Raw genomic sequence first — 72,089 nt, 5'->3', positions numbered from 1 at the left:
TACATATTATCAATGTGCAACCGATTTGCAAGATACAACTCACACATCTCGGTTTCAAGAATATAAGATGTTATCGTCTCACCAATCACTCGTGATACAATTCATGGAGTGATCCAAGTGAGCGTGGGTTTAATCCAATGCTCAAATCATATTCATAAGCACTCATGAACATTGCAGCAAACCTTTGCTATGTCTAATATGCTCTAGACAATCTACAAACCAATTCATGACAGTCTTCATTCATACTTACTTCCAACGTATGACTAACTGTGGTCCATTTGAATAATTCGATTATTCTTAATAAACTCAATTATTCAGGAAGTGAAAACATGCAAATGTGAAACACAAGAATAATACTAATCCCATATGGCCTCAAACCTTTGAGTATAAATAAAACACCTTTTATATATCACCATATCGATTACTCATTATTTGTCGTTTCGGGTAATCAACTTCTTACTTGAATTATTACATTTGTCCCATGCTCCTAGCATGCACACAATGTTTACCTATGGTTCTTAATTTGTGAAATAGATCAAATTGAACACATTTCCAATCATTCACATTTCACAACTCCAAATCCTTTTTCATAAGTGTAAGAATATCAAATTCTTGCCACTTATAGAATATGTTAGATTCTAACATGTTATGCAACGACCCTTTCGTAATGTCATAGCACAAAAGTCACAATGACTTTTGCCAATTACAAAGTCCTCTATCGGAGATTGTTACAAGACAATTCCATAGACGTCATGTCTCTCACTCAAAGTACATTCTTTGAACATCCTTTTGCATAAAAGTTTCTAATCTAGTCATAGATTTTCAATATTCAATTCCCAATATGGACACGTTTCCATAATTTCCATATGACAACTCATTCTTAATAGAATCTCATCTACTCATAATAATGTCGATATGATCCATCCAATATGGAAAAATTTCCATATTTTCCAATACTATACTTCCAACTACTCACAAGCGACCAATCCTCGGCTAACTTTGGATTGTCCTTTGATAGTTGTTTAATTATTTTAGTCAAAACCGATTCTTGTCCTTTTTCCCTCAAAATGCGCTAGACATTTGGAAAATTTTAGAATGGTCAAATATCATAGCATTTGCAATCAATCCAATACCCGAAGCATATGGGACACGATGCATAATGTCTTACATAAAGATTTGATACTTTATCAATCTTTTCCCATAATGTTTTATTTGCTATGTTCTCAAAATTCGAATTGTGAAGAGGAATGTCGTAATCATAATCGAAATTTTAACAACACACTATGTTTCTTTGACTAAGTTATTAACATTCCACAACCTAAGCCTTTAGATTTGGAATGAAGCATAATATTCTCTCCCTTAATTATAGCAAAACAACTATTCCATCCTTACAAATTTGCAAAGAATGACTCTTGTTTTCTATAATTAATATTGCCAACTTGCAATACTTTCCTTAATAATCATACAATCATAAAATTTATGCTCCCACTGTCATGATGATTATTATAAACATAACGCTTATGCTCCCACTAGCTTCGACATGTATTCATAAACATCTTAACTTTCAGGAAAACAATACTTATTGAACTTCTTAAGTCCTTGTTTCTAATACTTAGTGCTTTGATAATCTTTTATCAAGGCTTCTTGAACTTATACACCTTTGCCTTAGATAGTTCATATGTGTGTCTAAACAATTGCCAAACCTCACAATTCAAATTATGGAAAGGGATACCGTAACCATAATCGAATTCGAGAATGCAATTTTACAATCACTATCTTCTTAAAATCTTTCTTAGTGAAAGTATTTCCTCACAATCATTTTCATGAAGGAGGAAATCTTATGACACTTAGATTTAAACGGTGTATTTGTTCCTATCCATGTGAATTTGTTAAAACCAAAGTTTACGACAAATTCAAACTCATATGGACCGAACTTTCTTAGTCTTGATTTCTTGCCTTATGGTAGCACAGCTGCCCACCATGTCTTCCAAGTAGTTAAGCAGCTCACCCTTTCCTATCGATGTACTTTCCATTGATCAAGGTGCCTTGCCTTTTATGCGTTCAAAATGAGAACTCATAGAATTCACATGCATAATTAACTTAATTGGAACAGCACAAAAACAAAATAATGTCAACACGATAGGTTGTAAACCTCAACTCGTGTGCTAGTGATGATCAATAAGGTCTATTTTGATTTGTTCTTGAAACCTTTCAAGACCATTAAGACTCCCACTGACTCCTTGACATATACGATTCTCTTGTTAATAACAATTTCTTAACAAACAAATATTCAAGAGTTAGTGTAGCTTTTATCAAAACACTTCATAAATTGGTCCTAGATGGTCTTTGTCTTATCCAAGACATCACAACTCTCCACATTTGATGAATGTTATAAACCTTCTAAATACTTATCACTTAATGTCACAATCTTAACTTTAAGACTTGTTTTGGAACGAAGTATGATTGACTTCTCGATTTAACCATTTCTTCAATCCTTGATTCCTCTTCTTAAACATACAATTGTACTAAGACTCACTTAGAGGATCAATTGAGACATGGTTCTTATCATTAAGACCTATCATAAAGCATAAAAGGTACTCTCCCATTCTTCTTAGAATGGAGAAACTTTTATCTTTCTGCCTACTTGATTCTTCTTATTCGTTCTGCTATTGATTTAAACTTTTTCAATCAATTCATAATTACACTTAATCTTGTAAGTATAATCATATTTACTAAACCTTTAGTAAATCATGACGAATATCATTGTTACTCTTATGGTGGACTTGATTAACACGCAACTTTGTGTGCTCGATCTCCTAGTCCTTCACTTGACACTTTGTCAATGAATTAGTCTAATTTCTAAATATGAAATTTCTCATTCATCGTGCAACCAAGTTGCATGATTCCAAGTTTCTGTCCAATTGAAACTTGGGCGATGAGAAACTCTCCCTATTTGGTAAACTCTCGACTTTCCATAAATAACATAATGAGAACCAAATCCATTATTGCTAATAACAGAAACGTTTAAACATCAATTTTTCATATACGCCATTGCAAGGATAAATAAATAATATAAAATCAAAATTTATTTTATTGCGGAAAAAAATTTGTCCTTACAATGCAATTCATTGAAAACTATGCTAATTCATCTTTCTTAGCAATCTAATTCTAACTCTAAGTAGTAGCTCAAGAATCTAATCTTCGAGAAATGCGATCGAAATCCATTCCTTCACGGTTAGATTCTGCTCACTTCTTCCCTTAAGCTTCCTTTCTTTTCTTCGATCCTACAAAACATCAATTGTGATCTTATCACATTATGTATTAAGAATTTAGAATAGAAGCTTAAAAGAGTTAGTTAATGGATTTTACCTATATTAGAGCCATACGTTTCGACTCTCCCATCTCTTAGATCTCTTAGGTAAATGGGGCAGCTTCGTCTCCAATGCCCCTTCTCTTGGCAATAAAGGCAAATAGACTCTTTTGGAACATGACATGGAACTACTTTCGACATTGCCTTTCTCTTATGATCAAACTTTTAGATCATAGCATGTTTTTCGTTGCCATTTTCCATATCCATAGAGGTCTTGAAGGCAGATTCACCAATCAACTTTGCTTTTCTATTGCGCCAAACCATTTCTGATTCAGCAGCAATAAGCATATAGGTGAGATCTATAAGGGTCACGTCGCGGTTTATCATATAGTACTCTCTTACGAACTCACTATATGAGTTAGGAAGCGACTGAAGAACCCAATCAACAGCCACCTCCTCACAGACAACAGATCCCATTATTCTTAACCTATCAATGTATGACTTCATCCCTAGGACGTGTGCACACACCGACTTTCCTTCTTTATGTTTACTTGCCAAAAGGGCTTGAGTGATCTTGAACTTTTCAAGCCTTCGAACTTGTGGGTTAGGGAGAATAATTAGAGGAGGAGGAGGAAGTGAAGTATGATCTCTTGTTCCTCGATCGAATTGTGGAATATCATCTTCATGTGGAATGCTTGTTCCACGGGATTTGAGAAGACCATAGTTGTCAAACTTTGACATCTACAAAACGGGAGAAAACGAATTCAAGTTAGTTGATTGATTGAGTCCTTAGTAAATCACCCAAATGAGATACTAAGGCTAGGACCCAACACAATATTCCACAACTCGGGAGAGGGATGCCGTAACCCAAATTGCAGAACATTCGAAGGTAAGTGAATGACGATTCACTAATTTCCACCATGAAAAACGAAAAAGAAATTTAAGTTTTAAATCTATCAAAACTCCTAGATCCTATGAGATTCATTGAACATTTCAATGGCATGTTTAAATCTCGATATGCCCCTCTTGTTTGTGACTGGGATGCCGAGGATCACAAAGCGGGTGTGAATAACCATTCAAACTTACATGGTGCCCTTACATGTTACAGTCACCTATTCGATGTGCCGGTAAACCACAAACGCTCCACCGAACTATGACAAACATTGAGTCACCCTTTGCTACCTTTGCTTAGAAACATTTAGTGTGTCGGTAAACCACACACGCTCCACTAACGTCTTCGCAAGGGCACAAGGTGTAATTTCATGGAATACATCAATTCACTTTTGCCTAAGTAACTAAGATTGGGAATTTGTAAAACATTTAGTTACTTTTGTATATCATTATACTTATAATGGAAGGTTTCGTCCTATCCTAACCGTTCGGCTAACGACCCTCCACTAGTCAAGAGTGCGGTGGGTAAGAGTGGATACCCATTCAATCGCCATTTTATAGGCAATTTCCTTAAACACCCCTTATAGACCAGCTTCGTGAATGAGGCCTACTAACGGTAAGACTGACTTTTACTCATACATATATATATATATATATATATATATATATATATATATATATATATAATGTTAGACTTTTAATGATATATATAGTATACGGTGCATTTTACACTTTTAAAATACTAGGTGGTCTAATTTAACAATTTTACTTTTAATTCAATTAAATTGTAAACCTAAACTTTTATGGATTTATTAAACCTCTTTTAATTATACACCTTAATTAATTAATTAAACCATAAGGGTGTTATTTGAACTTTTTCAAAACAATACTAGGGTTTTAGAATTTAACATTCCTAATTAAACTTTTAATCAACTTTTAAATTCCAAAACTTGAGGGCAAGTTTTGAAACCTTTTTCAAAACATTAGGGTTTCAACTATTTAAATTTCAAAACAACAAAACTTTTGAGGTCAAATTTAAATTATAAAACCTAAAGGGGAAAATATGAAAACTTTTCAAAGCACAAGAATCAAATAACAAATAATCTAAATTAACATTTAATCACATAATTATCCATATTTGATTTATTTAATGATATCTTGCAAAACAATTTACCAATTTAATCAAAATAATTAATTAATTATCACATAAGGAAACAAATATTTTATTAATTGATAAATATCTTCAATTAGATCAAGAATATAGTCAAATATATCATAAAATCGGATTTATATTGATCTAATATGACAAGGCAACTATCCTTAAGCAAAAACAGCAAGAAATCCCGGTTTTCCCTCCATCTGACCAACCGACTCGCCGAGTCAGGCATGGACTCGGCGAGTTCATCTATGGACTCGGCGATTCCAGCCTCCAGAACCACAAAAATCAAATTTTTCAATCATACAATGCATCAATACAATAGAAACCAGTCTAGGCTCTGATACTGCTGATGGGTTTTGGTTATAAGAACATCCTATGTGCTCATACAAACCCTAATGCTTGGATCTAGGTTTCTCTATTGTACATGCAAGTTATCCAAGACTATAAACCATAATTATAGCATTCAAGTAATCATATTAACATAAGAATGGGTTTAAGATGTTACCTTGATTGTTATATAGCAATAACAATCCCAAATCTCCTTGTATTGACTTTAGAAAGCTTAGAGTCACAATTGTCACTCCTCTAATGGTTCACAAACACCATAAGCAAGAGGATGAAGAGGAGAGATGATGGAGGCTACCCAAAAACGTCTACAAACCCTAGAGGAGTCTTGTCCACGTTTTTGGTCCTTTAGGGATCTATATATAGTGAGGCTATTAGGGTTATCTAACAAAGAAACCCTAATTTGGATGCTTAAGCCCTAAGCAACCCATAGACTCCTTTAATTAAGGCCTTGGACGATTTCCTTATGGGTTTCCCCATAGAATTCGTCCACCCCTTAATACAAGGCAATCCATGGCCCAAATTGCAATTATCTTATAATTACAATTTCAGTCCCTTAAGTTTAATTAATCTCTTTTAGTCACAAAACTAATTACCAATAAATTATTGACTAATATTAATTAAATAATACGATTTCTCCTTTAATATATTATTCCCATAATATATTAATAAATCATATTTAATCCTTTCTCTCCATAATTCATCCTATCAAGTTGCTTTGGTGAAGGCAACCCAAAAGGACCATGCACCATCGGGTCAAGTACATACCAAAATAGTTATGGACTTAGACACTAATCCAACAGGTTGTTGACTTCTGGTTCGGAGCTAGAGCTATTCGAAAAGCCTTCAGCACGGTGATCATCCAAAGGGATCGGGTGAACATCTTCTGGCTCCTCATCGAGCCATCCTCCATTGCCTTGGTTCGGATAATACGGATCACCGGGAAGGTGGAAGCCGGCCATGATATCGACGCGAAAATGGGGAAAGAAAGGTTAATAGACGCACTGTAACAACCCGATATTTCAACTCTTTGTAATGAACTAAAGAGTCAAGTATTGTAACCACCTTGGAGTAATAAAATTTACTTTGATAATAAATTGTCCAAAAAGTTCTATTTAAATTCCCTATATGTTTAAATGTCATTAAACCATGATCGTACGTAAAAAGAACGCCCAAATCCGGCTTCGTATATTGAAGTTAAGATTTTTCCAAGTTTCGGCTTAGCAGCAGACAGCTAAAATCTCGAGTCGGAGATCGAACGACTTTTGGCCGGAATGACCTAAATGAGAATCGAAGGTCTCGACAATGGTATTTCAGCGGTAAAAAGTTTGGAAAAAACCGACTTCAGATAAAGAAGTTATGAATTTTTAAAGAAATTCCTTAAACACGACGATTTATAAAATAAATAATAAAAATAATTTCGGAATTTGCCAACGGAGTCTAAATGAAAGTTGTAGAACATAGTCTCACCTATGCGTGGATATAAAGATCTTCGAAAACGGAGTTCGTATGAGGAAGATATGAATTTTTGAAGTTTATTAAATAAATTATAATTATATTTAAATCAAAATGCTAGTAATATCCGAAGAGGAGTCAGCGTCCTCATCCGAGGTACGCGCCGCGTAACCCCGTACGCCCAGCGTACCCGAGGGCCTTGGTCTCGGTCCGTCCACGTCGCCCCTATGCGAAGCTATCCGACCCGCCGTCCATCCGACTCGCCGTCCCATCCGACCCGTCGTCCCATCCGAAGCCGAGGCAGTCGAGGACTCGCTCATGCATGACGTACGCGTACGCGCTGTGTACGAGCGTACGCCCCGCGTACCGAGGCTTCTCAGACCCCCTATAAAAGGGATGCGAGGGTCTCCGGAAAAATTACTCATTTCTTCTCACTTCTCTTGCGTTTTACCTCGTTTTCCGTGCCCATTCAAACCCGAAGCCCTGGTCATTTTTGCTCAAGTCCCGAAGGTCAATTTTACTCCCGAGATTCCCGAGAATCCCGAGAAAAATCCGCTTCCCGAGACAAAACTCTACCCAGTTTTCCATCTCGCTATCTTCAAACTTCCGAGTGAGTTCATACCCCTACAAACACTCTTTAAATACATTTTTAAATGCTTTCTATACTCTTTTAGGGGGGAATACAAGTAAACATACGGTTATTATCATATATTTCATAGAATTTCACTTTACTCGTTTTTATCAAATGAATCACTTGTGATTTAGTACTACTATGTGAAAACTCTTGTCATACTTCGCAGGCACTAGATTCATACAAAGTATTTAGAAATTCCAAAGTATTCTTCGTTGCTAAACCGTTTTATACATTCTAAAAACTTATGATTTATGCTTTGTCAAACATTGTGAAAAAGGATAAACTTTGCATACAAAACTACTACTTTAATACAGACTTAGTTGAGAATCCATGAGACGTGTACATCTTCAAACACTGCCTTTTTGATAAAAGGTATCGCTACAAGTCCTGTCTATAACCAGAGTCTCCCGTACGAAGAACGTGTCAAAATGTGTATAGATCTATAAAGGAAGTCATGATCCCACGCATTGGCTGTTAGCTACAGTCCGTCTTTTGGGGTGACAATTTGTCATAACGCTACGACGCCTGAAGAACGTCGCCACAGGCATATTATGTTTAGTATGGTTATAAAACTCATTGGATATACAATTATTATGGTATTATGCTTTTATGAACGAGTAGCTATTAAAACTATTCTTCACCTAACAAGTGCGATCTTCGTATAGCTTTATTATATAAAACTATGCCACAACTTTTAAGCACGTCGGTTGCTTGTGATTTTCGGTCTTAGAGACTGCCAGTTATGTTAGGAAAATAAGGGTTTTTCCTGCATCTAAAACAAACAACTAATAGGAAAATAAGGGATTTTCTTATAACACGAACATTCATATGCATTTCATACTTTTATAAGAAAATAAGGGTTTTTCTTGGAAAGCACAACAAATCATATCTCAACTATTAGGGAAAATATGGGATTTTCTGGATCTAATACATTCATTTTCAACCCAACGAATCATAACTCTTTTCATTTGAAAATACCGCGTTTTCTGGAAAACATACATGAACTTTCGAATGGCGTATATTTTCTCAAAACACTACTTATGAACTCACCAACTTAATTGTTGACACTTTTTCTTTGAAATAACTTGTATTCTCAGGGAACCGCTAAGCAGGTTTGGAAATCAACTTTTGAGGATTAACGTGCTGACGTTAATTACTTCTTTTGAAAGATGTTTATGTATTTATCTTTTGAACATGTAACGAATACAATTATGTAAACATTTTGGAAACCTTAATATGTATGGTGGTGTGTACTTTCCTTTCTATGAACTGTTATGATACTGAATATGACGTCCTACGCCCCCGAACGTTTCCGCCGTTCTGGTTTGGGGGTGTGACAGATTGGTATCAGAGCATCGTTTATAGTGAATTAAGTATATCAAAACCATTTTTTTGTATACAACTATAAACTCAACTGGGCAAAAACACTCTGAGAAGAGTCATACTTTTGAAATTAAATTTATTTAGTTTTTGTAAAGTAAGCACACATTCATTTCGTACTAATAACAGTTTCACATCGGACCATTTTAGAAGTATTATAAATAAGTTGTGCAGTGCAGGTACGCCTTGGGACATGTAATCGGAACTGGGAAGGATATAGCCTGATCAACTATATTTGTCCAAGAGCCGACTAACGTATGCCAAGGAGTGTCTGCAATGGACAACAAATTTAAAACTTACCAAAAGCACATCAATACATAATTCTAAGGGAGTCTTGGTGTTGTCATCAGCTATTAAACTTAAGGGTAAATTTCATGTACTCTAGCTTATAGTCAATTCTTAACCCTATTCTCATACAGACTAAATGGCTGGATTCCATCACCCCAATGACCCCTACTTTCCCAACCAAGGCAATGGAGGATGGATCGAAGATGATCCCGAAGAAGACGAAGAGCCGATAGAATTGGATGGGGAAGATGACTCTGGTACAGATTCAGAGCCAGAGGTTATCAATCCACCGGCCCCACAACCTCCTGTCCATGTGAGGAACTTCCAAGGACCCACTCCTGTGTAGGGAAGTCACCTCCACCACTGGAGCCGACAACAAAGCTTACGCCCTCCCTACGGCATGTGCCGAGACTTTTATGATGTCAGAGGCGGAGGATCGGCAGACCGGGCACTTCCGGTCATGGTTGGCAAACTAGCCAACCAATGCTATCAATCCGGAGTTCAAGCCAACCGGATCTGCGAGATCAACGTAGAAGTGCAGGTCCACACTTCTGACATCCGTAGGCTGGATGGAATTCAGGACCATGCCCAACTCCAATCTGAGGCATTTCAGGCACAGATGATTGCAGCCCTAGCCGAGTTAAGGGAGCAACAAGCTGCTTTTGATAGGCGTCTAATGGAATCGAAGCAATCAGATGCGGAGTCAAGCTCCAAGCGCAACTTGCGTCGCAAATAGTGCTTGCCAGGATTTCAAATTTTGTTATAAATTAGGACTTCGGATAAGAATATAATTTTCTTTAAAACTTTCTGTAATCGGAGACCTTTAGAAAGGTCAAAAAGTTTTGTCTAAACTCGAATGTAACACAACTATATGTTTAATATATATATATAGGACATATCTCTTTCTTGTTTTAATTATGTGTAGTCCGTTCAATTCATAAATACATCTATTAAAACGTTATTTATGAATCAAGCTCAAAACCCTGTGTTGGCCAAACCAAATTCTTAATCTATTAAAGGGAGTTAACTCAATATCATTCAACTCGCAACCACTGAAACTTATAATATCTCATTTTCCTTTTTGGCAGCGCAATGCCTCCTCGTAGATCAGCACGTACAAACGCAACCCCACCGCCACCTCCACCACTACCATATGATCTGGCAATGGTCCAGGCTACTATCACAGTAGCAGTAGCAGCAGCCCTCTCTCAAATAAACTCCAATGCAAATGGAGGTACAGGAAGCAGCACGAATCATCCCAATCGTGGTACCGGCCAGGGCCATGTGAGGGAATGTACTTACAAGGAGTTCTCCAACTCAAAACCAAAGACTTTTAATGGCAGTGGAGGAGTCATTGCACTAATGCAATGGTTCGAAAAGACCGAAACAGTCTTCGAGATCTGCTCGTGCCAAGAAACAAGCAAGGTTAAGTTCGCTGCTTGCACTTTCATAGATCGAGCCCTTACTTGGTGGAAAAGCCATGTGAATTCAGTGACGCTCACTGTCGCTAACGCCATGAGTTGGGAAGAACTGAAGGTTCTACTAATAGAAGAATACTGCCCAAGGGGAAAAGTGCAAAAGCTTGAGCAGGAGCTCTGGAATTTGAAAATGGCTGGATCTGATCTAGTCGCCTACACAGCTAGGTTCAACGATCTCGCTGCTTTGTGCCCTACCATGGTTAACCCAGAATCAAAGAAGGTCGAAAGGTACATTTGGGGGTTGTCACCCCAGATTCAAGGGCATGTCCTAGCTTCCAACCCTATCACCTACAACAACGCTAAACGCCTGGCTCAACGCCTCATCGACCACGGAGTGAAACAGAATACCTTTGCAGCAACAGCAAATCCACCTAGGGAGGCTCAGGGCCAGAGTAAGCCTTGGAACAAGAGGAGGGGACAAACCCTCTAGGAGAACCCCAAGAAACAACAAGTGGTAGCGACCCACGCTATTACTGTACCTGCCCCCACAAGTTCATACAATGGAAAACTACCGAAATGTAATCGGTGCAACTTCCACCACCACGGTCTCTGCCGTGACCTTCAATGCACCAGGTGCAATAACAAGGGTCATACAGCCCGCTATTGCAAAGAGCCAACCCAACAATCCGCCCCCACTGCTAATACCGGAATAAGCCGCGCCAGCTTTGAGTGCGGAGGCACAGGGCACTACCGCAGGGACTGCCCGAAGGAAAACAACAGGAATCTCGGCGGGAGGGGCCGAGTTTTCGCAATGGGACAAGATGAGGCCATTGCGGACCCTACTGTTGTTACGGGTACGTTTCTTCTCGATAACTCATATGCATGCATTTTGTTTGATAGTGGAGCGGAAAGGAGTTTTGTGAGTCACGACTTTAAAAGCATGTTAAAACCAATACCACAATCATTAAGTGAACCATTCATAGTAGAAATGGCCAACGGGAAAACCGAAGGCACTAAGGAGATATATTTAAACTGCATCCTAACTCTAAACGATAATCTCTTTCAAATCAACCTCATGCCAGTCTCGATTAAGAGTTTCGATGTCATCATTGGCATGGATTGGCTGAGTTTACATCGTGCGGACATTTTATGTTACGATAAGGCCGTTCGCCTTAATCTGCCAACCGGCGAAACCTTCCTTGTCTTGGGCGACAAACCTAGTACCACTCTTAGTATCATCTCCAGTATCCAAGCTCAGAAGTACCTATGCAAGGAGTGTCACGCGTTTTTAGCACATGATGTAGATGTGAAACGCGAAGTCCAGGACGTCAAGGAGGTGCCCGACATATGCGATTTTCCCGACGTGTTTCCCGAGGACCTTCCAGGAATACCACCCGCAAGGCAAGTCGAATTCAGAATCGATCTGGTTCCCGGAGCTACCCCAGTAGCCAAAGTACCCTATCGATTAGCCCCGGCAGAGATGTAGGAGCTATCCAGCCAACTGAATGAACTACTAGGAAAAGGATTCATCAGACCGAGCTTCTCGCCATGGGGAGCACCCGTGTTGTTTGTGAAAAAGAAAGATGGGTCGTTCAGGATGTGCATCGACTACCGAGAACTCAACAAACATACCATCAAGAACCGATACCCCCTACCCCGAATCGACGACTTATTCGATCAGCTCCAAGGAGCCAACTATTTCTCCAAGATCGATCTAAGGTCGGGATATCACCAGCTGCAAGGCCTAGAGAGTGATGTTCCCAAGACGGCCTTCCGAACGAGATACGGACATTATGAGTTCGTAGTGATGCCGTTCGGACTAACCAATGCCCCGGCCGTATTCATGGATCTAATGAATCGGGTATGTCGTCCATTCTTGGATAAATTTGTGATAGTATTCATAGACGATATACTCATCTATTCAAAGAATAAAGAGGAACATAGTCAACACCTGAGACAAGTCTTAGAGACGTTACGAACTGAGAGACTTTATGCAAAATTCTCAAAATGTGAATTTTGGATTAGAAAGGTGGACCTCCTCGGTCACATGGTCAGCAAGGAAGGAATCCACGTGGACCCCTCAAAGATCAAGGCTATCGAAAACTAGTCTGCACCAACCACACCAACCGAAATTCGCCAGTTTCTAGGTCTTGCTGGATATTATCGAAGGTTCATCCAGAATTTCTCCAGCATCGCAAAGCCTCTTACCGCTTTAACCCAGAAAGGTGTGACCTACAACTGGGGAGAAAAGCAAGATGTTGCATTTCAGACTTTGAAACAAGCCCTCTGTAGTGCACCTATCCTTTCTCTTCTGGAAGGGACCGAAGATTTTGTGGTGTATTGCGACGCTTCGAAGCAAGGGCTGGGCTGTGTGCTAATGCAGAGGGGAAAGGTTATTGCATATGCCTCACGACAACTGAAAACACATGAGGTCAATTACACCACTCATGACTTAGAACTTGGAGCAGTGGTCTTCGCTCTTAAAATCTGGAGGCACTACCTTTACGATACCAAGTGCACTGTCTTTACAGACCACAAGAGTCTCCAACACATCTTCGACCAGAAGGAGTTAAACATGAGACAACGACGTTGGGTCGAATTGCTCAACGACTACGAATTTGAGATTCGCTATCATCCGGGAAAGGCAAATGTCGTAGCCGATGCCCTTAGTCGAAAGGAGTACTCTGGCCGAAGAGTGAAGTCATTAGCCATGTCGATCCATTCGCACCTGTCAGCGCAAATCAAGGAAGCTCAAATAGAGGCCTTGAAACCCGAAAACGTGACAGGTGAGGCCCTTAGGGGAATGGACAAGAACTTAGAAATCAAGAGTGACGGAGCACGCTGCCTCATGAACCGGATCTGGACACCCAAGTTTGGTGGGTTCATAGAGGTAGTTATGAGCGAAGCACACAGGACCCCATACTCCGTACACCCAGGGTCAGACAAGATGTATCTAGATCTCAAACAACTCTATTGGTGGCCAAACATGAAAGCAGAGATTGCTACTTATGTGAGCAAGTGTTTAACCTGCGCCAAAATAAAAATAGAACACCAGAAACCCTCAGGTCTACTCCAACAACCTGAAATACCTGAGTGGAAATGGGAGCAGATTTCCATGGACTTCATAACCAAACTGCCCAAAACTCAGAGTGACCAAGATACTATTTGGGTAATCGTCGACAGATTAACCAAGTCAGCCCATTTCTTACCGATCAAGGAAACTGATAGGATGGAAAAACTATCAAGAACCTACATCCGGGAGATCGTACGACTTCATGGAGTACCGATGTCCATCATCTCAGATAGAGACAGCAGGTTCACTTCCAGATTCTGGCAATCATTGCAAAAATCCATGGGAACAAGGTTGGACATGAGTACAGCATACCACCCACAAACTGACGGACAGAGTGAGAGGACGATCCAAACCTTAGAAGACATGTTGCGAGCATGTGTAATCAACTTTGGTAAGGCATGGGATGTTCACTTACCTTTGGTCGAGTTCTCTTATAACAATAGTTACCATACTAGTATCAAGACCGCTCCATTCGAAGCCCTTTACGGCTGTAAGTGCAGGTCACCTCTGTGCTGGACGGAAGTGGGCGACACGCAATTGGCAAAAGGCCTAGTCCCTAATAGCACCCTCATTGGTCCGGAGATCATCAGGGAAACGACTGAAAAGATCGTGGAAATACGAGAACGACTGAAGTCCTCAAGGGACAGGCAAAAGAGCTATGCCGACAAGAGACGTAAACCCTTGGAATTTCAGATTGGCGACCGTGTACTACTAAAGGTCTCGCCCTGGAAGGGCATGATACGCTTTATGTCACACCCCAAAACCGAGAACGGCGGAAACGTTCTGGGGCGGAGGACGTCATGTATGCATCACAACAAATGTAAAGTAGTAAACAAGCAACAGCATCATCCATTGCATTAATAGTATAATTTTAGTTACAAGTGTTTTCTTTCATAGTACAAGACAACATGATAACTAATCAAAATAAAAGACGAGTCTTGACTGCTCCGTCTTCTCTAAACCTTGCATCGACACCTGTCTATTTGTAACCTGAGAATACAAGTTATTTTGAAAGAGTAGATCAGCATTTAAGCTGGTGAGTTCATAAGTATTTAATGTCATTGCTTTGATTAGTTGATATGAAAGACTGGTGAATGAATGATGAAACATTTAGTATAAGTATGAAAAGCTCTAGAAAATCCCATATTTCCTACTAGTATAAAAGTAGTCTTCTACCAAGACTCGAATGTTTTGAAAGTAGTCTTTTACCTAGACCTGACTGTTTTGAAAGTACGCATCTCTTGAAAATGTGACGGTTTTTCCTTGATTAACTCTTATTAGTAGTCCCTTAAGTATACCTGAAATGGTATCAACTTAAAACATCCGTAGATTGTTCATTTACCTCTGTTGCTAACAGCCGGGTTTAGGAATAGTTAGTCCCTTATGTATACCCACGATGGTATCAACCTAAAACATCCGTAGATTGTTCATTTACCTCTGTAGCTAGCAGTGGTTTTCGGAATGGTTAGTCCCTCAAAGTATCATGTGGAACTAGGAGATAAAGTCCCAATCTATCTCGTCGATGATGTGATTGAATCACAAGGTAAAGATAGAAAGGCGAACGATATAACCGTATCTTAGACATATAACATGTAATAGTAATGTGCCATATAATGTCTATGTAAAAGTATTCATGTATAGTATTCACGTAAGAGTATTTCTTCATATAACATGTAGTAGTAATTTGCCATATAATGTCTAGGTAAAAGTATTCATGTATAGTATTCATGTAAGAGTATTTCTTCATATAACATGTAGTAGTAATTTGCCATATAATGTCTAGGTAAAAGTATTCATGTATAGTATTCATGTAAGAGTATTTCTTCATATAACATGTAGTCTAGACTCATGAATGAACTGACTCCGGTGTATTTTCTTGTAGTCGGGAAAATGTTTTGTTTACTCTAAACTATTCCTATAATAGTTTACTAGAATGTAATTGATGAGTGTCCAAGTAGGTTTATACACCATTGCTACCCAAGAGTATCGGAACTAAATTAACTGATGGAACATTTATGACCATATATGTATACATGATATATAACTAATATTTAAACGACTTTCGGACGAATACCCAATATCCCACCAGACCACATCTCAAGGCGCGAAAAGGAAATAGGGTGGATAGCCTTCCTAAGTCTGTTAAACATTTCTTATATAACTATACATATAGAGGCATGCAATTTATAATATAAAAGCATAAAGAAGTTTTGTAAAACCGTTGAAAAGTCTAATAAAGAATTTGTGACTTGATGTCAGTTTATAAAATGATTGAAAGTATTTTGTTTGATAAGACAGTTTAAGTACACGGAAAACCACTGTTTGAAAACACCTTTGTAACCGAGTTTGAAAGGAAGCTTACAATATGTAAGACAGTTTTATAACGAGTTTTAATCATGTAAAAACGTTTAAGAAAGTCATTTGAAGTAATATGTTTAGTAAAACTGTTAAACTTGTAGTAAATCCATTTGTATACTAGTTATAAATCACATAAGATTGATTTATTAACAAGAAGTATCCCAAAATAATCGTATGTTTGTAGTATGAAAGGTGGACACATATACATACCGTATAAGCAAAGTGTTTGATTTATATATAGATAACAACACTTTTCATTTCAAAAGATATGATGTTATCGTGATACATTTTGCATACGAAAGTTTCTTTATAATAGTTATAAATAAAATGTGGTTCCGTTGGTAAAAAGTGTATAACGAAACTTTGTATAACATACGATAATCATCGTGTGTTTTACTTGTATTCCCCCCCTTAAAAGCATATAAAAACATTTATAAAGCATTTAAAAGTGTGGATTATAGGGGTATGAACTCACTTGATTGAAGTGGTTGATTTGAAGTAGTCGAGAGAGGAATCGAGCAGAACTTCGACATGAAGAGTTGAAAACGCGGGAAATCTCGGGATTCTCGGGAATCTCGGGAATCTCGAGAACAGAAAACCTTCCTTCGGGACTTGAAGGTGAAAACCGGGGCTTTGGGAGGTTCTCGGGTGTCACACCCCAAAACCGAGAACGGCGGAAACGTTCTGGGGCGGAGGACGTCATGTATAATATCAACAACAAGGTAAAGTAGTAAACAAGCAACAACATCATCCATTGCATTAATAAAATAATTATTATACAATTGTATTCTGACAAATTTTGATAAACACTAAAGCATAAATCAAAATGAAAGATAAGTCTTGAATAAGCTCCATCTTCCTTTCTCCTTGCATCGGTACCTGTCTATGATGACCTGAGGATACAAGTAATTTTGAAAGCGAGTATCAGCTATAAAGCTGGTGAGATCATAAGTATTAATGTGTCTTAATTTGTAAAACTTATGATTTTTAAGACTTGACATTGTTTTGAAAGAAAGCTCATAAAAGTATGAAAATGTTTGTAGATCAACTGTAAACGTTTGAAAAACCCTAGAATCCTTATGATTCCTATTAGTAACAAAAGGATTCTTCTACCAAGACTTAACTGTGCTCTTTGTAGTCTTCTACCAAGACCTAATTGTGTTACTATTATTATCATTATAAGAAATTTGATCCTTTGTTACAAGGGTACCTAAATATAATTTTTACCTCAATGGTTATGTGAATGAGTCACAAATATAGGTAACAATATAACTAACTTGAATCATACTCTTTGGTACTGTAAATGTTAACTTTAAGCCATCCGTAGACGTACTCTTTACCTCTGTTGCTAACAGCCGGGTATAGGAATAGTCAATCCCTCATCGTGCACCTGAAAAGGTACCAACCTTTTGACATCCGTAGATGTACTTTTACCTCTGTAGCTAACAGAGATTCTAGGAATGGTCAATCCCCCAACTCGCATCCTCTATTACAAGGATAATAATCTATTCTATCTCGTCGATTATGTGATCTTATCACAAGGAAAAGGTAAGAACACGGATTTAAAAACGGAGTCGATACATATAAAATGTAATAGGACTCCTACTGATGTATCTATGCACAAGTACTCCTATAAGTATAGTAATGTAAATATTATAGTAGAGTACGGTAAGGTTCTACGTGTGCTAGCTGTAATGTATGTTCTCTCTATCTAGCAAGTATAGTAATATAAACGTTCTAGTATAGATGTATATGTTCTCGTCCTAGTATAGTTTGTACATGTAATGTATAGTAATGTTTTAGAAAGTATTGACTCATGAATGAACTGACTCATTGTATGATATCGCATTCTAGTAATGGTTCTGGTATCTTCCTGAACTACCCATATGGTAGCTTACTAGTAATCTAAGTGGTATGGATGGACGTGGATGTATACCCTTGCTACCCAAGGGCATAGGATGAACTGGAAGGACCTTTTATGACTTTATATGTACACATGATATATAACTAATATTTAAACGACTTTCGGACGAGTATCCAATATCCCACCAGACCACATCTCAAGGCGCGAAAAGGAAATAGGGTGGATAGCCTTCCTAAGTCTTTTAAACATTTCTTATATAACTATACATATAGAGGCATGCATTTTATAATATAAAAGCATAAATAAGTTTGGTAAAACATTTGAAACATAAATATTAGTTTAAGGAAAGATCGACTTGATGTCAATCTATAAAACAATTTGAAGGCATAAGTTTGATAAAACAATATAAGTATAAGGAACATTTGTTTGAAATACAGCTGTAAATAAGTTTGAAATATGATAAACAGAGTAAGAGGTACAGTGTAATAAGGAGTTTAAAACATATAAAATGTTTATAAAAATCATTTGAAGGAAACTGTTTGGTAAAACGGCTAATGAGTAGCCAAATCTTTTATATGTTGTATATTAATCACATGTGATTGATGTCATAAGTAATATACTCCTACTTACTAATCACATGCGATTGACATAATAAGTAGCATGATTCTACTTGTATCCCCCCCCCATAAAGCATTTAAAAGTAGTTTAAAACATTATTTAAGGGGTATGAACTCACATGAAAGCTTGAAGATAGCGAGATGGAAAACCGGGCAGAGTTTCGTCTCGGGAAACGGATTTTTCTCGGGATTCTCGGGAATCTCGGGAGTAAAATCGACCCTCGGGACTTGAGCAAAAAGGCCAGAGCTTCGGGTTTGAACGGGCACGGAAAACGAGGCAAGACGCAAGAGAAAAGAGGAGAATTGAGCAAATAATTCGGAAAGCCTCGCATCCTATTTATAGGAAGGCTGAACCGCCTCGGTACGCGGGGCGTACGCTTGTACGCAGCGCGTACGCGTATGTCATGCATGACCGAAGCCTCGACTGCCTCGGCTTCGGATGGGACGGATTGCTGGGTACGCGGGTCGGATGGGACGGCGGGTCGGACGGGACAGCGGGTCGGACGGGTCGGAGCTTCGGACGGGTCGGACGGGTCGGATTCCTCGGATATGGCGACGTGGACGATCCGAAGCCCTTGATCTCAGTACGCGGGGCGTACGAAGGTACGCAGGGCATACGAAGGTACGCAGGGCGTACTTCGGTCCTATCCGATGACTCCCCTTCGGATAATACCGGGAGTTTATAATTAAATTTATATTTATTTTAATTAAACTTCTAAAATTCATATCTCCCTCATACGAACTCCGTTTTTGACGTTCTTTATATCCACGCGAAGGTGAGACCAAGATCTACAACTTTCGTTTAGAATCCGTTGGCAAATTCCAAAATTATTTTTATTATTTATTAAATAAAATGACGCGATTAAGGAATTTCTTCAAAAATTCATAACTTTCACATCCGAAGTCAGATTTGGATGTTCTTTTTATGTACGATCATAGATTGAGGTTGTCTATAACTTCCATTTAGATACTTAATGCTAAAAACTATTGCATCGAAATTTCGCGTTTTACGTTTAATCGCAGATGCCGGTTTTGCCGAGAATCTTCGGTTGGTCATAACTTCTTCGTTATAACTCAGATTTTAGGGTTCTTTATATGCTTGGAAACCTTGATACAATTCCTACTACTTTATTTAACCCAAATAAGATTTTAGGAAAGTTACATTTTGACCTAGTTTGATTGGTTTTACATTACATTGACTCGAAATATCGGGTTGTCACATCATCCCCCCGTTAGAAGGAATTTCGTCCCGAAATTAGAATTTAAGAAAGGAAGTATGCACGAATGATCGAGATGCGAAGAGTAGAAAGTACGTTACTGAGTTCGCGGAGTAGTTCTTGTTTGTGTGAGGCACAAGACCGATTTTGATAAGAATCTCGGAGGTCCTGTCTAACTTGGATTTAGATTTCCACGCTTTACGAAGCATATTAAGCCATTCCCAGAGTGAGTTATCCTAAAGAACTTGGTCACTCACTTGGAATCTCAAAGGTCTCTTTTCTTACGTAACTCCTCAGTCAAAGGCCACCCCTTGCTGGGTCAAAGTCGTATGAGTTTCTGTAGCTTGCGAGGAGTTCTGAATGAACTAATGCGGTGGGTCGGTAAGACCTAGAATCTGGTGAAAAACTGTCGGCGTCTCTGGTGTCGATAAATGCTCAACGGTTTTGACAAATTGAAAGAGTACTCAAAATTTCACACATTACTATCAGTGTGTCCTAGAAATTTGACTCTTCAATTTCAAAACTCGTGCCTAGAGAACTTTGCTAAAAGTTTCTCTGTAGGAATGTTACCATGGGCTTCCTCTTACTACGAGGGTAGATAAGTAAGTCATTTCATGGGGTAATGACGAATTGATCCAAGTAAGAAAGACGTAACCCTTCATTTAACTCATGAAAACCATGGGTGTATTGGTCCTATCCGAAAGGTATCACTACGAACTCGAAGTGTCCGTATCGGGTTCGGAAGATAGTCTTCCTGACATCCTTCCCCAACACATCGAACTGGTGATATTCGGATCTCAGGTCCATTTCTGAAAGTAGATTCTTTCCTTACGTTTGCTCAACCATTTTTTTCTATGTGAGGCAGAGATAACGGTTTCTATGAAAATCTTGACGGATTCCTCGATAACCGAGGCACCTACGATGCGATCCATCGACCTCTGGAAGAATCCGACCGGGGTTCTCTAGGGTGAGAAACCTAGTCTTCTAATTCTATTTCTGTGTGGTTCGCCAGGTTGCTCGTGCTGTTCTTGTATCTCCGTGGGTGTTTAAACTATAGGGTGATCTGTTTTCGGGAGTCATACGGGGTTCTAAGTCTATTCACATGATGATGTGATTACTCGTATACTTAGGCAGTGTCTCCGTCCTGAAGTCCATTTGAGAATTCATACAGGGCTTCACGATCACCATTTCGTGTATACGAGGCGTATATAATTAAGATTGAAAAGGTAGTCGAATAACTGATTCTTCCTTACCCTCACATCCCAAGGAGGAAAAGAGTTAAGGCGAAATCATTAATTCTAAACCTGTAGAACCTTGATTATATAACACTCTTATGTATACCTTCCTCAGTGATAGATCATCCGTATGAATTTTTCCTAGATTGAAATTGACGTACTGCACGAGTGGTACATCGAGGATTTCTTTGGAAGGAAACTATCTAAGAGATAATCCTGGAATGAGCACTTCGGCGTTCTGATAAGACGACTTCATTGGAAAAGTGATCTAGAAGATAGGGACGTACGTATGAAGCTGTTTTAGCGTCGATCAAATTGAATCTGATTGTATGATAATGTCGGAATCATACAGAAACTTTAAAGACATTAGAATTAAACATAGACGATTACAGACAAAACACAACTGTGCAACCATGAACAGAGTTATAGTACTTTAGATTTACCACAAGACTAATGCTGCGAATAGGATATACTACAAAAGACAAGTATACGCAGCACGAGCATTCCTATACAGTCAGGATCTCGCAAAAGGTAAGACTCTAGTTGCACTAATTCTAGATAGTTTATAAGTCTGTTACAACGAACGCCCAAATTACATTTAACGTGGTTCCGGAGTAGGCTCTCCTGCAGCTGTGATCCTGAGAATCTTCCCATCTGTGCCAGAATTCTGCGTTATCGGGCAATCCTTCTGGAGGTGTCCAATTTCACCGCATTGGTGACATATATGGACATCACCCACATTGGTGGTGGTAGTGAAACGTCGAGTAGGAGTTATGGGGACGCGGGTTCTTTCCTTTTTCGGGCATTCTCTTTTATAGTGACCAAACTCACCACAGTGATGACAAGTCTGGTTTCCCTCGGCGTTGGGTGAGTTATTGGTCGGTCCTGATAGGCTCTTGCGGTATCGTTTGGTGTGCCTCTTTTTGTTGCAGTTTGAGCACTGCTTCCCCCGACACGGTCCAAGGTGGTGATAATTACATTTTATGCAATTTGGGAGATTTCCAGCATATTGTCGGGTTGAGCTTGGGACAACTGGTGTTTCCGAAGGGATGGTAGTAGGAGGTATAGATGTCGTAGTTGTGAAGGTCGTTACCCGTGGTTGTTTCTTATTCGTCCCTTTACGCGATTTGTCTTTCTTTCTATCCCAAAACTTCCGTTTGTTACTCTTCGTCTTGGAACTCGGGGTGTCGTGGTAGTTTGTTTCTTGTTGAGGTACTTGACTGTTACTTGGATTGGAATTATTGTTAACGATCCCGCTAACATTCGTGTTGTTAGCGTTAAGGAGGGTCAGAACAGCTGACACGACAGTCGAGACTGCAGCTTGAAAGGTAGCTGCATCAATCTGAAGAGTTGGTGTTTGGTAGATGGGTTGATCGTTTTTCTTCGGCGACATGATTCTGTTATACGGAAAGGAAAATAAATTTGTGAGTGAGTATGGTTGAACCTAGACGTACTTCGATCGTTCATGTAAAGAGTACAACGATGTTCTCGAAAGTTTGACCTATATCTCTATGATGCAGTCCTAGTACAGAATGAAAGTATGTTCTTAAAGGATTGACCTACATCCCTATGATGCAGTCCTAGTACTGGATGAAAGTGTGTTCGCGAAGGTTTGACCTACATCCCTATGATGCAGTCCTAGTAATGAATAGAGGTAAGTTCGTAGAATGTTCTCAAGACGTTTGTTGTACCAGTTGAGGTATCGTGGATTGGTGTATAACAAAATCCAACCACTGAAAGAGACTTGGAAATGTCTCCGTATCTAACTTGCTATGGTCCAATGACTTAACTAAAGCAGGTTTCAGATAGACTCCAATGAGAGTATGATAAGAGTACTTGAATGAAGGAAATGACACAAAAGTTAGCCGGCTGTCAATATCTTGGATATTTACGGCGTAAAGGTTCAGGAAAATGACCTTGTAAAGGTCTTACATCATATCCACAAGAGATAGTTCCTGACAGCATAAAGACCTAACTAAAGTACTTACGGTACCAGATAATTTCATAGAAAATGCCACATCAGGCATAGACAGAAAATACGATTCCTCTTTTTATAAGGGAAATAAAGTAAAGCGTCTACTACTGGCGACGGTAATTCCTCTGGTGAATTCTTAGTTCAACCAATTGACGTTCCATGTCAAGTAGGTGTCTCTAGTACACCCTCTGGCGCACTTGGAGCTCTATGACTTTGGCTCGGGTTTTCAGCTAGTGTTTGCAGCAGGTTCTCATGGTTTCTTTCTGATCTCTTGTGAGAATCTTCTAGATGAGTGGTGTGGAGGGTATTCATTCTTGCATCGGTGACAACTTCGGCAATCTGATGTTGGGTTGTCCTGCCTTGAATCTCATTTTGGACCACTCTGCGGACCATAATTGGCAAGATTCTACCTGCTGAGCCCCCATTGCTCAGGTCGTAAAAGTTTCGGTCGCCAATAACTGGCATGGGCTGGTCTTGTTCTTGGCTCCATGTTTCCAAGCATTCCACCGAATCAGGCGTCGGGCCATGAAGAGCCGGACGAGGGTTAGGAATTGGAAAGGGAGTTGCTCGGGGTAGGTTCTCAGCCTCTAGTTCGGAATTAGCATCGACTGAAAGGTTTTCATCATGGTGATCATCCAAAGGGATAGGATGATCATTCTCTGGTTCTTCTCCAAACCAACCAGCTATGACTTCATTCGGAAGATACTGGTTGTCAAGGGGATGGAGTCCAACTATGATTTCTATGCGAGAATTTAGGGTAAGTGGATAATTATTAGACGAACTATCTAGATAATTATTTAGAAAACCCTCATTAGTTACATCACTATTTGTGAAGTGCATACCAGCTATGTGTAATCTAAACAGGATAGACCTTCGAATAAGTGACCTTATTTCCAAATTCACACAGAATAGGGGTAAGGCAAAATTACCACTGATTCTAAGTCTATAACATCCTAATTACATGTAGCCTTAGTGTATCCACTTAGCAACTATCAATTTAGTAATGAGGATCCCGTTTTAATTCTCAAGTATAAAGTACTTATAGTAACACCAAATACTCCTATAGTATTTTAATTTTTATGTTATGTTCTATTGTTCTCATTGTGGTAGGGTTGGTAAGATTTTTGCATTGTTGCGACTACACACTTCAACTTAGGCACATGCTAGTCAACCCTCGGATAATATAGGCGATCAGGCTATATCTTCCCAGTTTTGACCATATGTCTCTAAGCACACTTGTGTTGCTCAACAATCGTAATTCTTTTGTACTGTCCTAGTGACACTGATTTTAGTATGAATCCAGGCACGTATACTTACTTAAATATTTTATTATTTAAAGTATAAACTCTAAATCAGAGTATTTTTAATCCCATTGTATTTATAGTTAGTATATCTTTTATGGGTTGATATACTCAATTCACTATAAACAATGCTCTGATACCAATCTGTCACACCCCAAAACCGAGAACGGCGGAAACGTTCTGGGGCGGAGGACGTCATGTATAATATCAACAACAAGGTAAAGTAGTAAACAAGCAACAACATCATCCATTGCATTAATAAAATAATTATTATACAATTGTATTCTGACAAATTTTGATAAACACTAAAGCATAAATCAAAATGAAAGATAAGTCTTGAATAAGCTCCATCTTCCTTTCTCCTTGCATCGGTACCTGTCTATGATGACCTGAGGATACAAGTAATTTTGAAAGCGAGTATCAGCTATAAAGCTAGTGAGATCATAAGTATTAATGTGTCTTAATTTGTAAAACTTATGATTTTTAAGACTTGACATTGTTTTGAAAGAAAGCTCATAAAAGTATGAAAATGTTTGTAGATCAACTATAAACGTTTGAAAAACCCTAGAATCCTTATGATTCCTATTAGTAACAAAAGGATTCTTCTACCAAGACTTAACTGTGCTCTTTGTAGTCTTCTACCAAGACCTAATTGTGTTACTATTATTATCATTATAAGAAATTTGATCCTTTGTTACAAGGGTACCTAAATATAATTTTTACCTCAATGGTTATGTGAATGAGTCACAAATATAGGTAACAATATAACTAACTTGAATCATACTCTTTGGTACTGTAAACGTTAACTTTAAGCCATCCGTAGACGTACTCTTTACCTCTGTTGCTAACAGTCGGGTATAGGAATAGTCAATCCCTCATCGTGCACCTGAAAAGGTACCAACCTTTTGACATCCGTAGATGTACTTTTACCTCTGTAGCTAACAGAGATTCTAGGAATGGTCAATCCCCCAACTCGCATCCTCTATTACAAGGATAATAATCTATTCTATCTCGTCGATTATGTGATCTTATCACAAGGAAAAGGTAAGAACACGGATTTAAAAACGGAGTCGATACATATAAAATGTAATAGGACTCCTACTGATGTATCTATGCACAAGTACTCCTATAAGTATAGTAATGTAAATATTATAGTAGAGTACGGTAAGGTTCTACGTGTGCTAGCTGTAATGTATGTTCTCTCTATCTAGCAAGTATAGTAATATAAACGTTCTAGTATAGATGTATATGTTCTCGTCCTAGTATAGTTTGTACATGTAATGTATAGTAATGTTTTAGAAAGTATTGACTCATGAATGAACTGACTCATTGTATGATATCGCATTCTAGTAATGGTTCTGGTATCTTCCTGAACTACCCATATGGTAGCTTACTAGTAATCTAAGTGGTATGGATGGACGTGGATGTATACCCTTGCTACCCAAGGGCATAGGATGAACTGGAAGGACCTTTTATGACTTTATATGTACACATGATATATAACTAATATTTAAACGACTTTCGGACGAGTATCCAATATCCCACCAGACCACATCTCAAGGCGCGAAAAGGAAATAGGGTGGATAGCCTTCCTAAGTCTTTTAAACATTTCTTATATAACTATACATATAGAGGCATGCATTTTATAATATAAAAGCATAAATAAGTTTGGTAAAACATTTGAAACATAAATATTAGTTTAAGGAAAGATCGACTTGATGTCAATCTATAAAACAATTTGAAGGCATAAGTTTGATAAAACAATATAAGTATAAGGAACATTTGTTTGAAATACAGCTGTAAATAAGTTTGAAATATGATAAACAGAGTAAGAGGTACAGTGTAATAAGGAGTTTAAAACATATAAAATGTTTATAAAAATCATTTGAAGGAAACTGTTTGGTAAAACGGCTAATGAGTAGCCAAATCTTTTATATGTTGTATATTAATCACATGTGATTGATGTCATAAGTAATATACTCCTACTTACTAATCACATGCGATTGACATAATAAGTAGCATGATTCTACTTGTATCCCCCCCCCCCCATAAAGCATTTAAAAGTAGTTTAAAACATTATTTAAGGGGTATGAACTCACATGAAAGCTTGAAGATAGCGAGATGGAAAACCGGGCAGAGTTTCGTCTCGGGAAACGGATTTTTCTCGGGATTCTCGGGAATCTCGGGAGTAAAATCGACCCTCGGGACTTGAGCAAAAAGGCCAGAGCTTCGGGTTTGAACGGGCACGGAAAACGAGGCAAGACGCAAGAGAAAAGAGGAGAATTGAGCAAATAATTCGGAAAGCCTCGCATCCTATTTATAGGAAGGCTGAACTGCCTCGGTACGCGGGGCGTACGCTTGTACGCAGCGCGTACGCGTACGTCATGCATGACCGAAGCCTCGACTGCCTCGGCTTCGGATGGGACGGATTGCTGGGTACGCGGGTCGGATGGGACGGCGGGTCGGACGGGACAGCGGGTCGGACGGGTCGGAGCTTCGGACGGGTCGGACGGGTCGGATTCCTCGGATATGGCGACGTGGACGATCCGAAGCCCTTGATCTCAGTACGCGGGGCGTACGAAGGTACGCAGGGCGTACTTCGGTCCTATCCGATGACTCCCCTTCGGATAATACCGGGAGTTTATAATTAAATTTATATTTATTTTAATTAAACTTCTAAAATTCATATCTCCCTCATACGAACTCCGTTTTTGACGTTCTTTATATCCACGCGAAGGTGAGACCAAGATCTACAACTTTCGTTTAGAATCCGTTGGCAAATTCCAAAATTATTTTTATTATTTATTAAATAAAATGACGCGATTAAGGAATTTCTTCAAAAATTCATAACTTTCATATCCGAAGTCAGATTTGGATGTTCTTTTTATGTACGATCATAGATTGAGGTTGTCTATAACTTCCATTTAGATACTTAATGCTAAAAACTATTGCATCGAAATTTCGCGTTTTACGTTTAATCGCAGATGCCGGTTTTGCCGAGAATCTTCGGTTGGTCATAACTTCTTCGTTATAACTCAGATTTTAGGGTTCTTTATATGCTTGGAAACCTTGATACAATTCCTACTACTTTATTTAACCCAAATAAGATTTTAGGAAAGTTACATTTTGACCTAGTTTGATTGGTTTTACATTACATTGACTCGAAATATCGGGTTGTCACATCGGGGGCTTAAACGCAGAGTTTCGGCGCGGGAAAGAAAGGAACTGAGCAATGGAGCTCGGAAGCCTTGAAATCTATTTATAGGGGCATTTTTGGGGTGTGCCACGTCGTGGCAAGTGATGGCCACGTCGTGGGGAGTCAAACCTATCCTCTTCCATTGATTGGACGCCCTCAGTCACCTGTCGGGTCGCGGCAAGCTTGTGCCACGTCGTGGCAAGCCTGACAGCATCGGATTTTGGACCCCGAACTTGTAAAATCCATAACTTTCGCATACGAGCTCCGTTTTCGACGTTCTTTATATGCACGCGTAGCTAAAAATATGATCTACAACTCTCGTTTAGACTTCATCGGCAAATTCTGATTTATTTTTAATTATATATTTTTAACGGGCCGGGACGCGATAATTCAGTTAAAAATTCATAACTTCTTCATCCGGTGTCCGTTTTCGTCAGACTTTTCGCTGTTGCGCTACTAATGTTGAGACCTTAGATTCTCATTTAGGTTGTTTTGGTCAAAAGTATCTTGAGCTCTATTTCGAGTTTTTAGCTGTCTACTGCTATACCCGAATCTTGGAAAAATCATAATTTCCTCATACGAAGTCAGATTTGGACGTTCTTTTTATGTATGCTCACGGTTTGAGGTTATCTATAACTTTCATTTAGATACTTAAGGCTATAAACTATTGTATTGAAACTTCGCGTTTTTCGTTTAATCGGTGTTGCCGGTTTTGCCGAGAATCTTCGGTTGGTCATAACTCCTTCGTTATAACTCGAATTTTAGGGTTCTTTATATGTACGAAAACCTTGATACAATTCCTACTACTTTATTTAACCCAAATAAGATTTTAGGAAAGTTATATTTTGACCTAAATTTGATTGGTTTTACATTACATTGTCTCGAAATATCGGGTTGTCACACTTTAGAAAGCGTGGAAAGCTAAATCCAAGATACATTGGACCCTTCGAAATCATTTCGAGAGTTGGTCCAGTGGCCTACAAACTCCAACTTCCAATCGAGCTTAACAAGGTACATCCAGTATTCCACGTATCGAACCTGAAAAAGTGCTTGTCCGACGAAACACTTGTAATTCCACTCGATGAAATCGACCTAAATGAAAATCTTAACTTTGTGGAAGAACCCGTCGAAATCATGGATAGGGAAGTTAAACGAACTAAACAGAGTCGCATTCCAATAGTGAAGGTTCGATGGAATGCTAAGAGAGGACCCGAGTTCACATGGGAACGGGAAGACCAAATGCAACAGAAGTATCCACACCTCTTCCTCAGTCCCTAAGACTTCTATTTGTATTAAAATTTCGGGACGAAATTCCCTCTAACGGGGGGATGATGTAACAAGCCGATATTTCAACTCTTTGTAATGACCTAAAGAGTCAAGTATTGTAACCACCTTGGAGTAATAAAATTTACTTTGATAATAAATTGTCCAAAAAGTTCTATTTAAATTCCCTCTATGTTTAAATGTCATTAAACCATGATCGTACGTAAAAAGAACGCCCAAATCCGGCTTCGTATATTGAAGTTAAGATTTTTCCAAGTTTTGGCTTAGCAGCAGACAGCTAAAATCTCGAGTCGGAGATCGAACGACTTTTGGCCGGAATGACCTAAACGAGAATCGAAGGTCTCGACAATGGTATTTCAGCCGTAAAAAGTCTGGCAAAAACCGACTTCAGATAAAGAAGTTATGAATTTTTAAAGAAATTCCTTAAACACGACGATTTATAAAATAAATAATAAAAATAATTTCGGAATTTGCCAACGGAGTCTAAACGAAAGTTGTAGAGCTTAGTCTCACGTACGCGTGGATATAAAGACCATCGAAAACGGAGTTCGTATGAGGAAGATATGAATTTTTGAAGTTTATTAAATAAATTATAATTATATTTAAATCAAAATGCTAGTAATATCCGAAGAGGAGTCAGCGTCCTCATCCGAGGTACGCGCCGCGTAACCCCGTACGCCCAGCGTACCCGAGGGCCTTGGTCTCGGTCCGTCCACGTCGCCCCTATGCGAAGCTATCCGACCCGCCGTCCCATCCGAAGTCGAGGCAGTCGAGGACTCGCTCATGCATGACGTACGCGTACGCGCTGCGTACGAGCGTACGCCCCGCGTACCGAGGCTTCTCAGACCCCTATAAAAGGGATGCGAGGGTCTCCGGAAAAATTGCTCATTTCTTCTCACTTATCTTGCGTTTTACCTCGTTTTCCGTGCCCGTTCAAACCCGAAGTCCTGGTCATTTTTGCTCAAGTCCCGAAGGTCGATTTTACTACCGAGATTCCCAAGAATCCCGAGAAAAATCCGCTTCCCGAGACGAAACTCTGCCCGGTTTTCCATCTCGCTATCTTCAAACTTCCGAGTGAGTTCATACCCCTACAAACACTCTTTAAATACATTTTTAAATGCTTTCTATACTCTTTTAGGGGGGAATACAAGTAAACATACGGTTATTATCATATATTTCATAGAATTTCACTTTACTCGTTTTTATCAAATGAACCACTTGTGATTTAGTACTACTATGTGAAAACTCTTGTCATACTTCGCAGGCACTAGATTCATACAAAGTATTTAGAAATTCCAAAGTATTCTTCGTTGCTAAACCGTTTTATACATTCTAAAAACTTATGATTTATGCTTTGTCAAACATTGTGAAAAAGGATAAACTTTGCATACAAAACTACTACTTTAATACAGACTTAGTTGAGAATCCATGAGACGTGTACATCTTCAAACACTGCCTTTTTGATAAAAGGTATCGCTACAAGTCCTGTCTATAACCAGAGTCTCCCGTACGAAGAACGTGTCAAAATGTGTATAGATCTATAAAGGAAGTCATGATCCCACGCCTTGGCTGTTAGCTACAGTCCGTCTTTTGGGGCGACAATTTGTCATAACGCTACGACGCCTGAAGAACGTCGCCACAGGCATATTATGTTTAGTATGGTTATAAAACTCATTGGATATACAATTATTATGGTATTATGCTTTTATGAACGAGTAGCTATTAAAACTATTCTTCACCTAACAAGTGCGATCTTCGTATAGCTTTATTATATAAAACTATGCCACAACTTTTAAGCACGTCGGTTGCTTGTGATTTTCGGTCTTAGAGACTGCCAGTTATGTTAGGAAAATAAGGGTTTTTCCTGCATCTAAAACAAACAACTAATAGGAAAATAAGGGATTTTCTTATAACACGAACATTCATATGCATTTCATACTTTTATAAGAAAATAATGGTTTTTCTTGGAAAACACAACAAATCATATCTCAACTATTAGGGAAAATATGGGATTTTCTGGATCTAATACATTCATTTTCAACCCAACGAATCATAACTCTTTTCATTTGAAAATACCGCGTTTTCTGGAAAACATACATGAACTTTCGAATGGCATATATTTTCTCAAAACACTACTTATGAACTCACCAACTTAATTGTTGACACTTTTTCTTTGAAATAACTTGTATTCTCAGGGGACCGCTAAGCAGGTTTGGAAATCAACTTTTAAGGATTAACGTGCTGACGTTAATTACTTCTTTTGAAAGATGTTTATGTATTAATCTTTTGAACATGTAACGAATACAATTATGTAAACATTTTTGAAACCTTAATATGTATGGTGGTGTGTACTTTCCTTTCTATGAACTGTTATGATACTGAATATGACGTCCTACGCCCCCGAACGTTTCCGCTGTTCTAGTTTGGGGGTGTGACACGTACTAATCTAGGATACTTATAAGATGGTCGTTATTGGTTGACCCAATACTTGCATAGTGCATACCAATTACATGTAACCGAAGTACGATAGTCCTTCGAATAAGCGACCCTAACTCCAGATCCCCAATCAAACAAGAACAGGAAATGAAGCAAAGGTCACAGATTCTAAGTCTATAGCGCCCTAGTTACATGTAACCGTGGTGTATCCACTTAGCAACTATTGCCCTACTAGTAACGACCCTTTTTGGTTATCACATATGTAGTTAGTAGAATGCAGAATACTCCTATAGTATTCTTGTTCTAACGTTCTTGTGGTAGTGTTGGTAAGTTTTTAGACTTGTTGCAACACCACAAACAGTCTTAGGCACATGCTAGTCACTCCTAGGAAAATGTAGTTGATCAGGCTACATCGAACCAGATGTGACTATATGTCTCTAAGCCTAATTGTGCTGTTCAACAATCTTAATACTTTTGTTCTATTCTAGTATGATACTGACCCTTTGTATTGGTGAATGTATATATATATATATATATATATATATATATATACTTAATTAAATATTTTAGCATTTAAAAGTATATATTATTGGTTAGAGTGTTTTAGTCCTGAAGTGTTTATAGTTCGTATATCTTTTATGGGTTGATATACTTGATTCACTATAAACAATGCTCTGATACCAATCTGTCACACCCCAAAACCGAGAACGGCGGAATACGTTCTGGGGTGGAGGACATCATGTACAGTATCATAACAATGCATAATAGTAAAAACAAGTAACAACATCCATTGCATTAATATAGTAATTGTAATACAAGCGTGTTCTGTACAGTTTGTTAGACACCAAAAAGTATAATCCAAAAATAAAGAGGAGTCTTGTATGCGCTCCGTCTTCTCAAAAACTGCATATGTACCTGTCTATTGCCGACCTGAGAATACAAGTTATTTTGAAAACGAGTATCAGCATAAAGCTGGTGAGTTCATAAGAATTTAGTGTCATTGCTCGTATAAAAATGATTACAATCATGTAACATGAAAGTTGTTATTAAGTTTGAAAATAGTGTGAATCTCTAGAAAATCCTACATTTTCTAATAAAAGTAATCTTCTGCCAACACTTGGTTACTTGTAAGTTTGATCCTTTGAGTGTGTAAAAGTTTTCCCATTTAGACTCATAATTATAAAATATAATTTGGACTTCATTTAAACAAAGTTAATGGGAAGATAATGTATTATTCTAGCAGTGTTACTACCGATTGGATGGTAATTACCCGCAGACTCTAGGTAGCGATATGTATTTAATACACATCGGGGAGTCTACTTTACCTACAATTCGTAATTTGTTAGTTTAGGGTTCTGAATGTGAGTACGTATATAACCAAGCGGATAGGCGATTGAATGTATCATGACCCTCCAGGTCATATGTAGTGTGGTAGCATGTTATCATCCCTGGGCCTAGTCGGCTCGGACTGTAGCTAGCAGTCGCGATGTGTAAGTGTCCGCCCTGTATAGATCTATACACATAGAGTCCGCTCTCCCTCCAGGAGACTAGGGTTACATGGTGGAGGCGCAGTAAAGTGACGTATGTAGAAATATTGCATCACATTTTGTATTAGTATGTTCTATTGTATTAGTGTATAGTGTGCTTCTCGGTATAATGTGTTTAGTATTCTTCTGTTATAGCATATAGTATTCTTCCTGTATAGTACTTAACATGTAGCGAATCATAATAGCACTAATTGTAGTAAGTATCATAATAATGGTAACGAGGAGTGGTAAACCTTAACTATACCTATTATAGTTAACTGACATGTTGTAGTCGTTCTTGGATACTCATAAATTTCGGATTAAACGAAGGTAATCATATCCAACACAAATACATACAATATATAACTAAGAATTCAACGACATTCGGACAGACAACAATATCCCCAAGACCCCAATCAAACAAGAACATGTAATAAGGCGAGCTATCAGTCCTAAGTCCTTTAAGTCTTACTTATATAAATATATTGGTGTGGATATATTTTAGGACATAAAAAGTTTAAAACAGTTTGAAAATAGTTTTTATAACAAATTTACAGAAAAATGAGTTTCAATAACATTGAAAATAGCTTTTGAAGGCAAACGGTTAAAAGTATAGGAATCCCTTTTTTATTGTAAGCTACAAATCACATGTGATTGATGCTATAAATTGTTGGATTCAACTTGTAATCCCCCCCCCCCCCCCCATAAAATCATTTAAAAACAATCGAATGGTTAATTAAGGGGTATGAACTCACCTGCAGTGAGTTGAGTGGATGATAATGTCGGGTAGGATGCTAGGTGTCAAATGAGAATTTAAACACTCACACGGATCCTATGAAACATGTAGTGACACATAATGGTGTCTAATTAGTTATTTATTCATTAAGTAAGTAAGTAATTACACCCTAATGCATGAAAACACTTTGTTTTAAGTGCTAGGAGTGCCAAGGGTTGCATCTAAGGAGCATATGACCTCACTATGGAGTTTACTCCTCAAATACCCACCTTAGGTGAGTTTATGGTTGAGGGACCCTTTCCCCCATGATTTTACGGCCGTAAACTCATGGGAGAGATGTATTTGTGTGCTTTTAAGCTTCATGCCTCACCAAGGAAGGTTCTAGGGTTGATTTCAAGAGTTTAGGAAGTGGTTAGGGCATGAATTGCCCACTTTTTGGAGTTTACGGTCCTTGGACCCTTTTGGGGAGTTTACTACCATAAACACATGAGTTTACGATAGTAAACTCATGGCTTATCCATCTACTTCGAATCTTGGGGTTCCTAGATCATCCAAGCAAGTTCCTAGTCCATAAGTCATGCTAGATAGGGAGTTGGGTTATCAAAGCACCCTTTTTGGTGTGTTTACGGTTCTTGAATGTTTCTTGGGAGTTTACTACCATAAACCCATGAGTTAACGGCAGTAAACTCATGGCTACTCCATCCATTTCGTGATTTGGGGTCCTTAGGCCATTTATGCAAGTTTCTAAGTGAAGGTCCAAGGCTAAGTAGGGGTTTAGGGCTCAATTTGCATAAATTGAGGGATTTTACGGCCTAAGAGTGTTTCTAGGCCGTAAACCCTCTTTCAAGCCTCCAAACACAATGTTTAATGTCTAAAACACTTCAAGGGTAAGTTCTAAGTTTGCCTCTAAGCCTAAGGAAGGGATTTGGGGGCATTTGGCATCCTTTTAGGGGTTTACAGCCTAAGAGGGTTCTTGGGCCATAAACTCCTTGTTCTTGGCCTTCTTGCATGATTTTCAAGCTATAAAGACATGTAATGAGCTTTAGAACAATCTAGGGTAAGAGAACGTACAGTTTGGGGGCTAAAACTTACGGATTTTTGGAAGGATCGAGCCTCGAAGAGAGAGAGTAGAGAGAGAGTGACTAGAGTGGTAAAATGTTTAAGTTGGTGACCACTCAACCCTTATATAGGGCTTAAGTTGGTGGCCAGGTGGGGATCCACCCCATACCGACGTTAAACGGAATTTAAATTTTTACCCGATTAAATGGTCGTAACCCGGCTTAGTTGTAAACTAACAAATTTTCCCAAATAAATTTGAGGGTATTACACGTGTTTTTATTTATTTCATTTCGACATTAAAATAAAATAAATCATTAGTTGATTTGTCTAACCCAAATGTTAACGGAAATCTTAATATAATAATAATAAAATAAAATATTCTATTAACGGAAATGGGATATCGCAACGGAATAAATTTCGAGTTGTCACACTTGAGTTGGGCTTGCTGTTTAGATTTGAGAGTTGGGCCTCGGGAGAGCCCATTTATTATTGGGCGTTGGTAGGCCCAATGGATTTTAGGTTTTTGATGGGCTGGTTAGTGGACTACCTTTAGACCTAATGAGTAAGAGTTTGGACTTAGTTCCTAATTGGGTTAATTGTGGGTTTGGCTCAGAGATAGAGGCCGGTGCGCAGCAGTAGCATTTATAGGAGTTGTTCATCATTCGAGGTGAGTCTTCTCACTATACTTACCATGAGTGGTATCTTTGTGCAACTGATATATGTTATGTGCTTACCTATGTATTGTGATATTTTGCATTATGTCTATGTGATTTATGTTGAGTATTATTATTATGAGCTTATTGAGTTAGGACCGGAGGGTCCCACTGAGACACATTGACCGGAGGGTCTTATCTGAGTATAGCCATGAGAGGCTATTAAGATATGTGTGGTATTATGGGGAACTCACTAAGCTTCGTACTTACCGTGTTATGTGATATGTGTTTCAGGTTTTTCTCAGGATCATGCGAAGGCACCAGCTTGATTGTACACACCAGTGAAAGAGTTATGTTTTGAGGATCCTTGATTATTAATCAAACAATTATGGGGTTGCGATTTGTAAATTAAATAAATGAGATTTTTGTGAAAGGTGTTATAAGTATTATGTAATTTTAAATGAAAATTTTGTTTGAAAATTTACGGTGTTACAAAATTGGTATCAAAGCCTTGGTGTGAGGGATTTGGATGCACCTTCAGGTATGTCTAGACTCAAACTGAGGATTTGAAAAAAAAAATTCAAAAGAAATGATTTTTCAAAAACGAGCAAGAGTTTCTAAGAGAAAACGAGAAGGAGCAGTGTGTGCACTCAGCCAGAGCCCAAATGGTGATTTCCCAAAATACCCTTACTTATTTGTGTAATGAGTTATTATTGAGATATTAGTGATGCATGCTAGAAGATAGGCTAGGTATTTCATATATTAGGACTAGGGTTGCCTGATTTGTGATGGCTTGGCCTAGGAATTGTTGTTATCTGTGATGTGCTTTGAGGATCCTTGATTATTAATCAAACAATTATGGGGTTGCGATTTGTAAATTAAATAAATGAGATTTTTGTGAAAGGTGTTATAAGTATTATGTAATTTAAATGAAAATTTTGTTTGAAAATTTACGGTGTTACAAAATTGGTATCAAAGCCTTGGTGTGAGGGATTTGGATGCACCTTCAGGTATGTCTAGACTCAAACTGAGGATTTGAAAAAAAAAATTCAAAAGAAATGATTTTTCAAAAACGAGCAAGAGTTTCTAAGAGAAAACGAGAAGGAGCAGTGTGTGCACTCAGCCAGAGCCCAAATGGTGATTTCCCAAAATACCCTTACTTATTTGTGTAATGAGTTATTATTGAGATATTAGTGATGCATGCTAGAAGATAGGCTAGGTATTTCATATATTAGGACTAGGGTTGCCTGATTTGTGATGGCTTGGCCTAGGAATTGTTGTTATCTGTGATGTGCTTTGAGTATGTGCGGAGTAAGAGTATCCAGCAAGAATCTTTTAGAGAGAGCTTTCAGTAGAGGAGTAATCTAGGAGAGATACCTATATGAGCATTGGAGAATCCTACTGAGGGAGTAGTTAAATACCTGCGAGTGGTAGGGTTGCTTGAGTCCGGTGATACCTTTTGAGTGTGAGTAGAGCAAATAGAGTTGTAACCTATAGTGGTTTTATGTGTTGGTGGAGATTATTCGATGCTCGAATGCTGCTTGCTTCGTGCTTTGTGGAACTATTAATGATGGGAGTCGGCTACTAAGTGAATATGACGATATTCAGGAGGTAGATGGCTAGCATCACAAAGAGTTCTTCAGCAGCTGATGGCAAAGAAGTGTGATAACCTAGGAAGAGCCTAGGGAGTGACCTTAGTCAAATGAGTACGCTGATAGAGGAGAGTATTCGTTGGGGAGCGACCAGGTTTAATGGGATTGGTGATCGAGAAGGTTGAGCAGCTACTTAGGAAATCTGGGATGATCCATGTGGAAAGTATGGGTAGATGTGGCAGGTAGTATGGGCCTGTACTACTGAAAGCAGAGGACCCATACTCGAAACAGGGAGAATTCCAGATTGAGAGGAGATAACATGGTTCGAGTACCATGATTCGTAGCAGATTGAGAGGAGATAACATGGTTTGGGTACTATGATTCGCAGCAGATCGAGAGGTGATCGCATGGTTCGAGTACCATGATTCATGGCAGTTAGAGCTTCTGGTTTTACTAATTATCCCATTGTGATTGATTAGACTGAGATAAGACGTGATAGAGTGTGGTGCCAGAGGGCCATGTCAAACGAGTTTCAATGGAGCATACCTTGAGAGGGAAATCGAGTCAGTTTCCGATATATTTTTGGTGAGATGCCAGTTGGAGTCGCAAGACTCGGGGATGATTAGAGATGATGCTTATTGGAGGATCGCGGTCTAAGTTGAGCAATCGACTGATAGATCAGGCGTCACCTTCTGTGGAAAGAGTTGTGATGTCCCCGTTTCCTAGGAGACGCAAAAGATATGACGAGCTTCCGGTTTCAGAGTTTGGAGGTAAACCCCGTGGGGTAGCATAGGGTTGCAACCTTTTCACCAGAGTATTTTGGGCAGTATGTTTGCTGCGAAGTATTTCCTATACCATGAGAGAGTCATTTGTAGGTCTAAGATGGAAGAGAACAAGGAGGTGCCTTATTAAGGGAGGCATACTTTTAGCGGCAGTTTCAGGTGGTTAAGAGGAGTATATCAGGGCTGTGGCCCTCGTTGTCTACGTTGTGTATCGACTGTCAGAGTGAGGTCCCTTGCTTTTATGATGATTCCCGCGATGGTAGGCTGGTCGAGGAGTCAGAGATGAAGTGCGTGATAGTGCATTATTTCTGGACCGAGAGTCAAGACTAATTCGGAACAGTTGGGGTATCCGGCGGTATATCGGTATGAGGCTTCAAGATGACTAGAAGCAGTCACATTGGGAGGATTCTGAGATTTTTGTCTGAGTTACGGGATATTTGGAGTTGCTTGGTTCCATCAGGATAATAATTGAAGTGATTATGTGGTACGTTCCAAGAGTCAAGTGTGATATACCTGGTAAAACAGTCTATGGGGTAGATTTTTGGTATGCCAATTGGTGATGGTTCAAACCTTGAGTGGGGGAGAACTGAGTATTCTATTGAGAGGATTAGCGATCCATTCAAAGCGCGGTTAGAGAACTGGTTATGGAGATCCGCGGTGCGGACACATGAGACCTGGGTTACTGGTGGATGAGGCGAGGTGCAAGGCGGGATGATGTATGAGTATGTGCTTAAGGAAGGATGAGTAAATCCATGGCAGGTGGCCGCTGGTCAGAGAATTTATTATGGCTAGGGATTTTTCGGATTTGCAAATATTGAGTTCGAGGCGGCTGGGTCGTCAAGTTTAGGGTGCAATAGCTGAGATTTGCAGGTATAGGTATAGACTGTGATCTATACTCCAGGAGGGGAAGCAGTTAATTTGTCAACTAACTTCAGAGTCAGTATGAGTAGTTCGTATGGATGGTGATCAATAGAGGGTGGAGCTTCGGATTTTCGTCAACATGTTTCAGTCGTTGACGATTCCTTCGTGTTTCAATTTGTGATATGGGAATATTTTGAGGTTTCGAGTTGCGTAAATGGAAGATCAGTGGTTGAGGCAAGACATCGTTAGATGTTGTGATGGTGTACCCAGGTTCCCAAGCATGGTGTCCTAATTTTTAGTCATGTTGAGATTCGAGTTGTGGGATGGCAAGTGGAGTACCGAGAGACTTTTGTTCTAGTGGGAACCCATCAGTCAAGTGTCGCCAGAGTGGGACTGTCTAAGGGTGTATCTATGCTAAGAAAAGTGCCTTGCCTACAAGAACTTACATCAGGAGTGGTGGTGCATAAGCTGGGTGGGTGTAAGCACCTATCTATGTTGAGTTGCGGAGCATGAGTTGGTGAACTCAGTGTAGTGATGGCTTGATGATGAGATTATGGGGTGATAAGAGAGCAAGTGGATCCAAGTGGGAGTAATCGCTTGGGATTATCAGGAAAACCATGGAGTGAGCCCATGGTGAGTCAGTGAGCTAGAGAGTGTTGTAAGACTACGGGGAGTCGTAGCATCCATGAGTTAGCGAGAGAGTGTTGTGATACTGTGGGGAGTCATAGTATTCACTGATTAGAGAGAGAGCGTTGTGATACTGCAGGGAGCCGGAGTACTCACTAGTCAGCGAGAGAGTGACATGGTACTGCGGGGAGCCATATTATTCACTAGTTAGCGAGAGAGTGTTGTGATACTGCGGGGAGTCTTAGCATTCACGATTCAGTGAGGGGGTGTCGTAGGAGTACGGGGGGACCGTAGCACTCAGTAGTCGATAAGAGTGAATATTGTTCTGCTGGGAGCTATAGTATTCACTGGTCAGAGTATGACGCAGAGGAATTCTTAGGCTTGGGCAGCCTTACCACTTGAGTCTTCTGGAACCTGGTTGTCGGACCAGGAGCGAGATTGGGGTCTCCGTGACGGTCGATGTGACAACCCGATATTTCAAATCTTTGTAATGAACTAAAAAGTCAAGTATTGTAACCACTTTTGAGTTAATAAAATTAACTTTGATAATAAAATGTCCAAAAAGTTCTATTTAAATTCCCTCTATGTTTAATATCATTAAACCGGGATCGTACGTAAAAAGAATGCCCAAATTCGGCTTCGTATATTGAAGTTAAGATTTTTCCAAGTTCGGCTTAGCAGCAGACAGCTAAAAACTCGAATCGGAGATCGAGCGACTTTTGGCCGGAATGACCTAAACGAGAATCGAAGGTCTCGACAATGGTATTTCAGCGGTGAAAAGTATGGCAAAAACCGACGTCAGATAAAGAAGTTATGAATTTTTAAAGAAATTCCTTAATCACGTCATTTTATAATTAAATAATAAAACTAATTTTGGAATTTGCCAACGGAGTCTAAACGAAAGTTGTAGAGCGTAGTCTCACCTACGCATGGATATAAAGACCATCGAAAACGGAGTTCGTATGAAGAAGATATGAATTTTTGAATTTTATTAAATAAATTATATATAAATTTAATTCAAAAATCCGGTAATATCCGAAGGAGGAGTCAGCGTCCTCATCCGAGTTATGCGCTGCGTAACCCCGTACGCCCCACGTACCCGAGGGCCTTGGTCTCGGTCCGTCCACATCGCCCCTATGCGAAGCTACCGACCCGTCCCGTCCGAAGCCGAGGCAGTCGAGGACTCGGTCATGCATGACGTACGAGTACGCGCTGCGTACGAGCGTACGCCCCGCGTACCGAGGCTTCTCAGACCCCCTATAAATAGAAATGCGAGGGTTCCCGGAAATTCACCCCATTTCTCTCCTTTCTCTCACGATCTTGCCTCGTTTTCCGTGCCCGTTCAAACCCGAAGCGCTGGTCTTTTTGCTCAAGTCCCGAGGGTCGATTTTACTCCCGAGATTCCCGAGAATCCCGAGAAAAATCCGTTTCCCAAGACGAAACTCTGCCCGGTTTTCCATCTCGCTATCTTCAAACTTTCAAGTGAGTTCATACCCCTTAATTAACCTTTTTAAGATATTCTAAATGCTTTTATATGCTTTCAAGGGGGGGAATACAAGTAAAACACACGAGTATTATCGTGTGTTACATAAAGAATTATTTTATATGCTTTTATATATCCAAATCACATGTGATTTATAAACTTTATAGGAAACTTTCGTATATAAAATATGTTACAATAGAATTCTATCTTTTGAAATATAAATTGTTGTAATGCATGTATAAACTAAACATTTTCTTAGATTATATGTATATTTGTCTACCTTAGGCTCTACAAAAATCTATGCTTTCATAACAAATGATTTCTTTTCTAGGTATTTCTAAACACACGAGACACACTTTTAAAACTATAATAGGTATAGTTTTACGAACAAATTTCTAACTATTACATACTAGAAACATGATTTTCAAGAAGTTACTTTCATATACAAGAACAAACGAACATTTTAACACGTAAATCTGTTTTTATACCACGGTTTTGTGAGACATAAACTTCACGTACGTTCGAGTACACATTTCAAGTCCTGTATTATATACCAGAATCCCTTGGAGGGGGAGCATGGTGTTTGTGTATAGATCTATACGGGCTTGACAACCCGCGCCCTGATTGTTAGCTACAGTCCACCGTTTGGGGTGACAAACGTCATAACATTCCAACGCCTGAAGAACGTTGTGTATAGGCATTCCGAGTCAATAGTATGGTTATAAAACTCACATGGGGTATTAAAAATGCATTGATTTACAAGGTTTTCAAACACATTTGGTTATTTCACACTTACATACATTTCAGAAACAAACATTGGTCTTGAGAGAAGGCTACTTTTATACTAGTAGAAAATATAGGATTTTCTAAACACAAACAAACAAGGACAAAACATTTCATTTCATACAAACATTGTCATTTAAATACTTATGAAACTCACCAGCTTAAATGCTGATCTACTCTTTCAAAATTACTTGTATGTCCTAGGAATTCAGTAATTTCAGTTATCATTATGCTTTTGATGAAGGGATGCTGCGGCGCCAGTTTAATCTCATATTTTGACATCATATTGTAATTGGTTTTGAACATGTAACTTTTGGCAAATGTAAACTTTCAATTATATATGTGATGGTTGTATTGCTTTCTTTACTATGTATTCATTTGTTACGTTACCACATGAAGTCATCCGCCCCCGAACGTTTCCGCCGTTTAGGTTTGGGGGTGTGACAGATTGGTATCAGAGCAATGTTTATAGTGAACTAAGTATATCGAACCACATAAGATATACAGACTATAAATGCTTAAGGGACTAACACTCTCTGACAAAACATTTTTCTTTTTACGCTTAAGCAGCGTTACGTTTAACTTAAATTGATAGTTCATTTAGGTACAATTACATGCATACAACAAATTATTTTCATGATATCTAACTATACAACAAGTATTTAGACAAGTTGACACTACGATTAAGCCTCGATATATGTAATCAGATTTTGGACAAATATAGCGTGATCAACTATATTTGCCCGAGATTGGACCAACGTATATCGAGGAATGATCGTAGTAAGCAACAAGTCAAAACTTACCAAACCGTTACTAGAATCAAACACAAGAATTTAAATACTATAGGAGTATTTGCTACCTAAACTAGTTTAACTTACATGTTTTGCAAGTTTCAACTTTATTCAACTCCTATAACCCTATTTCTCGTACAGTCAAATGGCTGGATTTCACCACCCCGGCGACCCCTACTTTCCCAACCAAGGCAACGGAGGATGGGTCGAAGATGATCCCGAAGAGGACGAGGAACCCATAGAATTTGATGATGACTCCGGTACCGACTCAGAACCGGAAGTGATCGATCCACCACCAGTTCAACCTCCCGTCTTCGTAAGGAACTTTCAAGGACCGACTCCCGTTTGGGGAAGTCACCTCCATCATTGGACCCAACAACAGAACTTACGCCCTCCCTACGGCATGTGTCGGGACTTCTATGATGTCCGCGGAGGAGGTTCGGCTGATCGGGCACTCCCAGTAATGGTGGGTAAGCTAGCCAATTAGTCCTATCAGTCCGGAGTTCAAGCTAGCCGACTCTGGGATGTCAACGTGGAAGTGCAGGTTCACACTTCTGACATCCATAGGCTGGACAAGATACAAGACAATGCTCAACTCCAAACCGAGGCATTCCAAGCGCAAATGATTTCCGCCCTCGCTGAACTAAGGGAACAACAAGCTGCTTTTGATAGGCGTCTAATGGAGTCGAAGCAATCAGATGTAGAGTCAAGCTCCAAGTGCAACCTACGTCGCAAGTAGTGCTTGTCAAAGACTCAAATTTTGTTATAGCTTAGGACCTCGGCTAAAAGTCTTTAAATTTCTCGAACTTTGTAATCGGAGACCCTTATAGGGGTCAAATTTTCATGATCGTTGTATCAACTTTTATATTAATATAAGTGACACTATTATTCCTACATTGAGTATTTCGTTCAAACATTGAAAAGTCTTTGAGAAACCAAATACTTGTTTCATACTTTCAGTCTTACAAATAACTTTCATTCTTCTATTTTAAAACTCATACTAGCATCTGTTGTTGAACTATAGCAGTTTAGTTCATGAGACACATTAATTCTCTATTCTATGGAATTCTTATCTTTACCTTTTCAACCTATAGTCGAAGGATGCCTCCGCGTAGGAATCCAAGGCGAAACAACGGTGGGGAAGCACCTGTACCACCACCACCTCCACCACCTCAATTTGATGTTGTTATGTTCCAAGCAGCAGTCACCGCAGCGGTAGCAGCTGCCATGTCACAGATCAATAACTCGAGTACTAATGGCTCGGGATCTGGCACACACCCATCCAACCATGGCGAGAGTCATGGACCACCCCGGGAATGCACCTATAAGTACTTTACTAATGCCAAGCCCCGGATGTTTTATGGATCTGGTGGTGTGTTAGCCCTGAGACAGTGGATTGAAAGGACAGAGTCAGTCTTTGAAATCTGCTCCTGTCCCGAGCACAGCAAAGTCAAATTTGCAACTTTCACCCTTATTGATAGAGCTTTAACTTGGTGGAATGGCCACGTTAAAGTACTTACCCTGATAGTGGCAAACTCCATAAGCTGGGAGAGCCTAAAAGCCATGATGATGAGAGAATACTGCCCACGGGGAGAGATTCAAAAGCTCGAACACGAACTATGGACTCTCGGAATGGTTGGTACCGACATCGCAACTTATACCAACCGATTCTGCGATCTGGCAATCCTTTGCCCCGATATGATTGCTCCCGAGAGCAAGAAAATAGAAAGGTACATCTGGGGACTGACGCCCCAAATACGATCAAGCGTGTTAGCTTCCAAACCTGACACCTTTGAAAGTGATAAGGAACTGGAACAATCTCTGATTGACTACGGAGGTCATCAGAACTCAACCGTTTCTGCACCAGAACCATAGAAAGGAAACAACAACAACAACAACAACAACAACAGGAAGAGAGTATGGAATAAAGGGAAGGGTGGGTCTTCCCAAGAATCCGCAAAGAAACAACTGGTTTCAGTGAATGCTGCCACTGTACCTACTACAGTCCCTACAAATCCCTACCCCACAAAGCCTTATGTGGGTAACCTTCCAAAGTGCACCAAAAGAACTTACCACCACCATGGACCTTGTCGGGAAATGCAGTGCGTCAACTGCAACCGGAAGGGACACACAGCCCGTTTCTGCAAGGACCCTGCAAAACCGATCACTCAAGTTCCCAGTGTGGGTGTAGGCCAGACTTGCTATGGTTGTGGCGAGGTGGGCCACTACAAGAGGAATTGCCCTAAGGCAGCAGGCACCGGCGGTGTGGGACGAGTTTTGGCGATAGGCCACGACGAAGCTGTAGCTGACCCAATTGTAGTTGCTGGTACGTTCCTTCTCGATAATTCATATGCATGCATATTATTCGATAGTGGAGCGGAGAGAAGCTTCGTGAGTCAAAACTTTATTCATTTACTTAAACCTAAACCTAGCAAGTTAGAAAAATCATTCACTGTAGAGATGGCCAATGGAAAAACCGAAAACACTAACTGCATATACATGGGCTGTACGTTAACTTTAGACGGCCATTTTTTTCCAATCAATCTCATGTCGGTCCAAATTAAAAGTTTCGACGTCATAGTCGGCATGGATTGGTTGAGTCTTCTTCGCGCCGACATCATGTGCTTTGAGAAAGCAGTCCGTCTTAATCTCCCTAACAACAAAACATTAGTTATCTACGGCGACAAATCAAGTACAAACCTTCGCATCATTTCGTGCATCCAAGCTCGAAAGTGCTTGCGGAAGGATTATCGAGCATTCCTAGCGCACATCGTTGATACAAGTCAAGAACTGAAGGAAATCAAGAACATTCCCGTAGTACGCAACTTTCCTGATATCTTCCCAGAAGAACTACCAGGATTACCACCACAACGCCAAGTCGAATTCAGAATCGACTTAGTTCCAGAGGCTACCCCAGTAGCGAAGTCACCTTATCGTCTCGCACCAGCAGAGATGCAGGAACTTTCCAGTCAACTTAATGAACTCCTTCAAAAAGGATTCATAAGACCAAGTTTCTCACCATGGGGAGCACCGGTCCTGTTTGTAAAGAAGAAAGACGGATCGTTCCGTATGTGCATCGACTATAGAGAGCTGAACAAACTTACTGTCAAGAACCGTTATCCTCTACCCCGTATTGACGACCTATTCGATCAACTTCAAGGAGCAAACTACTTCTCAAAGATAGATCTACGATCCGTATATCACCAATTACGAGTTCTAGAGGGGGATATTCCAAAGACAGCTTTCCGAACTCGTTATGGACACTACGAATTTGTAGTGATGCCGTTCGGATTAACCAATGCACCAGCAGTATTTATGGACCTAATGAATAGGGTATGCCGTCCTTACTTGGATCAGTTTTTCATCGTCTTTATCGATGATATACTTGTCTACTCCCGAAGTAAGGAAGAGCATAGTCAGCACCTACGAAAAGTCCTAGAAACACTGCGAACGGAGAAACTCTATGCGAAGTTCTCTAAATGCGAATTTTGGATTCAAAGAGTCGAATTTTTAGGCCACGTTGTTAGCGAGAAAGGTATACACGTGGACCCCTCCAAAATTAAGGCCATTGAGAACTGGTCGGCACCAAAGACACCTACAGAAATTCGTCAATTTCTAGGTCTCGCTGGCTACTATCGTAGATTCATAAAGAACTTCTCTAGCATTGCGAAACCTCTTACTACATTAACCCAGAAAGGCGTGGCCTTTGGCTGGGAAGCGAAACAAGAGAAGGCATTCCAGACACTAAAACAGGCCTTGTGCACCACATCGATACTATCCCTCCCCGAGGGGATAGAAGACTTCGTAGTGTGTTGCGATGCGTCAAATCAAGGACTAGGTTGTGTTCTTATGCAGAGAGGGAAGGTTATTGCTTATGCCTCCCGACAGCTTAAGACACACGAAGTGAACTATACGACACACGATCTTGAGTTAGGAGCAGTGGTATTTGCTCTGAAGATCTGGAGACACAACTTATACGGAACAAAGAGTACTATTTTCACCGATCACAAGAGCCTTTAACACATTTTCGATCAGAAGGAACTCAACATGCGGCAACGACGATGGGTTGAGTTACTAAATGACTACGAATGCGAAATTCGTTATCATCCTGGCAAGGCCAACGTGGTAGCTGGCGCCCTCAATCGAAAGGAATACACTGGTCGGAGGGTCAAATCTCTGACTATGACTATCCATTCCCACTTATCCACACAAATTAAGGCGGCACAAATGGAAGCTTTGCAACCTGAAAATGTGGCGGGTGAATCCCTGCGAGGAATGGAAAAGAATCTAGAAGTCAAGGGTGGCGGAGCCTACTATCTCATGGACCAAATCTGGACCCCGAAACATTGTGGTTTCAGAAACGTAGTCATGACCGAAGCACACAACTCCAGATATTCCGTTCACCCAGGTTCAGATAAAATGTATCTGGATCTTAAGAAACTGTACTGGTGGCCTAACATGAAAGCAGAAATTGCTACCTTCATAAGTAAATGCCTTACTTGCGCTAAGGTTAAGGTCGAGTATCAGAAACCGTCAGGATTACTACAACAACCGGAGATACCAGAATGGAAATGGGAGCGGATTACTATGGACTTCATAACCAAGTTACCCAAGACGACGAGTGGACTCGATACCATATGGGTCATCGTCGACAGATTAACCAAATCCGCACATTTCCTACCCATCAAGGAGACTGACAAAATGGAAAAGCTTACAAGAACTTACTTAAGGGAAGTAGTGCGACTGCATGGTGTTCTGATATCCATTATCTCCGATAGAGATAGTAGATTCACTTCAAGATTCTGGCAGTCACTACAAAGTTCCCTGGGGACTAGGCTTGACATGAGTACAGCCAACCACCCACAAACAGACGGGCAAAGTGAGAGAACGATACAAACTTTAGAAGATATGCTAAGAGCCTGTGTGATTGACTTTGGAAAGGCATGGGATATCCATTTACCCCTTGTCGAATTTTCATACAACAATAGTTATCATACAAGCATAAAGGCTGCTCCGTTTGAAGCCCTCTATGGTCGAAAGTGCAGATCCCCTCTATGCTGGACTGAAGTTGGCGATACCCAGTTAGCTAAAGGAAGAGTTCCTGAAAACACTCTCACCAGTCCGAAAATCATACGAGAAATGACAGAGAAGATCGTTCAGATTCATGAGCGATTAAAAGCCTCTAGAGACCGACAGAAAAGCTACGCAGACCAAAGGAGGAAACCTTTGGAATTCCAGGTAGGAGACCACGTTTTATTAAAGGTCTCACCGTGGAAGGGTTTAATACGCTTTGGAAAGCGTGGGAAAACTAAATCCAAGATACATAGGGCCTTTCGAGATTCTTGCCAGAATCGGCCCTGTGGCTTACAAGCTTAACCTACCGCGTGAACTTAGTAACATACATCCAACCTTCCACGTCTCAAACTTGAAAAAGTGTCTGTCCGATGAGACTCTTGTTATTCCACTCGACAAGATCGAGATCAACGAGAGCCTCAACTTTATGGAAGAACCAGTAGAAATCATGGACCGAGAGGTCAAACAAACAAAACAAAGTCGCATACCCATCGTGAAGGTTCGCTGGAACGCCAAGCGGGGACCTGAATTTACATGGGAACGCGAAGATCAGATGAAACAAAAGTACCCTCATCTCTTTCATGTTCACTAGTATCTTTACTACTTTAAATTTCGGGACGAAATTCCCTCTAACGGGGGGATGATGTGACAACCCGATATTTCAAATCTTTGTAATGACCTAAAAAGTCAAGTATTGTAACCACTTTTGAGTTAATAAAATTAACTTTGATAATAAAATGTCCAAAAAGTTCTATTTAAATTCCCTCTATGTTTAATATCATTAAACCGGGATCGTACGTAAAAAGAATGCCCAAATCCGGCTTCGTATATTGAAGTTAAGATTTTTCCAAGTTCGGCTTAGCAGCAGACAGCTAAAAACTCGAATCGGAGATCGAGCGACTTTTGGCCGGATTGACCTAAACGAGAATCGAAGGTCTCGACAATGGTATTTCAGCGGTGAAAAGTATGGCAAAAACCAACGTCAGATAAAGAAGTTATGAATTTTTAAAGAAATTCCTTAATCACGTCATTTTATAATTAAATAATAAAACTAATTTTGGAATTTGCCAACGGAGTCTAAACGAAAGTTGTAGAGCGTAGTCTCACCTACGCATGGATATAAAGACCATCGAAAACGGAGTTCGTATGAAGAAGATATGAATGTTTGAATTTTATTAAATAAATTATATATAAATTTAATTCAAAAATCCGGTAATATCCGAAGGAGGAGTCAGCGTCCTCATCCGAGTTACGCGCTGCGTAACCCCGTACGCCCCGCGTACCCGAGGGCCTTGGTCTCGGTCCGTCCACATCGCCCTTATGCGAAGCTACCGACCCGTCCCATCCGACCCGTCCCGTCCGAAGCCGAGGCAGTCGAGGACTCGGTCATGCATGACGTACGAGTACGCGCTGCGTACGAGCGTACGCCCCGCGTACCGAGGCTTCTCAGACCCCCTATAAATAGAAATGTGAGGGTTCCCGGAAATTCACCCCATTTCTCTCCTTTCTCTCACGATCTTGCCTCGTTTTCCGTGCCCGTTCAAACCCGAAGCGCTGGTCTTTTTGCTCAAGTCCCGAGGGTCGATTTTACTCCCGAGATTCCCGAGAATCCCGAGAAAAATCCGTTTCCCAAGACGAAACTCTGCCCGGTTTTCCATCTCGCTATCTTCAAACTTTCAAGTGAGTTCATACCCCTTAATTAACCTTTTTAAGATATTCTAAATGCTTTTATATGCTTTCAAGGGGGGGAATACAAGTAAAACACACGAGTATTATCGTGTGTTACATAAAGAATTATTTTATATGCTTTTATATATCCAAATCACATGTGATTTATAAACTTTATAGGAAACTTTCGTATATAAAATATGTTACAATAGAATTCTATCTTTTGAAATATAAATTGTTGTAATGCATGTATAAACTAAACATTTTCATAGATTATATGTATATTTGTCTACCTTAGGCTCTACAAAAATCTATGCTTTCATAACAAATGATTTCTTTTCTAGGTATTTCTAAACACACGAGACACACTTTTAAAACTATAATAGGTATAGTTTTACGAACAAATTTCTAACTATTACATACTAGAAACATGATTTTCAAGAAGTCACTTTCATATACAAGAACAAACGAACATTTTAACACGTAAATCTGTTTTTATACCACGGTTTTGTGAGACATAAACTTCACGTACGTTCGAGTACACATTTCAAGTCCTGTATTATATACCAGAATCCCTTGGAGGGGGAGCATGGTGTTTGTGTATAGATCTATACGGGCTTGACAACCCGCGCCCTGATTGTTAGCTACAGTCCACCGTTTGGGGTGACAAACGTCATAACATTCCAACGCCTGAAGAACGTTGTGTATAGGCATTCCGAGTCAATAGTATGGTTATAAAACTCACATGGGGTATTAAAAATGCATTGATTTACAAGGTTTTCAAACACATTTGGTTATTTCACACTTACATACATTTCAGAAACAAACATTGGTCTTGAGAGAAGGCTACTTTTATACTAGTAGAAAATATAGGATTTTCTAAACACAAACAAACAAGGACAAAACATTTCATTTCATACAAACATTGTCATTTAAATACTTATGAAACTCACCAGCTTAAATGCTGATCTACTCTTTCAAAATTACTTGCATGTCCTAGGAATTCAGTAATTTCAGGTATCATTATGCTTTTGATGAAGGGATGCTGCGGCGCCAGTTTAATCTCATATTTTGACATCATATTGTAATTGGTTTTGAACATGTAACTTTTGAAAAATGTATACTTTCAATTATATATGTGATGGTTGTATTGCTTTCTTTACTATGTATTCATTTGTTACGTTACCATATGAAGTCATCCGCCCCCGAACATTTCCGCCGTTCAGGTTTGGGGGTGTGACAGTCAAGGATTTTTGTATCCCGGGTTGAGGAGGGATTATCGTAATCGGAAGGAATTGGAGAGATGGTGTATGCATAAATTCGCTAATCACGGTTTCGGGTTGAGTATCATATTGGAAATGAGTGGTTCCAATTCTGTTGTGGAATCAGACTCTCGAATTAAGTTTGGGACAATTCATGTATTCAGTAGGCGAGATTAGGTTTTGGATTCGTAGATGGGTTTCATTTTGAGGGGTAATGATCTCCCTCTGATGTCTCAGGCTGGAGTGGGTCAGTTTCGTTGCTATGTGAAGAACCGCGAGACACATGGAACCAATAGGTGGTATACAACAGAGGTCGGAGGTGAGACGACTTTGGATGGGGTTGTAGTATTCGCTTGGGGTAAAGAGAACTCCATGACTTGTGTGTCACAATGATCCGAGATAGTTATTATGAGAAGGAAGTCGGTAAGTCATTTTATTAGGTGTGTAGTATGTAGCCTTTGGAGGTTCTACTATTGGGTCGGAGTTAACCTGGTGCTTAGTGTTGGAAGGGACATTTGAGATGAATTGGGGCTTATGATTAAGGGTGTCAGGGGATCGTTCCGAGCTGGATTGACTACTTCCTTGTCTGAGGACAGAGTTTTGAGGATCATTCCTTCAGAAGAGTTCTAATAGTTGTTCAGGCGGTGGGTCCTTAGTGGGATATGACCTTTCCGTTCCTTTTGAGTTGTGATCGAGATCGATTAGAGAATCAGATTTGGTAGAGTGTTCTTAGAGTCTATTATTCAATAGGCGATTAACATTATGATATTTTTTAGGGTGGTCTGACAAAGACATAGACCACTAGAGTTTCTAAGTTCTGGAGAGTCAGATCGAGTACCGCAACAGCAGAAGGTCCTGTCCTTCTTCAGGGTCGAGATTTCCTGTTGGGTTCAGGTGCCTTTAGAAGAGATTGTTGTATAATATGAGGTCCTTTCGGTGGTGCTTCTCGGGTTTTTGAGTTCGATCTATGGGTTGATAAGGAGCGATTTTGAGGGAGGAATCTAAATCAAGTGGGGGAGAATTATAACATCGTGTTTCGGATCGTCTGAGATTAGGGTTTGTGGGCTGCAACCCGGGCATGAGGAATCATCAGGGTTGCGACGAGTTTCTAGAAGCTTAGGGCATCTCGTCACCTTTCCATGGATATGAGGTACATTGGAAACGGAGTTATATCGAGGAAGCAATGGAAGTTTGAAGTTGTGGCAGGATAAGTCCCTTATTTGAGAAAGGTGGCAACTGAGTATGTTGGGCGTACGTGTGTGTATGCTTAGCGTACTCATGTGCATGATTTTTAAGCAGAGCCACCTAGTACGTTGGGCGTACCAGAGGGTACACTGGGCGTACTAGGCACAAAGTGAAACCTCTAATTTTGGCTATGTCCCTATATAAATAATGAGATGTCCTCATTCCTGGCCACCATCCTCAGATTTCAAACCCTCTTAAATCCTAAACCTTCGTTTATGGAGCTTGTGAGTGCATTTGAGAGCCTTTGAGTGTTTTTGTGTGTTCTTGGAGTGAAGAAGAAGCTTTGGAGAAGAAGGAGTGAGAGTCCAGGCCCTTGGATCTGAGCATATATATGTTGGGAGCTTCATATAGATGTATAAAGCTTCAAGCTTTCTCACTCTTTTGATTTGTGCATCTTAGTAGAGTATTTTAGGGTTTTGTCCCAAAAGTTGGAGACTTTATGAGATATTGAGCTCCAGAACTTTGATCAACCCCTTTGAGTGTATTTAGTTGTGTAATGTCATAAAAATCAAGACTTGGACGTTGGAATCAAGTCATGCATGAGATATGAGCATTTTGTGATAGAAGAGTGAGAGTTTTGTGTGTTGGTGACCTTATCAGCCATGCAAAGGCTTAAAGTCACTAACTTTATGAAGTAAGAGCCATTAGGGAGTCCAGATCTGGGATTTGAGTTAATGTCTTAACGGGTTAAGACCAAAGGGGTAGGAAAAACAATGCTAGTCGTACGCTGAGCGTAATTCCAGTACGCCCCGCGTACTGACCAAGTGTCCCCAATGGCCATTCTGGATTCGTGAGTACGTTGAGCATACCAAGGGAGGTACGCCCCGTGTAACCTCATTGTGGACTTTTGGGCTAAAACTCATTTTGGGCCTTGAGTGTTGGGCCTGGAGTTTAGGCTTGTTGCACTAGAGTTTTGGACCAGAGGAATATATATATATATATATATATATATATATATATATATATATATATATTGTGTGTGTGTGAGTGTGTGTGTGTGTGTGCTTTGGGCCCATGAGTTGGGCTTGCCATTTAGATTTGAGAGTTGGTCCTCTAGAGAGCCCATTTATTATTGGGCCTTGGTGGTCCCAATGGGTTTTAGGTTTTTGATGGGCTGGTTAGTGGACTACCTTTAGACCTAATTAGTGAGATTTTGGACTTAGTTCCTAATTAGGTTAATTGTGGGTTTGGCTCAGAGATAGAGGCCGGTACGCAGCAACAATATTTATAGGGGTTGTTCATCATCCGAGGTGAGTCTTCTCACTATACTTACCATGAGTGGTATCTTTGTGTGACTGAGATGTCTTATGTGCCTACCTGTGTATTGTGATATTTTGCATTATGTCTTTGTGATTTATGTTGAATATTATTATTATGAGCTTATTGAGTTAGGACCGGAGGGTCCACCCGAGTTTGGGGACCGGAGGGTCCACCCGAGTTTGGGGACGGGAGGGTCCCACTGAGAAACATTAACCGGAGGGTCTTATCTGAGTATGTCCATGAGATGCTATTGATATATGTGTGGTATTTTGGGTAACTCACTAAGCTCTGTGGTTACCGTGTTATGTGATATGTGTTTTAGGTTTTATCAGGGTCGCGGGAAGGCACCGGCTTGATTGTACACACCAGTGAAGGAGTTATGTTTTGAGGATCCTAGATTATTAATAAAACAATTATGGGGTTGCGATTTGTAAATTAAATAAATGAGATTTTTGTTAAATGTGTTATGAGCATTATGTGATTTTAAATGAAAATTTTGTTTGAAAATTTACGGTGTTACAGTAGGTGGAGGATGGCTATGATGGATGATTGGTTTTTGATGGTATACACTCTACTAATGCAATAGATCAATTGGATTGGAGATGGTGGTGGTCTCGGTGGTGTGAAAATGACAACATGATGGTGCTATTAGCGTTGCCTGAAGGAGGCCGCCTCTTGAGATGGTCAAAGAGGGTAATGTTGGGTCTCGTTCCCTATCTGTGCATGCCTTATATTTTGAGATCAAAAGGAATAGAAAGCGTAAAGAAAGCATAGAGAAAGGAGGGGTGGGGTACCAAATAAGGATGCGTGTTTTTATTGTGTTTTTTTTTCTATAAATTATATTTAAACAAAACTAAAGGTAAAAGAAAAAAGATAGTAAAAAAAGTCTTTTATATGGATCAAGACCATCCATGTACGTTTTAGAAATCATAGAGACTATGTTCGTTAAAAAGATAATAAGGATACGTGTTTTTTATTGTGTTTTTTTTCCTTTCACCACATTCACCTGAAACTCTCATGACATTTCAATTTCTTTCTAATAATGATAATAAGTTGGTTAATAAGGTTAAATAAATATCTAACATAAAATGTAATCATATATAAACCAAATTACAATATTAAAATAATATCTTTACTTTTACTTATAAAATTATGTCTTTAACTTTTAATATATTATACTTAATTTATTAGCTTTAAAATATTGTTGTATGTAAACCATTATCATTTTAAAGCTATAATTTTTGAACAATTTGGATAAAATACTTAAATTGTTAATTTAAATATAACATGGGAAAATGACTTGATAGGGTAAGATACATTTTGAAATGTACACATTTAGTCCTTATTCTTTTTTTTTTGTAAAATAAACCCTTATACTTTATTTTTTGTAACAAGCAATCCTTGTGACCGGCTATACCCGGTATACTGGCCATATACAAATTTTCTTTCAGGGAAAGTGACTTGATAGGGTAAGATACTTTTTGAAATGTATACATTTAGTCCTTATTATTTTTTTTTGTAAAATAAACCCTTATACTTTACTAATATGTACACATTAGGTCCTTTTCACCGGATTCTACAGGTTTTGCTGATGTGGAAGCACAAATGGCACTAAATAACAATTAATTAGCTTAGTCACCGGAGGTGGGTGATCCTCCAGCAATAAGAAAAAGGCGACGACCCTTCTCTTTCTCATCTCTCTTCCTTCCGGTCGAACGGCAACAACCAAACACCCTTTACCTGTTGTGTTTCTCCGATCTGTCTCTCTTTGCCTCCATCTTTGAGATATATTGCCAGAAAAAGAAGAAAGAATCAACGAGGGGGCTACCAGAGCAGCTCCTCGCCGCCAATTACCGTCTCTACTTCCTCCTGCCTCCCCCTTCAACCTTGTTGTTTTTGCCATCATTCTTCCTTATTACCAGTGATGTGTAAGAACACACAAAGGAGTCACCGGAGATCGGGGTTGTCCCTCTTTTTCATAATGAATAAAAGTTGGAAAAATCTCGTTGTGGATATGTGGATGCCACCTGAGTATTTCATTTCAACAAAATAAAAGAAAGGGAAAATGACTTGATAGGGTAAAATACTTTTTGAAATGTACACATTTAGTCCTTATTCTTTTTTTTGTAAAATAAACCCTTCCACGTCAGCAAAACCTATAGAATCCGGTGAAAAGGACATAATGTGTACATATTAATAAAGTATAAGGGTTTATTTTACAAAAAAAAAAAGATTAAGGACTAAATGTGTAAATTTCAAAAAGTTATCTTACCCTATCAAGTCATTATCTCATATAACATTACAGGGTCAACTTAAGTATAAATTTTAGTTCCACTTAAACAACCCAAAAAATATTTTGTAAATAGTTAAAAGTGATAAATTGTAGTGTCTTTCTATTAATGATTATAAGTTGATTAATAAGGTTAAATAAATATCAAACCTAAAGTCTAATCATAAATAAACTAAATTTCAATATTAAAATAATATTTTTATTTCTACTTTTAAAGTTATGTCTTTAACTTTTAACATATTATACTTAATTTATTATATTTAATAGTTTGTTGTATGTAAACCATTATCAGTTTAAAGCTACAACTTTTAAACTGTTTGGATAAAATATCTAAATTGTTAATTTAAATATAACATTACATGGTCAACTTAAATATAAATTTCAGTTCCACTTAAAAATACCCAAAGAATATTTTGTGAATAGTTAAAAGTAATAAACTGTAGTGTTAAATAGTAAAACAAAATTGTAATCTCAATTTAATTAAAATATTTGCTAAAGATATTTTTATAATTATTAAAAGTATTGAAATAAGCAGCTTAAAATAAATTACAATAACAATAGTTAAAAATAACTCTATATAAATGATTATATTGTTACCTTTAAAAACAAAAAACAATGTTTGATGTTTTAAATAGTTACAATGATAGAAGTTAAAACGTTAAGGTAATAAAATTTAAAAAAAAAAACTAATTAAAAATAGCAACTATATAAAATTAAACCATGTATTATTTTTTATTTTCATTCATGAGTAACATGCAGGTGAAAGTCATTCAAACGATTGAAATTATGCAGTTTTAATAAATGGATATATTATCACATAATTCAAAATTGTCAATATATTATATCAATTTAGTAAACGAATTATTATATCAAATTTAATAACAACGGTATTTTTATATTTAAGAAAACGTATATTTGTAAAGATTTCGACTATATAGATGTTTCTACGCAACGCGCCAGCATTTGTCTAGTTAAAATAATTGTGGGTCTCACACGCAGCTCTTGTAATCAGGCTCATTTTGAGATTCATTACTATAAATACATAAGATTCGTCTTCTCTTCCAAAGAGTGTGCATGACAACTTTATGATCAAAATGCAAACAATGATTCATCTATCGATAGTGCTCTTGTTGTTTTCAAATATTCTTATTTATAGAGTTTGTCATGCTTCCTCTTACTCCAGTCTCATAAGCAGTGGTGTGGACTATCATCGTCATTCTCCCATTAATAAACAACCACTCGCCAAAATCGCCATTCACAAAACTGTTATCGCTCTCAATGAATCAGCTTCCATTCGTTCTAGCCCTTTGCTACTAGGATCCGAGGTAAAAACTTGTTTTCTACATTAATTAGATTAACTATTCAAATTCTATGACTTCAGTTTCTAAATATTACATAGGACGATGATCATATTGATTGGCTTAACATAGACCTCGAGTACCCTGAACCATCTATAGACGATTGGGTTGGAATTTTTTCTCCGGCGAAGTTCAAGTAATCTTATATCGTTAATTTCTATAGTACCTAATATTCCCCATGAATGTTTTACTTGAAAAACTGAACGAATATGACAGTGCTTCCGATTGCTCATCTGAAGCCGGTGAGTGGCCGGAGAATCCAACCTTATGCACAGCTCCAATTAAGGTAAAACACCATTAATTAGTTTGAATAATGAAGGAACTTCGTGCTAAGAACATATCTTTTGTAAATTGTAACAGTACAAATTCGCAAATCAGTCCTCTGCTGATTATGTTAAAACGGGAAAAGCTAAAATCACCTTCCGGATCATAAATCAACGTTCAAATTTCGCATTTGCGTTTTTTACAGGCGGATTAGAAACTGTATGTGAATTAGTCGCTCTTTCCAGTTTCCACTCATGATTTCTTTATTAAATTCTGCAATCTATGTGATTAATCAGTAATTGGGTTTCCTGAATTACAGCCGAAATTGGTTGCTGTTTCTAATCCTATGTCATTTCCAAACCCTAAGGCCCCTCTATACCCTCGTCTTGCCCATGGAAAAGCATGGGATGAGGTGTACATCTAAACCTTTTTATATACTTAATGCATGTTTTTTTTTAATTCTAGTCTTTATATAATTTGGTATATTGGGTGGTTTCTATTTCTACAGATGACTGTAACATGGACTAGTGGATATAACATTGATGAAGCAACTCCACTTCTTGAATGGGGATTGAAGGGAGAAACCAAAAAGCTTTCTCCTGCAGGAACATTGACTTTTACACGTGGGAGCATGTGTGGTATAATATAATAATAATAGTTTACATTAAATAATGGTAAAAATAAAAAGTCACACAAATGTTTAACAATTTTTTACCTTCCATATAATGTAGGTCCACCTGCACGTACAGTTGGATGGCGTGATCCTGGTTTTATCCACACTAGTTTCTTAAAGGGCATGTGGCCAAACACGATGTATGTATGTGCTTCATTTTTCTCATAACAATTCAAAGAATAAAGAAACAATTGGAAAAAGATATTTCTTTATTTTTCTAAAGTCGTCTTAATAAATGAGTCCAGATAACAAATTTCACAAATCACAATATTATTTTTCCAAGTTTTTGACCAAAATAGTATTATTGAAAAAAAATATTTACAGTTTTAATATAGTTTCAAACATATTTACCAAACAAGTGGTTTTTATCATTTTTCTTGTATTTTTCAATTTTTTTTGTTGTTTTTATTGAATTTAAATATTAGTTTTCTTTTTTCATTTCAGTTCTTTACTATTTTTTATTTTTTTTAAATATAACTTTTTTTTACTTTTTAATATATGTTTAACATGGTATAAAAAAAACACAGAATTCCATGTATTATCATCAATTAAAAATAAGATACTTAATGAATTATGCTAGTATAATTGATTATTGTCATTCCTCGCCAAAAAAAAAAGAGTAGATTTTTCTCGTTCCACTAGAAATCTTTTCTAATAATGATACAATGTTTCATTTTTAAATAATATCAAAATATCTTTGTTAAACGTATACTAAAAATGATAAGATGACCTTTTAATAAACTATGTTAGTTGATTTATGATTTTGGTTGTATTTCATTTATATTTTACAAACTTTAATATCTTTATAAATTTTAAAATTACATATATATCTGTCTAAAATTATAAAATTTACATATATGTCCAAATTTATATTTTGGTTAAGGCTAAATTAGTTTAGTATTAAAAACTGATCAAAAATTTGAAAATCAAAATAATATAATATATTACTAAACTAGTAAACTACCCTTTCCAATTTCTTTTGAAATAAGAAAAACAAAAAAATCCATATTAGACATAATATTCATACAAATATTAAAAAAAATCAAACATAAATAAAGCTATTTAAAAATGTTTTTCCCTTTTTTTCACTGTACCTGCCTCGTAGGTAATTTAAGTAAAGACTAAGAAGGATGAGTGTCATGTACACAAAGATGATTTGTTCTATTTATTATTTTGATTTATATTTACAAAAGAAAACTAAGAAGGTGTTCTTTTTTTCTTACGAAGTCCATAACTGTTTTAGTTTTTTTTTTAATTGACGATATAATGTATAAAATTATGTGTTTTTTTGTTTTCTATATTATATTAAACATATATTAAAAAAATGAAATAAAGAAAATAAAAACTGATATTTAAAAAAACAGTAAAAACTGAAATTAAAGAAAAATGCTGATATTTTAAATAAAATAAAAACAATACGAAAAACTGAAAAAAAAAAATACAAGAAAATGAGAAAAACACTAGTTTGGTAAATATTTTTGGAAGTATATTAGATTGGTAAATATTTTTTCCAATAATATTATTTTGGTCAAAAACTCTTATTTTTTCAGGTATGAATATAGAATGGGCCATATGCTTTTAAATGGATCAATCATCTATAGTAAAATATACACGTTTAAATCATCTCCATATCCCGGACAAGATTCGCTTCAACGTGTTATCATATTTGGAGACATGGGAAAGGTATCAAGTATTTGTTAAATCATAAAATATAACAATAACTAAATTTTAAGATTCATGTTTTTAGGCAGAACGTGACGGGTCAAATGAGTATGCAAATTATCAACCAGGATCCCTAATTACTACAGATCAATTAATTAGTGACCTTGACAACTATGATATAGTGTTCCATATAGGAGGTTTACCATATGCAAGTGGATATCTCTCACAATGGGATCAGTTCACTGAACAAGTCGAACCCATTTCATCAGTAAAGCCATATATGATTGCAAGGTCCATATTTCTAAATATTAATAAATTTTATAAGATATCTAGTTCTATTTTCTAGTTAAATTATGTATTAACTACTTACTTTTTATCTTACAGTGGCAACCATGAACGTGATTTTCCTAATTCTGGATCCTTTTACGAAACTCTTGATTCGGGCGGGGAGTGTGGTGTGCCTGCTGAGACCATGTATTATGTTCCTGCAGATAACAGAGCTAAATTCTGGTAAAAATATTTATTTAAATCTATAATATTAAAAAAAATCTTGTTTATATTCTATGTTGTTTATAGGTATGCAACGGATTATGGTATGTTTCACTTCTGTATAGCGGATTCAGAGCATGATTGGAGGGAGGGTTCAGAACAATATGCATGGATAGAGAAATGTTTTGCGTCAGTCGACAGACAAAAACAGCCATGGTTAATCTTTGCTACTCATCGTGTTCTTGGTTATTCTTCTAGCAGTTGGTTAGCCGATGAGGGTGCATTTGAAGAGCCCATGGGACGTGCGAATTTGCAAAAATTATGGCAAAAATACAAAGTGGACATCGCGTTGTATGGGCATGTCAATAATTATGAAAGGACATGTCCTATATACCAGGTACTTACTTACTAACTAATTCTCATACCATGTTAGATATATAGAGACATATGTTGACTTGTTGACTTTTTTGTATAGAACAAGTGTGTGAACTCGGAGATATCACGGTACTCTGGTACGGTGAATGGGACAATTCATGTTGTTGTTGGTGGAGGAGGGAGCCACTTGTCGAGTTTTACAGAGATAAATACATTTTGGAGTTTGTATAAAGATCAAGATTGGGGATTTGTGAAACTTACTGCATTTAACCACTCATCACTTTTATTCGAGTACAAAAAGAGTAGTGATGGTTTGGTTTATGATAGCTTTACAATATCAAGGGACTACAAAGATGTTTTGGCATGTGTACATGATGGTTGTGAACCTACCACTTTGGCAACTTAAAATGTGGTACATCAAAATTTTTGGCAGATAAAACCAATAAAAAGCACTTTTCCAAAAAATCATGCTGCTAAAAATTTGTCTTATTAATGGTAAGGCTTCTATTGTACTAGTAATGTATGTATGTGTCCATTATTTTTATTTAATGTTCTTGTTATAGTTATCGTCCTATTTTAGTTGGTTGGGAATTGTTTTGTATAAGCATTGTGCAAATTTATTTTTATTACTGTTTGAGGTAAATATACTTGAGAGTTGAGATAGATACAACATAAACTCCATGAATTACTTAAAAACTATCCTTCACTGTAAAGTTAAAGTTATTAAATTATCTTTGCATTTTTGCATCTTTGCAATTAATAACGGGCAAAAAGATGATATTTAGCAAATAAAAACCTTAAACGTCTATATTGCACATAAGTTATCGAGAATTGGCAAAGGTTTGACTTTGTGAGGTTCATCAAAGTGAATGATACCAAAGCCTTGGAGAGAAGAATTTGCGAAGTGTGGTTTAAGAATTATCATGTTTGCTTTAATAGCCAAATTTCGAAGGAAATATGTAAGTAACGGACGTCGGGATAAAAAAACCTACACATTAGGGTGGGAAAGGAGATGGAAATCAGACAAGAATGCGAGGGAATTTGTCTTACATGAAAATTATAACTAAAGAGCATCTGAAAATGACAATGCAAACTCATGAACCTAGCAAAGTAATGATTGCTAGTAAGGAGCTCATGAATTTGAATGAGGTTAAATCTATGGTTCTTGTTGAGGTAAAGGAGTGCTTGTTCTATACCTAATCTCTAAACCTTTGTCATGAGGAAAGTTTCTCAAAGACCAAGATTGGGTATGTTGGTGGATTGTTGTAGAGTGTAGATGGTGTTTCGAATAGAAGTTTTGTATTGTGATATCTAAGTAGTTGGTAGAGAGCATATTATGCTCTATCGGTATAACGTTATAGTATACATTATTTTATGTGCTCCTACCCATAGGTGTAGGTTAGTGTGAGTAGCTCGCTTTGATTTTCACATGTGTATATCTTTGTGTCTTATTATTTATTATGATTGGGGTTAACCAGACCGTCTTGAGTTTTATATATATTGGTGTCGGTCATTCTAATAGGCCAACAAGTTTTTGATCTTACTCATATTCTTTCAGAATATTGGAGCATTTCATTGAATCATTGAATCCTTTTGCAAGTGATCAATCAAAGATCCCAACCTTTATTTACATAAAGGTTCGTCTTACAATTATGCAATATTTTGTTTGTCATCTTGTTAGTTCATCCTAACAAATAGTATCAGAGCAAGATTGTTCAATCCTTTAGGGAGTTCATCTCGTTTTCAATCCTAGATTTGGTCTCGGAGATCCATTTCTAGTTTTTGTTTAATAAAGTCTCAAAAGAAATTGAGAATTATAATTCTTGTTTCAAACAATTATGAAGAATTACTCATGACTTCGGTTTAGATTAACTAAAACTTTAGTTTGTTTCAAGTTGGGACATTTTGGGAAGAACACACATGCATGGAAACCCAAATACATCCCAACAATCATTAAGATAGCAAATATTGGGTCATTTATTAAAAGATGCAACGGTTAATAGTAACAAAACAACATATCATGGGAATGATATATATTGAGATATCAATTCTCGATACAAGATATGTATTTCCTATTCTCAACCCTAGCGTGTGAAATGTTATGCCTTGGAAAAGTCATTTGTGCAACTTCCCCGTGTTTGCCACCATATGAAGAACACAAACAAAGACAAAGAAACTTTTCTCAAGTCCACTTTCCCTTCGCTAGAAACTTGCACACTGATATGGGTTTCACAGCCGAAGAAGTTGATATGATTATGGACTGCTATACAAAAAAATAAAAAATAAAAATAAAATAAAATAAAATAAAATAAAAAAAGATGTAACATGATTAAAAAAAAATGAGTTGTATGCATTATTATTTGTGAAGCCTAACATAGGATGTGAAAGTACTTTATTTGAAAAAATATCAAAATTTTAGTGATCTCATTGAGAAAATAAATAGGGTTTTATCCAAAAAATAAATGATTCTTAGATTTGCCCAATAATAATTTGTTATATGACCTAATTTCCAAAAATATAACTGTAAAAGTCTACGAACGCAGAAGAAGATGGTGTATTTATTTTCGCAACTAATTTCGACTGATTCCGTTAAGACTGAAGACTCCAAGTGTCGACTCTGTATCCGAATTCGATGGCCAGTAATCAGAGTCAAAAGATTCGCCATCTAGCATGTGGATAAAACTCAAAGCAAAACAGTTGACTTAATCTTCGAAGAAATCTCCGGATTATTATTTATTCATAACTACAACTATTTATCAATCTTTTAACTTCATAACAAAATCATAAAAGAATATCTGCTGGAATCTTCCCAAATCCCACTACCAGAAATCCAAAGCCCATTAAAGAAGCAACAACCTTTTCATGCCTGTAACCCGTTTGTGAAATTGCCTCAATGAAGATCTTTTACAGAATCGCCATCTTTTCACTATCAATCTTTGTTGTTTTAGCATCAGCGAATTTTGTGAAAGATAATATTGAAATCACGGAACAACCCTTGTCCAAAATCGCAATTCACAGTGCTGTGTTTGCTCTCCGTGATGACGCCTCCATTAAAGCTTATCCTACTGTTCTTGGCTCAAAGGTAAAAATTTATTTTTCTTGAAAGAAAAATAGTTTCTTCTAGTGACTAATGTTGATAAATTTTTCACTTTAATGAAGGGTGAAGATGTTGATTGGGTGACAATCGAGCTTCAACACCCCAATCCATCGAATGATGATTGGATTGGAGTATTTTCCCCTGCTAAATTTAAGTAAGATTTGATTCAAATCTTCAATATCATAATCAATTGTTAAATTTCGTACTAAATAATAGTATATTTTTTGAAAAAAAAAACGCAGTGGATCAACTTGTTACTTTGAAAATGATTCTAAGCTACAGGCTCCATACATATGTTCTGCACCAATAAAGGTGAATATATCTTCAAATTTATGATATTTATTCCAAATAATTTGGTATTATCTGTGAATTGTGATCTGGCTTATATTCTTTCACAGTACACGTTCGCAAATTACTCGAATTGGGAATATGCAAAAACAGGAAAAAGTACATTAAAACTCCGGTTAATCAATCAACGAGCTGATTTCTCATTTGCCTTGTTTTCCGGTGGATTATCAAATGTAAAAATCTAAAATCCACAACGCATTTTGTTATTTAGTTACTTTTGATATGGCCCACCTTTCCTATGTTTATTATTTATTAGTTGTCTTTATATTTTCATTGTAGCCAAAATTAGTTGCTCATTCGAACTTTATATCATTTGCAAATCCAAAAGCACCTGTTTATCCACGTCTTGCTCTAGGAAAATCTTGGAATGAAGTAAGTTTTGAAAATGTATTTTTATATTATATATATTTTTTTACTATTTAAATTGATATTTGGAGTCTTTATTTTTTTATTTTTTGTGTTCATTTAGATGACTGTGACATGGACAAGTGGCTACAACATAAACGAAGCAACTCCTTTTGTGGAATGGGGAGTCAAAGGTCAAGGCCGAATTCGCACTCCCGCAGGAACACTAACATTCCATCAAAATAGCATGTGCGGTATGTTCATCTACTGATAATCTTGGACAGGACAGTGTGAGTCAACTCAGTAAACACGATTACTGGAAAAATTACTTTCATGCAGGGTCACCAGCAAGATCAGTCGGGTGGCGGGACCCAGGTTTCATACATACAAGTTTCTTGGAAAATCTATGGCCAAATACCAAGTATCTATCATTTTTTAAAATTTTTTAATTTAATTAACTGGATTAACAATATGTTATAATTACAAATCCTAGGTATACTTACAAAATGGGGCATATATTACCCGATGGGACACATATATGGAGCAAAAAGATTTACACGTTCACGTCACCCCCTTTTCCAGGACAAGAATCCTTGCAACGTGTTATTATATTCGGTGATATGGGAAAGGTAGTAAAACTAAAACTCCAAAAATTACGATTTTATATAATCAAGAGTTTTGAATTAAATCATGGTTTTTAGGCTGAACGTGATGGATCAAATGAGTATAGTAATTATCAACCTGGTTCACTCAATACCACTGATCAGCTCATTAACGACATTGATAACATAGACGTTGTGTTCCACATTGGAGATATCGTGTATTCAAATGGCTACATTTCACAATGGGATCAATTCACTTCACAAATTGAACCCATTTCATCGGTTGTTCCATATATGATTGCAAGGTTTGTGATTGTGTTCATGTTAACAATCGATTAAAAAGAAAAAAACCAAACTTCTATTTCAATTTTCAATTTCGTTTTTTGTTATAGTGGGAATCATGAACGTGACTGGCCTGGAAGCGGCTCGTTTTACGATGGGAAAGATTCCGGTGGTGAATGTGGTGTTCCGGCGGAGACTTCGTTCTTTGTCCCTGCAGAAAACCGAGCTAAATTCTGGTAAAAATCGGTGCTTTTCACGAAACCTTTAAAAAATTAGGGATTTTTTCCGTTTTAATCTGGCTTTTGTTTGTAGGTATTCGACGGATTATGGGATGTTTCGTTTCTGTATAGCGGATTCGGAGCATGATTGGAGGGAAGGAACAGAACAATACAAGTTCATCGAGAGATGCCTGGCGTCAGTCGACCGGAAAAAACAACCGTGGCTCATATTTGCTGCCCACCGTGTTCTTGGTTACTCGTCGGACAAATACTACGCGGCGGATGGGTCGTTTGAGGAGCCCATGGGAAGAGAGAGCTTGCAGAAGCTATGGCAGAAATACAAAGTCGACATCGCGTTTTATGGCCATGTCCATAACTACGAAAGATCTTGCCCTATTTATCAGGTACAAAAATAAAATCCCCTTTTTGGATTTAGGGTTTCAATTCGCTTTCTAATACTGTGAATCTGGTGATGGTGTAGAATGTGTGTGTGAACCCTGAGAAGACGCATTATTCCGGCACGGTGAACGGAACTATTCACGTCGTGGTCGGTGGTGCCGGAGCTCATTTGTCGGAATTTGGTGAGATTAATACGACTTGGAGTGTTTTTAAGGATTATGATTTTGGGTTTGTGAAGATGACTGCGTTTAATCAATCGTCGTTGTTGTTTGAGTACAAGAAGAGTAAGGATGGGAAGGTTTATGATTCGTTTACGATTTCGAGAGATTACAGAGATGTGTTGGCGTGTGTACATGATGGGTGTGAGGCTACCACTTTGGCATAGTAAATAGTTTTATCATCAGTGTTTTGATTGTGAAGCAACATTTTCGTTTATTTGTGTTTTTGTGCCTTATTGACCATAGACAAATGATGAGAAAATGTTGTGTTGCATTTTTAAGATGATACCCTTGTTTAGCTTTTATTGTTGAGATTCTTGAATGCCCATTAAACAGAAAACAAGGACGTGATTAATAATGTAGGCAACGATCATGCATTCATTTCCCATAATCATTGTTGCAAAACATGGTGTATGTGATAGATAATAAGGATGAAAAAATAGTCAAAATTCAATCCCATGACACCCTTATATAGTGTAAATAATAATAATATCCTATAGGTAGTCACAATGTTTCATGAAAAGTTGCAACTTTTTATAAACGGGTTCCAATTATTTTTTTCCCGCAAAAGCATCATTCATACAACATTTTTTGAACAACCAAACGGAACTAAACTTTCAGACCACACAAAATAAAAACGAATTTTTTTTTAAAAAAAAAATCGAGTAATTATTTAATCATGGCTTTTTACACGTGGCTCGGCCTCATATCACAGCTTAGTTCTATTAATAACCAAAGTGAAGGAGAGAACTTAACTCTTCCATCAAACATTAACAAATCCATCAACCAACCATTTCCACCTCATTGTCCCTTTGTTCACTTGATGTACCCATAGATGCAAAAAGATCCTCTATTCGTAAAGGAGAATGCCGAACCATATATTGGAATACAATCTGAGAAATTTAAAAATAAAAAATATTACTATTAATTTTATTAATAATCATATATTATATTTTTAGCTCAAAAACCTTCAAATTTGTAGTATTTACCTTAGAATAACTATCAGCAAAAGCACGTGCACGATGGACCTTTCCTATATACTGTAAATCAGCCTTTTCCACCTTCCCATTCATAAATGTCAATCCACCCTCACTAACTGCAAACCTAACAAGGTTTCCTATATTCAGTCCTGTCTAAAAAACACAAAATCCAAATAAATAAATAAATAAAAACTCTATAACTGAAATATTTTTAAACAATAATTACACTTTACACAAACCTCTTGTATAAAACCCGCATTCAAGCAACCAAGTACAACAGGAGGATCATCAGATGTAACCAGTTCCCCATTTTCTTGTATCTCCAAAACCACCTTCTCATTTATAAACATTAAAAAATAATCAATGAAGGGTAAATTAGAAAAAAATAGCAACATATTGAAATGAAGCATGTTGATTTAATGGATAAGAAATTGTAACTACCTGTTGTTGATTTGGAATCTGTCCTTTGTTATCTGTATCAATGACATACTCACTACAAGTCTCATCCTTCCAGACAAGTGCTAATGGTGTATTTCCTGTTTGATAGTGTGCATGTCTATATATAATAAACAGAAAAAACCCCATCAAAAATATTAATGAAAAGTCTTTAATGAATTAAGAAAGAAGCTTACTTGTTATAAAATAGTAGCCCATCTTTGGCATAAGGGACTTGCCCTGTATAAGCTGTTTGGAGGCCTTCATGATCACAATTATAAACAGGAATGAGGCTAAATCTATATCTATGGTAGGTAGATGGATCCTCACAAGCTCCTGACTCAACAAGCTTGCTGTTCATCCAAAAAAATCTGAATTCAGCTGTGCATTCATAAAATGAGATTCCTGCCCAGCATACCATGTCGATTACATAGTAGGTTTGATCCAACTGTGATCATAGAATATACAAAAGATCATCATCAAAACACTAGGCTAAAATCAGAAACTGTAACTCCATTCTCCTTATGTAAGTGAAGATTAATACCTCGTGAAATATGCAGTCAAGTATGCAATATGATTGGGCAGATCGAGAACCTTCTCTGGTTCGAGCACCATTAGGTAGAGAAGAAGGAAATCGGTGCAGGAGGGAGCCATTGCGTAATCTGCTGATAGTTGTTCCATTTGATGAAACAACAAAGCATCGTTTTCCAGAAGGTCTTGCAAATACATACCTGTAGGGTTTCATTCATTATGAGTTCACTTCTACTGAAGCATCTCGAACAATTGATGAGTTCCGACCATTGTTCATCAATGTATCGACCTTTAAACCGATTTTACGATTCTCGTTAAGCCCTAATTGGGCCAAATTATGTGTATCGTCTAGAACTAATAAGTTCAGCGACTGCTTATTGAAACTATGCAGGGCTAAAATAGACCAAATTAGGCCTAGAATAGTTTCAGTTTCGTATGATTTACTAATTCTTCACAGACATGATTGAGATAATGAGAAACAAATACCAATCGTGATCGAGACGATCAGGGACGTCAATCATCCACTCCGGAAGCATAAGCTGACTGGCGAACCACCGCCGAGCTTCGGGGCCTTTGAGCTTAGCCGCTTGACGGATGTCGATATCAGTGATATCTCCGGCATCAGTCTCGGGTTCTTCAACTATAGGCTCGGGTACAAGTTCGACTGGTTCCAAATGTTGAGGTTCGGAGTTGTGGTTTGGGAGTGAGAGGATGGAGGAAGCGAGACGGCGGGCTTGCAGCTGAGCTTCATTCCGGTTCTGAGCCTGCCTTTGCAAAGACAATTCACGGCGTTTCTGTTGGTCGGAGATCGCTGCACGTTTGAATGGACGCCGGATATCATGAGGCGCCATTGACACTGGTTCACCGAGCAAAAAGATTCAGTGGCCTTTCACAAACCTAGCGATTTTATTTTTAACCGACGAGTGACGACGCCGGTACAATACCCATTTGGTTAAGACTTAGGGGGTGTTTAGATAGGAAAAAGAAAAGCCGCTTATTGTTTATTCTCACAATAAGTTAATTTAAGTGTTTGGATAAAATCCAGCTTATTAGGCTAAATAAGCTAATTTTAATAAGCATTCATTCTCATGCTTATTGCTTATTGCTTATTTCCACCACAAATAAGCTATAAGCAATAAGCTAAAAATCTAATCCAAACACCCCCTTAAGAGGGGCGTTGGGTAATTTGAATATCTGATTGTAGTTTGACAAAATTACGTAAATGGTCATTGTTGTTTTACTGATTCACCAGTTTAGTTTTTAATGATTTTTACGGTTTTAATTTGTTACAGTGTTGGTCCTTTTATTTTACCTTTTCTATTAAACTAACTTTAAATAAATAAATAAATAAAAGTAAATTACATAAATGCTTTTTGTGGTTTTCCTGGATTAACCGGTTTATATTTTTATTTATTAAACTAATTTGAAATAAATAAAATTAAATTATAAGAACCGTCTATCGTATATGTGTCAAAATACATGTTTGGTCTATATTTTCAAAAATTAACTTAGACCATCCCTTATACTGTTGAAGATTCATGTTTCATCCCTAACAAATGATTTTGTTGTGGTTTAGTCCATGACAGATATGAAATGATTATAATTTGTTTTATTTATAGTTTATTTTAGTATTTTTAGCTTATTATTATTATTATTATTATTATTATTATTATTATTATTATTACATTGCATATTTTATCTTGGCGTATCAGGTACTTTTTTTTGCATAAGGTGTTTTATAGGTTTTTGGAGTCTCGGTGTGGTTGCAGATTAGCTTGTTGGTGGGCGTGGTGGGCTTGCGATTAGTTATTCCGCTTTGCAAATCCATTTTGGAAGAACTGGTCTTGATTTGTTGAAGACTTGGAAGAGATTGACTCTTGAAGATGGGCTTGGAATATCCATATTAAAGCTTGAAATCAAAAGTAATGGGGAGGAAGAGCCAATAGCCTTTAAGGACTATTTGTGAGGGTAAGTGTAATGTATAAAAAATAATTATATAAAATTTTCATTTTTAGATTAATAAATCGTTAATACATATCATCTCCATGAAACCAAGGTAATCAAGACTTACCAAAACATCATTAAATCAGAGTAATTCACAAAATGTGTGTGTGCTCTGCAATCATCCTGAGTCATTCCGTTTGAAAACGGAAGTACCTGAAACATAAACTGAAAACTGTAAGTACAAAGCTTAGTGATTTCCCCAAGGTACCTCATATCATACATAACTAAACACATAATGGGCCTCGCCCCAATGAGATACGGCCCCGCCTACACTCGCATATCAACCCCCACCTACTGAGATATGGGCCCCGCGTACACTCGCATATCGGGCCCCGCCCACACTCACATAACGAGCCCCGCCCACTAAGATACAGGACCTGCCCACACTCACATAACGGGCCCCGCCAACATACAAACACATAATCCTACCAACACATGCGATAATCACAAAGATAACAGCGTACGATGCAGTCATCTGGCCTTGCCCGACATCGAGCCATGTTCGGCATACATACCAATACATACACATACAAGAGTCATGGAGACAGCTAGCATCCTAACATAATAAACCATGGGCTGGCATTGATGCCTTCAACCCGCTAAACATAGTGAGGAGACTCACCTCGCACTGCCGAATCACATAGGCGATCGCTGGCTACTGACTGACAGATTCCCCGAACTATCAATATCAAAATAACACCCAATTAACAATTGGGTTCCAATCCATAACCATAAATCCATACTCGGGGTAAAAAGACTATTTTACCCCTAACCTAACTTGGACCAAGACTTAGGCCCAAACTTAACGATCCAATAAGGCCCAAATACCAAAAACCACCCAAGGCCCAAACCATGGCCCAATTTTCCAAATTGGGCCCAAACCCATTGTAGACCTTCGCAAAATAATTATCAACCCAAAACCTAATGGCCCAACAGGGACCAAGACAACTAAGCCCAAAAGATGGCGTAAACTGAAGCCCAACATGCAAAATCCTTCCTTGCTAAGTACGTGGGGCGTACCCATCTGTACACTAAGCGTACTTGTTGTTTGGCTTGTACGCTTCGCGTACAGACTTGTACACCCAGCATACTCACCCAATAAGCCCAATCCTATCATTAAGCTCTTAATGCATAAATCTAGAAGTCCAAACCACATATTTGAGTCCAATAAGTGTCTAGAACCATAAAGTCACTTACTTGGTGACTTTACATACCCCAAGAAGACCTAACCTCAAAATATAGCAATTTACCATCATGACAAGGACCCAAACTTATGCATGGATGGGTTAAAATCCTAAAGGTGCCAACTTTATGGACCTTGAACCTCAGAAACACCAAGAGGGGCAACTCAAAGCTCCTAGAGTGGCATTAAGCAACTAGACCATATCCATGGGGTCAAAAAGGAACCAAAACTCATAAATGATAGATCTAAGACATCAATGATCAAGTTCATAGATTTATACCTCAAACAAGCTGGAAATGAAGCACATAATCAAGATCCATAAGCTCTTCCTTGTTCCTCAACCTTGCACCAATCTCCTACTTCTTGGATATGGACCAAAACACACCAAAAATAAATACCATGAGCTCAAAATACCAGCATGAAGGCTAAAGGTCGATTTCTAGGGTTTTGAGGGCTTGGAGGCTAGTAGAGAGGCCAACCCTAAAGACTTAATGAGCTTATATATGGCATATCATCAAAATTAGGGTTTTCATTAAGATGCATGTACGCCCCGCGTATGTGCTTGAAGGCGCGATCCTGCCTCGCATCAGTACGCCTTGCGTACACCAATGTACTCCCTGCATAACGGCTTTAGAACTGGTACGCCATGCGTACGCATATGTACGCCCCGCGTACTGCCTAACCCATTAACCATAATATACTTCGAATGTCATAACTTCCTCATTTTCAATCCGATTCCGACGATCCTTATATCCATGAAAAAGTGATGAGAAGCTCCACACTTTTACCAACCCATACCTGCCTTACAATATCCTGAACGAACATCCAATTTCTATAAAAGCTCGAGCTGACAAATTACTGAAATACACTTTGACTCCAAAACACAAAGCGAATACCCGAAACATCCAAATTACATTATCCAACCTCAACTGAGTCGAAATCTCAATTCTTCAAAAGTCCCAAGCTCGCTAATACCCAATCTCTGATGTAACGTCCGGGTCCTGGTATGTATTTTAAATAAAACCATTCATTTTTGCAAAAGGACACGACGAGTTGGAGGCCCCAAACTCGTCGAGTAGAAATGGATTTTTGTACGCGGGACTTGAAGTTTACTCGATGAGTTAAGAAGCCTCAACTCGACGAGAAGGGCTACCATAATGAAACCATAATTTTCAGGGTTTGATCCCTATTTAAGCACCTTAATACTTCATTGTGACATCACTATGGCCAAACCTATGCTTGCATGCATGAAAAATCAGCCAAGTTCACTCCTCCCCCCCCCCCCTTCCCATGTCCAAGATAGCCTTTCTCATTGGTTGAATGCACACTTACACAAGAGTACAAGTATGAGTGTGTTGAAGTGTTTGACTTTCTATGGAGGCATGGCCTTGCATGGACATGTGAGGCTTCATTGGGCTATAAAAGGAAGCCTTGGATTTTCATTTTCCACACAAATAATCATCCACAACATCTCTTAAACTCCCTCTCACTCTTTTGAT

General features: G+C 38.1%; 3 protein-coding genes across 3 annotated transcripts; 2 read left to right on the top strand and 1 right to left on the bottom strand.

The window, feature by feature from the left end:
* Positions 1–56,183: 56,183 nt before the first annotated feature.
* LOC145102610 (nucleotide pyrophosphatase/phosphodiesterase-like) lies at positions 56,184–60,514 on the top strand. Its single transcript, XM_079040056.1, has 12 exons — positions 56,184–56,452; positions 56,527–56,621; positions 56,702–56,771; positions 56,846–56,968; positions 57,069–57,161; positions 57,258–57,387; positions 57,481–57,562; positions 58,973–59,105; positions 59,170–59,375; positions 59,469–59,594; positions 59,661–59,970; positions 60,049–60,514. Exons 1-12 carry the CDS (start codon positions 56,213–56,215, stop codon positions 60,352–60,354), a joined length of 1,914 nt encoding a protein of 637 aa, XP_078896182.1. The 5' UTR covers positions 56,184–56,212; the 3' UTR covers positions 60,355–60,514.
* A 1,995-nt stretch (positions 60,515–62,509) lies between these two features.
* On the top strand, positions 62,510–65,762 carry LOC145102608 (putative inactive purple acid phosphatase 27). The gene is made up of 12 exons (XM_079040054.1): positions 62,510–63,030; positions 63,108–63,199; positions 63,288–63,357; positions 63,444–63,566; positions 63,673–63,765; positions 63,863–63,992; positions 64,078–64,159; positions 64,232–64,367; positions 64,440–64,645; positions 64,733–64,858; positions 64,935–65,244; positions 65,322–65,762. The coding sequence occupies exons 1-12, from the start codon at positions 62,842–62,844 to the stop codon at positions 65,622–65,624; spliced, it is 1,860 nt and encodes a 619-aa protein (XP_078896180.1). The 5' UTR covers positions 62,510–62,841; the 3' UTR covers positions 65,625–65,762.
* A 207-nt stretch (positions 65,763–65,969) lies between these two features.
* Positions 65,970–68,346, bottom strand: LOC145102609 (snurportin-1 protein). Its single transcript, XM_079040055.1, has 7 exons — positions 67,890–68,346; positions 67,417–67,603; positions 67,070–67,320; positions 66,879–66,993; positions 66,677–66,769; positions 66,447–66,590; positions 65,970–66,350 (listed from the first exon to the last, which is right to left on the bottom strand). Exons 1-7 carry the CDS (start codon positions 68,252–68,254, stop codon positions 66,240–66,242), a joined length of 1,266 nt encoding a protein of 421 aa, XP_078896181.1. The 5' UTR covers positions 68,255–68,346; the 3' UTR covers positions 65,970–66,239.
* Between the last annotated feature and the right edge of the window lie 3,743 nt (positions 68,347–72,089).

The sequence above is a fragment of the Lactuca serriola genome, chromosome 4, assembly GCF_051521515.1.
Source record: "Lactuca serriola cultivar US96UC23 chromosome 4, Lser_US96UC23_V15, whole genome shotgun sequence".
NCBI lineage: Eukaryota > Viridiplantae > Streptophyta > Magnoliopsida > Asterales > Asteraceae > Lactuca > Lactuca serriola.
The sequence above is the reverse complement of the archived record's forward strand: the minus strand, read 5'-3'. Positions and strand labels throughout refer to the sequence as shown.

Coding starts and splice junctions, on each gene's coding strand:
- LOC145102609 (XM_079040055.1), bottom strand. CDS start 68,254: ATGGCGCCTCATGATATCCGGCGTCCATTCAAACGTGCAGCGATCTCC. Junction 67,604..67,889: donor GATCGTCTCGATCACGATTG/GTATTTGTTTCT, acceptor GAAACCCTACAG/GTATGTATTTGCAAGACCTT. Junction 66,994..67,069: donor GGGCTACTATTTTATAACAA/GTAAGCTTCTTT, acceptor TATTATATATAG/ACATGCACACTATCAAACAG.
- LOC145102608 (XM_079040054.1), top strand. CDS start 62,842: ATGAAGATCTTTTACAGAATCGCCATCTTTTCACTATCAATCTTTGTT. Junction 63,200..63,287: donor TTTTCCCCTGCTAAATTTAA/GTAAGATTTGAT, acceptor AAAAAAACGCAG/TGGATCAACTTGTTACTTTG. Junction 63,766..63,862: donor TAGGAAAATCTTGGAATGAA/GTAAGTTTTGAA, acceptor GTGTTCATTTAG/ATGACTGTGACATGGACAAG.
- LOC145102610 (XM_079040056.1), top strand. CDS start 56,213: ATGATCAAAATGCAAACAATGATTCATCTATCGATAGTGCTCTTGTTG. Junction 57,162..57,257: donor ATGGAAAAGCATGGGATGAG/GTGTACATCTAA, acceptor CTATTTCTACAG/ATGACTGTAACATGGACTAG. Junction 59,376..59,468: donor AAGCCATATATGATTGCAAG/GTCCATATTTCT, acceptor TTTATCTTACAG/TGGCAACCATGAACGTGATT.